The sequence below is a fragment of the Triturus cristatus genome, chromosome 3_2 (genome assembly GCF_964204655.1).
Source record: "Triturus cristatus chromosome 3_2, aTriCri1.1, whole genome shotgun sequence".
In the NCBI taxonomy this organism is placed as follows: domain Eukaryota; kingdom Metazoa; phylum Chordata; class Amphibia; order Caudata; family Salamandridae; genus Triturus; species Triturus cristatus.
In genome coordinates this window covers 1,131,539,818-1,131,611,906 of record NC_140584.1, presented here as the reverse complement: position 1 = coordinate 1,131,611,906, position 72,089 = coordinate 1,131,539,818, and positions in this window count along the sequence as shown.

Sequence of the window (72,089 nt, the reverse complement as noted above, 5' to 3'; positions counted from 1 at the left end):
ACTGTGACACATGAAGACACGAAGAAGTCATTGGGAAGCATTGGAAATACAAATATTTGGTCCTTCTTTGAGTACAAGGAACTTACAACTAATATGAGGCAAGCAAACGATGAAGAATATGGAAGTATTCTGAAAGATATCAGAATTGGACTACTCACAGAAGTTGGCAAAAAAGCATTACAGAGTCGGCTGCTACATAACTTATTTCCAAAGGAAGAAATAGTTGCAGAGAAAATATACAAGAATATTGCAGAAAACAAAAGTGTCATCTGCTTAATGCCAACTCTACGTGAATGCTCAATATTTAATGAGGAGCTTTTGAAATTGGAAAATGAAGACATCATGAAATTGGAAGCAGTGGACAAAATTGAGGATGGAAGAATTACTGTCACAGTAACAGGCAAACTGAAAAATAAATTGGAATCACTAGAGAAGAATATCTCCAAAACAGCAGGATTAGAAAAAAATCTATATGTTTGCATGAACTGTAGAGTGTTTTTAAGGAGAAATTTGGATGTTGAAAAAGGCTTAGTGAATGGAGCGATGGGAAGAGTTGTGGGTTTTATTAATTATCAGAAAAAAGATGGAATTGAATGTTTAAAAATAAAATTTGATCAGATAGAGGAAGTTAAAGACATTTGTCGTTGTTCAGTTCGTTTCATGCTTGTGAAAGACTTATATGTACGTAGGAAGCAGTTTCCGTTTTCACTAGCATATGCTGTAACTATCCACAAGTCTCAAGGATTGACTGTAGATTGTGCATTTGTGAACATTGGTTCAACTGTGTTCAAAGAAGGTATGGCATATGTAGCTTTGTCACGAGTCAAAACATTATCAGGTTTATTCATGATTGACTTTGATGATTCAAAAGTTAGTGCTGATACAAACTGTGTAAAGGAGTATAATAGATTAAGAAGAACCTATGCTCCTCATTTAGGTCAGTATCCTGTGTTGGAGAAACGTGTAGTTTCTCGTAAAAGGAGAAATGAGAATATCTGTAATGAAGATGTAGAGAAGAGGAAAAAAAAGAGGAGTGATGTAATTGCAAGCAAAAAGAATAAGGAAAATGAAGAACAGGTTGTAGGATGTCATTTTGAAAATAGCTCTGGTGTCAACTGCTACGCTAATGTAGTGCTGAATGTTGTATTTTATCTGGAAAGTTTGCAAGAGCAGATAATAGTAAATCAGGGAAAAAGATTCTGTTCAGAGCTCAGTCTCCTTTTTCAAAAGCTGAGTAAAGATAAAACTCAAATAGAAAGTGCTACTGACATTAGAAAACTTTTAGATGTATGTTCAGGACGAACACAGTTTTCTCAAAATGTACAGCAAGACGCACAGGAATTCTTGTTGTTTTTTCTTCAGGTAGTGGAAGAAGAAGGAGTTCCCATTGACATTTTTTTTGGTCTCTCTTATAAATGGGAACATAGTTGTGAAAATTGTTATAATATATGTGGCTCTATTGTTGATAATGAAAGGTTTATTTATTTGACATTGCCAGAGAGTAAAACAGTCACTTTTGCAAAATTAGTTAAAGATGCTAATCATAGCATGAAATGTGGTGAGTGTAATTCTGACATGTTTTCAACATTAATTTTAAGGGAATACGGACAGTATGTAATTTTAATGATGCAACGATGTAGAGCTGATGGTTCAAAATTGGATACTTTAATAAAGAAGTTTACAGGACAGCAATTATCAATTTCAGGAAAAACTTTTGTAACTGTTGCAATAATTTTCCATGATGGACCTACTGTTACTTCTGGACATTACACAGTTTATCTAAAATGTGAAAAAGGCTGGACACTGTGTAATGATTCCCAATTGATTTTCAAACAACGTTTGCCTTTTGATTTAGCAAATTCCTATCTAATCTTTCTGAAACCTAAATTTTAGAGAGACTTGGCAAGATGTGGACAAAATAATTTTACCATTTTACTGGATTACCATTGCAATTTTGTAGAAAAAATATTTTTTAAAATTATCATTTGGCCTAAAGGAAAGATAACCAATTGTAATGTGGACTTTTTAAATTTTTCATGCAATTTTGAAAAACCAATAATTTAGAGATAAACGGTAACTTCTGCACATTTTAAATTTTGGAATGCTATTGGACTGCCATTGGAAATTTTTACAAAAATGATTTAAAAAATTACTATTTGGCCATGTGGAAAAGTAAGCAATTCTATTGTGGACTAAATAAATAATTCAAAAAATTTTTGTGAACCAAAATGTTACAGAGAATCGGTGAGATCTGGACAGATTAAACTTTAGAATTTTAATGGTTTTCCCTTGGAAATTTATTCCAGGGAAAAAAAAAAATACAATTTGGCCTAAAGGAAATAAAATCAGATGTATTTTTGAGTTATTTGAGATATAATATTGTGATTATACTCCTGAAACAAAAATATCAGACGGTATTTTAAAGAAAAAAGTATTGTTTTTAGATGATATTTTTTAAGAATAATATGCATTTCTGTAATGATAAGTTTAAGTGAGAAGAGATTCTGGGCTTTTTTAATACAATCTTTGAGATTGTTATTTTTTTTTGCCCGCTGTAAAATGATGAATGCAATTGCTTTCACAATTTATAGTGAAATGCAATATATTCTGAAAACAGCAAAAATAAGGCAAAAATATTTTTGGGAAAAAAATGTAAATATGTGTACTGTATTATAAAATGTTTTAAAAATATTAATACTTTTTTCTTTTTTTTCAGATCGATATAGAAAATTTTCGTAAACTACAACCATTTTAAAAACTATTTTTTAAAAAAACAAATGAATAAATATTTTTTTCAGTGAGTATGGTAAGTCAATAGTAATAATTGTAGTCTTTCAAGGACCTTGTAATGTGAAAAATGATTTTTAGTGTTTTTTTTAAAAAATAAAAAAAAAGGTACGCTTACCGTACGCGTACGGTAAAAAAAAAAAAAAAAGTTTTTTTAAAAAAATGTAAAAAAAAGATGAAAGATAAGGTTGGCTCTTAAAAGAACCGTTGTGTTCATGCAGGGACAGAGGAAAGGAACCATGGGAAAATCATTCAAAGCTACAAATGTGCTGATCTATTTTGTTATTCACTAGGGAAACACTGGTCTCCCTATAACAAATTAGAGCTTTACAAAATGTGCAATGAATATCAACCTTCCGAAATCGAGGGTTCATTTCCAGAGGGCCAGCAAAAGGAGATTCTCCCCCCACAGATGAAGGGCTCACCTGAGCTGCAGAAGAAGGAGTAAGCTCTGCAGGTGATGGTCCAGGCTGAGCTGCTGTGGATGTACTGGCTCGTCTTTCTGAAGAGTTACCTCCAAAAAGTTGAGCATGTGTCCTTTTGTGTACATCCTTGAGGTGCCTCATCATGGTGTGATTCCCAAAGGAATACTTCCTGTCAGGATTACCTCTAGAAAGTACACGCTGACACAGCTTGCAAGTAACTAAGGGTGCATTCACCTTTTGCTGGCCTTCTGGAAAAGTAAAATAATCCCAAACATAAGAAGGTTTTACTTTCCTCGCTCTCTGCCTCAAGACAGTGCTGCTGGTGCTAGCCTCACTCTCAGAAGAGCTCTGCTGTTCTGCCATCGTATCCCAAAGACAAACCAGCTCCTTCTCCCAAGGGATCACAAGCAGAAATGAGGGGAATGGGTGTGGTGTAGGAGAGTTCTAGAACTGAAAGTAGTTTCAACCAATCAAAAGTTGTGTTTCAAGATCACATGACCTACCGTACGCTTACGGTACGCTTACGGTACGCTTACGGCAAAAAGTACGCGTGCGCGTAAAAAAGACACGCGCTTGCGCGCATGCGCATAACAGTCATTTCCCGGCACTTCCGCGTAACGTGCGCGTGTTGCGTAAGCGCGCACGCGTCCCACGCGCAGTACGCGCGCTACGCAAAGTACGTAACTATACGCAAGCAGCGTAGATAGATTACGGACGGTGCGTAAACCGTACGCTTACCGTGAGCTTACGGTACGCGTACTATAAAAAAAAATAAAAAATAAAAAAAAAATCTGGAAATAAATGTCACTTGTTTATTTTAAAAAATTTATATAAAATAAATATTTAATGATTTTAAAAAAATAAACATAGTCTTTATAAAAGGTAAAAAATTAAATTAAAAATATGTTTGAAAAAAATGAAGTTAAAAAACAAAAAATAGCATTTAAAAAACCTTGCAAATTCACTGAAAAAAACATGGGTTTCACACACGTTATAGTTAGGAATTAGCATTTAAAAAACCTTAGAAATTCACTGAAAAAACCATAGGTTTCACACACGTTATAGTTAGGAATTAGCATTTAAAAAACCTTAGAAATTCAGTGAAAAAACCATAGGTTTCACACACGTTATAGTTAGGAATTAGCATTTAAAAAACCTTAGAAATTCAGTGAAAAAACCATAGGTTTCACACATGTTATAGTTAGCTGGACATTTTACTCGTAAAAAACCAATGAAATTGCCCCGTTATAGTTAGTTCAGCTAACTATAACTCGCGCGCCCGCAATGCACTGCTGATGACGTCACATATTACATCACTCATGACATGGTCAGTGACATCACTCATGACATCACTGATGACATCTCAAATGACATCACTGATGACATCACTGATGACATCATCCTTGTGATAGAGTGGCAGACCTCCTCTCACCTTAATATAAGCTTTGATACACACATTCAAAAATAGAGACTAAAAATTTCAAAAAAATGGACATACCAATACCACTTACAACAACCTCTTCAGTAATTCTAAGATCCACATACTCATCCACTCATTCACCAACAGTCCTATACAGTCACTCATACATGTACTCACTCATCATATGTACTCATACATCTATACATCCTGTTACACAATGCCACTCATCCATAGAGTTACTCACACACATAGTCACTCATGCTAATAAAGAATAAAACATACATTTACTTGCATATACAGTAATACACACACCACCATACTTACTTCTACGGAAACTAACACATAGTTAGTCTTTTAAACAATCACTTATAGATACACATACTTATTCATACAGGAACTCTTTCAATCTCTCCCTCTCATATATACTCACATATATACACCAATACTCACATATACTAGTTTAAAACATATGTAGTTACTCCTGAAGACACTATTGAGACAGTCATTCACTCACTAACACACCCATACACACACTCATCCACCCATACAGTCCTGCACACATGCTGTCTTCAACACATACAAACAGTGAGTCACTCATTCATGCATCTATGCACTACGTAATACCCCCCACCGTACCATACAGACACTCAGACTGATACTCAAAAAAACAACTAATAACCTATATAGACAACCATGTAGCTACTCACCAACCCATGCAGCCACTTATACACAAAGTGAGAGATACACTTAATCAGTCAGTTACACAATCAATTTTTCAAAAACAAATCATCCATTTAGACACTTATATACCCATTTATTCTTCCATCGACCTTGAGATATACATATATAAAACATATGTAATTTTCAGAATAACACACATTCACTGGATGATGTCATCAGTGATGTCATCAGTGATGTCATTTGAGATGTCATCAGTGATGTCATGAGTGATGTCACTGACCATGTCATGAGTGATGTAATATGTGACGTCATCAGCAGTGCATTGCGGGCGCGCGAGTTATAGTTAGCTGAACTAACTATAACGGGGCAATTTCATTGGTTTTTTACGAGTAAAATGTCCAGCTAACTATAACATGTGTGAAACCTATGGTTTTTTCACTGAATTTCTAAGGTTTTTTAAATGCTAATTCCTAACTATAACGTGTGTGAAACCTATGGTTTTTTCACTGAATATATATATATATATATATATATATATATATAAACTACTGGCGGTCACCAGTAGGTAATTATAGTTAGGACCAAAGTTTCCATAAGAAAAGCATTTTTTGTTTTGCCAATAACTTTGGCGTCACTTGACGAATCTTCACGAAATTTTCAAAAACTTCCCCTTTTTGGTTTAGCTGCTGTGTTCAAAGTTTCGAGGTGATCCGTCCAGCGGGGGCCGAGAAAAAAAGGGGGGTCCCAATACGCGTTTCCCCTGTGTTATCTGTGTGGGGATTTTTCATTTTTGGAACGCGACTACATCCCGCATCAATAAAAGGAATTACACCAAATTTTGCAGAAAGCTTACTGTTGGTCCGAAAGCATACTTTATGATTTGGTGTAAATCCATTCAGTAGTTGTAGAGATATTTGAGTTTTAAAAAATATAGATATCTGGGAGCCCAACAGCCTACTGAGACCCTACTGAAATTTGATTGGCTGCCAACATTTCAACCAGGAAGTGTTGGCAGCCATCTTGGGACACGGTTGAACCAAGTCCCACAGAAAATGTTTTTTTTTTAAAGAAACAGGTGCAGGGTAGAAACACCCTGGCCCCCTATGCCTCTTGGGCACCCAGGGCCAAAACAATTTTTTTTAAATAAAAACATTTGGTGGGGTCCGTCCGAAATGTTTTTAAAAAATGAAGAGCGGGCTTCTGCGCTTCATTTATTGTCGGCCCCCGGGTGGGTCAAGTCCCGGGGGCATGTGTAAATATGGAGGAGGGGGCGCACGGGCCCCCCTCCTAAAATCTCTAAACTCCTGGGTCATGTTTCATTATTTATGGGGGAGTTGCTCTTGCAGTAACCAGTGCGCCCTGGGAATCACCACCTCACCAGGGCAAATGTTTTAATAATGTGGGTGCCATTGCACACAACAGAAATGCAGGGGGCATGCGGCCCTCAATAGCCCCGGGGACCTCCACCTCCCTGGGCTACATATAATAATAATGCGGTGAGATTCCACCTCCTGCAGACCTGAGGATCTCCACCTTCCCGGGGCTAAAATAAAGAAAGGAGGGGGGCCACGTGGCCCCCGTCCTGGAGCCCTAGATGGACCTAGGGACTGCAATCCCCCAGGGCCGGATCCAGAAATATCCCGGGGTGTCCACCCCTGGGCCTTTGCACTTTGTTATGGCTTGGCTGGAGCACTGCTCCCGCAAAAGCCATAGCAAACAGTGCTCCGTTTTCCGCAAGCGAGAGCAGGAAATGCTCGCGCTTGCTGAAAGCGGAGCATATCTGTTTCCCTGCCCACTCTCAAGCAAGCAGAGAAACAGACAAATTGCTTTGAGATCCAGGGAGCTGCATGTTAGCAGCTCCCTGGGTCTCAAAGCAAATCAAAGCCGGCTCCCACAGGAGGTGAGGTGCCAGCAGGGACATTGGGAGCCTTCAGGCTCCCACTGCGGTCCCCAATGTTTAAAAAGTGTGTGCCCTGGGTGGGACCACGGCACCTACACTACAGACAAGGCCGCTGAGGATGGGGTCCAGTGGGCCAAAATTGGCCCAGGTAAGGGAGACTACACGGGCAAAGCAACAAAAAAAAAGCATGGCAACTTGCCAAAGGCCCCGCCACCTTTCTACACCACTTTGAAAATGCACCTCTTGGCGCACTGCTGGTGGGGTGAGGAGGTCCCCTTGCCTGCTGAGGGTCTCAGGAGTAAAGTGGACTTCTTCCCCCAAGCAGCAGTGCACCAGTCGTCGTATTTGTAGAGTGGTAAAGAAAGGGAGCATGGCTTCTAATGACCTCTCAGCAATCCAGATGTGTGGGTCTTACTGGAGATAACAGGAGGGCTAGTTGGCCCCAAGGACCCTCAAGGGCCAAGGGGACCCGTCAACCCCCAACTAGTAGTGCGACATGAGGCGCATTTGCGGAATGGTGGAGAAAATGGGCGTGGCCACTGTAAACCTCTCAGCAATTCCACTGTGTGGGACTTGCCAGAAATGGCAGGAGGGGTAGTTGGTCCCTAATGATCCTCAATAGACAAGGAGACTTCATCCCCCTAATAGTAGTGCACCAGGAGGCACATTTACAGAGTGGTGGAGAAAGGGGGCGAAGCATCCTACGTGGTTTCAGTAATCCTGCAATGTGGGACTTACTGGAGGTAACAGGGAAGGTAGTTGGCCCCCAAGGATATCCTTGGGGGCCAACTACCTCGCCTGTTATCTCTAGTAAGTCCTACACAGCGAGATTGCTAAGAGATCTTCAGAGGCCACTCTCCCTTTCTCCACCACTCTGCAAACGCTGCTTGTGGTGCACTACTGGTTGGGGAATGAAGTTCACTTTACTCCTAAGGGGCCTTGGGGGCCAAGAAGCCCTTCTGGTTACTCCTGTCAGTCGTATACAGTGGGATTCTTGAGAGCTGGTCAGAGGCCCAGTCCCCTTTCGCCACCACTCTGCAAATGCAACTCCTACTTAAAAACATTGAAATTCACAGAAAAAACAAAGGTTACAGGGATGTTATAGTTAAGAATTAGCATTTTAAAAACCTAGAAATTCACTGAAAAGCCAGAGGTTACATGTACTTCATAGTTAGGAAATGGATTTTAAAAAACTTAGACAATTACTGAAAAAACAAAGGTTCTAGAGACTTTATAGTTAGGCTCAGGTTTCACTCGCAGAAAACCAGAGAAATGCAGAAGTTACAGTTATCTGATTAAGTATAACTTGCGCCCCCACAATGCACTGATTTTAACCTCACTTATTACATCACTCATGACATGGTCAATGACATCACTGATCACATCTCAAATGACATTCCCGCTATGACGCACCCACTCACACCCTCATATAATACATACACCCGCTCCCACTTCCACACTGCCATTCTCATACCCATTCACACACCCATACCAGTACTTACACAGCCACTCTCTGATTCTAAGGACTATACACACACATCCACACACTCACCCATACAGCCTCTTATTCACCCACTCACTCACTAATACAGCCACTGGCATTTTCACTCATACACCCATACAGCCACTCACACACTTAGTCACTCACCCATAGATTTACTCACACACCTACTCACTCACTCACCCACACAGTCAATCTCACAGCCGCTTACTCACCCATACACTTATACAAACACCCACTCACTTACTCATACAGATACTAACACATACTCACCTAAACAGTCACTGACACAAGCACACACTCACCCATACAGCCACTCTCACAATCAATCACTCACACATGCAGTCACTCATATACCCCAACACTCACCTATACTGCCTTTCACATATGCAGTTACTAACCCATGCACCACTGACACATTCCATCACCCATACAGCCCTTCACACATGCATTCACTAACACAGACAGCCACTGAATCCCCACTGACTTATCTATATAGGCAGTCAAACAAACCCTCACCCACCCACACAGACACCCCTAGAGGTAATCAGACAACCAATCACTCACCCATACAGCCACTCAGACAACCACTCACACACTCACTCACACACCCATACAGACACTTAGACACCAACTGACACCCTGATACAGACATTCACACAACCAGTTACTCACCCATACATTCACTGAGATACCTAATCACTAACTTATACAGTTAGTCACACACCCACTGAATCATCCATACAGGCATTCATGCACTCACTCATTTACCAATACGCCATGGTATATAGTTAACACTCATAAACTTTTTTAAAACACTCACACTCACTAGATGATGCCATCAGTGATGTCATTTGAGATGTCAGTGATGTCACTGACCATATCATGAGAGAGGTAATATGTGAGGTTATAAGCAGTGCATTGCGCATGCGTGAGCCGAATTTCTCTGGTTTTGTGAGTGAAATGTCAGCCTAACAATAACGTCCCTGCAACCTTTGTATTTTCAGAGAATTAAAAAAAAAATTCATTTCCTAACTATTACGTACCTGTAACCTATGTTTTTTTAGTGAATAGATATATATATAAATATATATCTGTATATATATATATATATATATTTATACACACACATAGTTTACAAAAATAAAAGTGACAAAGAAATAAACCAATGAAGCACTTGCTCATTGGTTTACATCCAACCATTTACATACTCAATATAACAATTGGTAAATAAACATCTCCATGAAACAAAACAGAGTATGCATTTATCCTACAATAACCGTATTTTAAACTTGTAGTCTGTTCTGACCATGATTATATAATATGGTCAAGGTTTCAAATTTGTGTCATAAAAAGCCATCTCAAAGCAATAATAAAGATGTGTAGGGACAAGAGGCAGATGTGACCCTTGAGCTGGTGTTTATTTCAGGCTCCATTGCCAGCGGCCCACACCATGTACTATTTTATATAGGGTTCCTTTTAAACCACTTCATGTGGGGATTATTAAGAAGAACATTGGTATTCCAAAAAGAGTAAATGGTCTCTCTTACATGATGGGTCCAAAGCTAACTAGGAAAGATTCTGTTTTTATGGTTTAAATATTTTTATTAAGTTTGCAAAACTAAAGACACAACCACATACAGACAGCTGTGGACATGTGATGCGATGTGAATACCACCGAAGTCGGTGGCTGTAGAATAATACTTAACTGTACATAGCCCGCAGTGCAATAATATACAAAATTAAACAATGAAACATCATCCCCCCATCCCGCCCCGCGCCTCCCCTCTAAGCTATATATAGGCCCCCTGACCATGCCTCTAACCCCCAACCTGACCCACCTCCGCGAGCCGTAGCAGCCTTAAATACCTGGGGCATGTGACCTCTTGGAATTCAGTGGCCAACATCGATAGGAATGGTCGCCACAGCTCCCCGTATTTAGTTCCTTCCCCTGCCAGGGTGAGCGCCAGCTTCTCCATCCCCAAGACATACCACAGACGATGTAACCAACCCGTGAAGGCTGGGGGTGTTGAGGTGCGCCAATGTGCTAAAATGTTTTGTGTTGCAGACCCCAATGCTATAGCGATCTGCCTTCCTCTATGGGATTTCAATGGATAGGTCAAGGGATTAGGAAGACACAATAGGACGTATGCCGGAAAGCGTGGTATCTCCGTCTCGAAGTGCTTATCCACCTCATCCAACACTTGTGTCCAGTATGGTTGAATGTGTGCGCACTCCCAGAGTAGATGCACTAGGTTGCCTACTTGGCCACATCCGCGCCAACACGTCGCGTCTCGGGTGTGATCCATGTCGTGTAAGCGCTCCGGGGTATAGTACAAGTATGTCGCTATCTTTGTGAATGTCTCCGTGAGTCCCATGTGATATGCTGAATGCCTGGCTCTATAGTATATGTCTTCCCATTCCTTGTGTGTTAGAACTCTACCCAACTCCCGTTCCCACCTTTCCCTGCTGGGGTTGTGAGTGTGTGCATGTGTCAACTGTAGTGTCTTATAAAGGTCCGATATGAGTTTTCGATCGGACGTACGCGTGAGAAGCCATCTTTCATAGGAGGAAAATCTCCTGTCTGCCCCAGAGCGGATCTGTGGTTCGAGCGCCCAGTGCCTCACCTGGAAGTACCAATGTCTCTCTGCATCCTGAAACCCAAATTCCTGCTTCATTTGAGTAAATGAGTGAACTCCTTCCGGGCCATAGACATGATACAAAAACCGGCACCCTGCCGTTTCCCAGTTTGAAAAGGCCGCCTTATCCATTCCCGGGACAAAATCGGGGTTGTCTATCAGAGGCGTGAGCGGCGATGGAAAGGTTGTGAGGTTATGTTTAGCGTTAGTGGCATCCCACACCTCTAAGGGGACTCGAGTGATGTGTGAGGCATATAGGTTAGGAGGTCTGTGAGGCCTACGCAGGAACGGTATGTCCTGCAAGGGGCGAGCCGCCACCGCCTGATCTTGGAACAGCGAGTGTTTATCGGATTCCCACCTTCTCCACTCCACCAGGTACCGTAACTGTGCCGCCTGAAAGTAGAGCTGAAGATCCTGGACGCCCAGTCCCCGACTTCTGGAGCGAGCACTACTCAGGCACGTCTCATGCGTGGTTTCCGGCCATTCCAAATGAATTGGGCCAGCTCGGATTGGGTCCGGCGAATCCAGTCGGCTGGCGGTCGCAAAGGTATGGTACGGAAGAGATAGAGGATCTGCGGCAGAATGGTCATTTTTACTGCCGCCACCCTACCCAACCATGATAGGGGGTAGTGTTTCCATCGGCCCAGTTCCCGGCAGATTTTCCAGCGCAAAATAGTGTAGTTGACCTCAACCACTGCTTGAAGAGAGGGAGCCAACTGAATCCCCAGGTAGGGGATCGCAACCGTCGCCCACTGGATGGGAAGTACGGACTGCAAATAATCCTGTGTAGGTCCTGACAAGGACAGATCGAGGGCCATAGACTTATCAGTGTTCACCTTGAATCCCGCAACTCGGGCAAAGGCATCCAATTCTGCCAAACACGCGGGCAACGCAGATCTCGGCTCGGTGAGCGATATCAGCACGTCGTCTGCATAAAAGCAAATAGTGTAGGTAAACCCCCCGAATTTGATCCCCCGTACCTCCGGGTTTTGCCGCATTCTTTGAGCTAAAGGCTCCATATAGAGGGTGAAAAGAAGGGGGGATAAAGGACATCCCTGTCTCGTGCCTCTCTCAATATGGAATCGGGAGGAAGTGTGGCCATTCACTCTAACCGTCGCAGTGGGAAATTTATAGCAGTTAAATATGTACGTGCGAAACCGTTCCCCCATCCCGACCCTCTCCAACACCTGCTCCAAATACGGCCAATGTACTCGGTCGAATGACTTTCCGGCATCAATGGCCAGCAGCATGTACTCACCTGTCACCCGAGTAGCCTTCTTGATGAGGTGCAGAACTCTTTTGGTGTTATCTGCCGTTTGTCGTTCCACAATAAACCCAGCCTGATCCAGGTCAATGAGGCTAGTCATATAAGGACCAAGACGGGCTGCCAGGATCCCTGTGTATAATTTGAGGTCTACGATAAGGAGGGAGATTGGGCGGTACGATCCACAACGGGATGTATCCTTCCCAGGTTTGAGAATCACCGCTATAGAGGCTTCCAAGAGATCCCTATGTATTGCCCCTGGAGTGGCAAAGGAATTAAACAACCGGGTGAGGATCGGGGCAAGCACGGCACAATACGTCTTATAAAAAGTCACGGAGAAGCCGTCTGGGCCGGGTGCCTTCCCAGTTTGAGACGAGATATAGCTGCTATGGCCTCCTCCTGCTGAATTTCCCTATCTAAGTGGTCAGCTTGATCCGCAGTCAATGTAGGAATCAAGAAAGGCCGCCCCCTCCGAGTTATCCAGTGAGTCTCCTGCATAAAGCGTTGCATAGAAGTCATGGAACACCTCCGCTATAGCCCCGTCCTCGGACACACAGGTGCCATCCGGTCGGGCGATAGTCTTGACCCCGTGCTCCTGATGTACTGCCCGCAATTTGTGAGCAAGGAGACGCCCGCATTTATCCCCCCCGGTGTAGTATGCATGCTTCAGCCGCAATGCCGCAAATTACGCTCTGTCCTGATCCAACGCCGCTAGCTGGTGACGCACGGCTTTAAGCTGTTAACCTCGGGGCTCCCGTTCTGTGGTGCATCTGCTCTAATTCCCGGGTCCGCTGCATGAGATTGTCCCGCTTACATCCGCGCTCTCTGTTGTCTGCTGCCGACAAAGCTATAAATTCCCCCCGGATTACCGTCTTCATGGCCGCTCATTGTATTGCCAGTGTGGTGTCGGAGTTTGCATTATGTAACGTGTATTCGTCTATAGCGTGACGTATGTGTTGGACAACGTCTGATCGGTGCAGTAGAGTGTCCCTAAGTCACCAAACCCTGGCTGGTCGGGATGTGGGCGGAAGGGCAAGAGTGGCCAGAACCGGGGCATGGTCTGACAAAGCTGCCACTCCAATCTCCACCGTCCTCGTGAGTGTGCGGATCGAGACGGACGCCAAGAAATGATCCAGTTGAGCGTATGTCTTGTGGGCGTTAGAGTAGAATGAATATTCCCTTAAGTGAGGATGAAAGCTATGCCATAGGTCACAAAGCCCCAGGTCCCGTATATGTGCAACCCCTTCCGCTGACAATGCCCCTTTGTGATAGGTGCGTTGACTGGACCTGTCCCTGTGATTGTCAAACACAAGATTCAAGTCACCCCCTAGAATAATATTGCGGTCCGTCGTGGCAGTAGCCTCTACCAGAGCGGAGTGTAGAAATCGTTCCTGGTCTTCATTCGGGGCATATAGGGAACCAACCGTGAATGTCTGACCCCCCAGGGCAAAGCGGAAGACCAGTAATCTTCCCCGGATCTCGGCCACTCTGTGAAGAACCTCCCCCCGGAACTTCTGAGCCACCAGTATTGCTACTCCCGCCGTCTTAGTAGTGGCAGAAGAGAATAACTGTGTTGGGAATTTCCGGGACTTAAGACGGTGGCAATCTCTCAGCAATAAGTGGGTTTCCTGTAAAAGGCACAGATCCGCCTGGGAGTTTTCCAGACAGGACAGAACAGCCCTACGCTTCACGGGATTATTAAGACCCCTCACATTAAGGGTAAGAACTTTAAGTGTGGTGACAGGCATGTGCACGATCCCCCCTCACTTGCAACCATAAGTGGGCATCCCTCGGTGTCACTCCTATCAGCGCGTCCAACGGTTGTCGGGGGCGTGTGCGGGCACCATCAGACTTTTGAGTTGTACAAAGAAGGTAAACACGGAGCATCGGGATCCCTCCCCCAACAAACCCCCAATAACACATTATCAAAAACAACTCACAACCATTACAAAGAACTCTTAGTCCATCACTCGTCAGTGATCGGTGAGAAAACATCTGGGTAAGATCTTCCCCTGTGGAACGGAAGCCCCCCTCCCGCCAACGATCCACATCTGAGGATGCAGGATGCAGCTAGCCGGCAGCTATCTGTGCAGAGTCAGACCGGTTAAGGGCATGTTAATCCAATGGAGGCGGCCTCCAGAGCAGATCTCTGACTCTCCGCTATGGCCGCCGGTGGGGGCCTCTTGGGGCGACGCCTGCAAATCTGTTGGCGCCATTGAGCCCTGGATTTCAAGATTCTGTTTTCGATTCTGTTTTTCTTACAAAAAAGCACATGTGCAAGGTTCTTGTTGGGAAAGCAGCTAGAATTATGAAAAAAAACAATATGCGTTTATACGATTATTGTATTAAATGCTGAAGGCAACACTGAACATATTCAATTGCCAAACAATAAATGAAAGTAACTGAGTAATCCAACTTATGCTAGAGTGTTGTGCATAGCGGAAACCAAATTCAAAGAGATTGAAGGAGTGTTGGCTATCAGTCCATAAGCATCCAACAGAAAGGCATCCCAATAGAAAGCTACATTGAACTGTTAATCATCTAAAGTATAGGTAAATTTCCCAAGGAAATATGAATGTGTGATCATGTGCTTTCTTTCGTGTTAGAGGAACACATTTCATTACCAGTGTTAAGAACTTTAAAAGCAAACAGAATTAGAAACAGAAAACATTTAGACAATGTATATATTTTACTGTCTATTCATTCTAGTTGGCAAGCAGCAAATGGCACAGGGGTTGTTTATTGACATGCTCTCTTCACAGGCTAAATATCCTAGAAATGTTAGCAGTTGTAAAAACAAAACAAAAGCTCATTGTCATCCCTGTGGAAAGCATGCTGTGGCAGCTAGTGAAGCATGCACACAGAAAAGCGGCCTCTAAATAAAACATACACTTTTATGCATAAAAATGTGCCTCAAAAACAGAGGCAAAACAAAAACAGCGTTTTGTAAAAGTGACTGCAGAATACACAAACCTTACAGAACCCAAGAATACGAAGCCGTTTGAAGTCATCACATCGGGTAAACGCTCTTAGAAACAATGCACCATATTAAACTAAGAAAAGACATAAGTGGGGAAAAGCACAGTGAGGGGATGGAGGAATACAGGAAGTAGTAGAGTGGGAGAAACATGCAAGGCAAGATAGCTGTGAATCATGCACTCTCGTGTAGTGCTTCACAAAAAAGAAAACATGTTTTGGCGATGCCAATAGGTCTGGCTTTAAAAGAATGTTGTATGATGATATGAAACATTACTAGTAAGTAGCATGGAAATATATATGTATTTGTGTGTAAGCGTTGAATGATAGTGGTGTAGGTTAAAAGGTTATATATGGCAGTGACACTGTCAACCCAGATCTAAAACTCCATATAGGTTAAAAACAGCACTCCTCCCATCTGTGCTTCTGCCCGAAAAAACACAACACCATTCTCTAATTACTCGCTCCTGAAACTTCAAGGTCATGCAGCTGGAAAAATGAAATGATCACAGCTATCTGGAGGGCAAGCACCATTTTTAGGTCGAGCCTAGAGCAGCGCATGCGCTGCTTGCTCGGCTTGACTTTTAGTAAGGGGCTTTTCAAAGTGCTACCATTGCCGGCCACCAGCTTGCTGTTACGCGCACAAGTGCGCGCAACGTGCACAGCTGCCCTGCCATCTGGCTTTCTATAGCTCGTGAATCCCCTCCCCTACCCCCTCCCACTCCCTCCTCGTCAGCTTCAGCGCGCGCTTGTACTCCTTTGATCCCTATCTTTCCCTTTCTCAATCTCACCCTCTCCCTGCCTTTTACAACTGCAGCCGCACCACTGTGCCCGCCCCCATTCCACCCTCCCACTCCCTCCTCGTCAGCTTCAGCACGCTCTTGTTCTCCTTTGATCCCTATCTCGCAGTATCAAGACAGGCTCATCAGGGAAATTAACCCTTTTTATTACCTGAAGATTGTACATTTGTGGTAATCTCTAGTGCTTTCTAGCTTTGAGTGTGGCAACTCGGTACTGTCCAGTATCACCAGACCACCACCCTCCCTCACCCCAAGTGCAGCCCTCCATGAAGCTGCGAGGTTAGTCTCCTGATCAACAAGGTTTGATTGCATCACACCGGCTCTGGTTAGCCTCTGATAGCTCCCTTTTGAAGCTCGGGGTACTCGAAGCGCTACCCGCCAGAGCTCCGCAGTACCTGCCCCTCAGGCTTGCCATTTCTGCAGCAGCGTCGCGAGGATGCCACTCGGCCTCTAGCAAAGAAGGACAACGGACCTTTGGGCTCCTGTTAGGGTAGTAAGCTACAGCAATTATCAGAGGCCAGTGGGTCTCGGTGCCACTGCACCTACTGCACCAATGCAAGCGACAGCCCAGCACGTCTGGCGGATGCACTCGCTAGGACGCACCAACACCCGCCTTCAACCTTCAGGAAAAGGAGACTGTTATATCCTGCTTATGCTGATGCAATGCCAATCTACCACCAGTGGAATGTTCGTGTGATGATGCTGTCAGAATGTTGGGAATCTGCAGTGAGTTATGACAGTTGACTGGGCTGAGCTGCCTGCTGGCCGCTCCTGGTGGGGTCTCCCTCTGGACCTGAACTGATCCTCATCTGGTCCTGTTCTTATCTACCTGTGATCTTGTACCATCTTCTAATAAACCTACATAAATCATCTCAACTGAGTGGACTTGATCACTACAGTATTTTGGCGACGAATTGAACTGAAAGAACCTACTTCTGTCACCTCAAGCAACTTCAACTTCAAGCAACTTGTAAAATTCAATTCCTCCTGCAACTTATATCAAGTTATCTCAACTGGCATCTTGACCCCACCAGTGACCTCCCATCGGTCGCCCACTAGCAGTCTGCCAGTTGTTCCTGTGAGGAAAAGCGCCTGGGGAGTTCTACTTCTGCAGCTGCCCATTCAGTCTTGGGCGTCTACTCTCCAGAGCTATTGCTTAGCGTCTTTTGCTGTGCCTTCGGTGAGGGTAAGCTTGCCAGTCACTAACGTCTGCACTGTCTGGAAGAAGTGTGTTTCTGGCTCTAATCTGCGTAGCCTGCCGTCTGCACTGTCTGGAAGAAGTGTGTTTCTGGCTCTAATCTGCATAGCCTGCCATTTATCAACGTCTGCACTCTGGAAAGGAATAGTGCAACTTGCTCACTGCTACCTCTACTTGTATTGTACTTTCAGTGAGGGTAAGCCTTCTTACTTTCTCATTCAAAGCCTTGTTGTGCCACTTCCTTCTGCCTCTGCCGTGGGCACCATCATCATTGAGAGTGTGTTTTCCCTGACACCTGGGGTTTATTTATGCAGCGTTTACAACTTCTGACTTTCTGTCATTTGATATTTCCAGCTAAATCCCTGTTCGTTTTTACCCTGCAGCAAATCATTTTTTTTTTACATTAGTTGGTCAGTGGGGGACTTTTGTTTTTAATTATGATACTTCAGGGGTTGGTGCTGCGACATGGCAGTTGAAGCGTGGTCATTCAAAATCTACACGAGCCTCCCAGCGCGCGCACACTGACATCATGCGCAGCCTCTCCATACCTTCGTTCCCTCCGTGATGTCTCCCATGACGTGTGTGCTTTCTTCATTCTCCGTGCTGTGGATGACGTTTGGTGTACGTTTTTGCCGCAAGCCATCCGGTGCGGCGTCTTTAAGCGTGCCGCCATTTTAGGATTGGCAGATCGGCTACGTTTTGTTTCCTGCTTTTTCTGAAGGTGTTCCCTTCAAGTTGCCAACCTGATCACGCATCGCTAACGTGGAGATGCTTGCAACTACGGAAGTCTGTGTTCTACCAAAGGGAAGGGACGCTCTGCAGTTAAGACTCTCCTGACGCTCTGCTTTTTAGACTCTCATTGGTCTGAGGTACATTGTCGAAGCATCGCAGTTGTATGTTTTTCTTTCAGCAGCACAAATGGAGTCTATGTCTGAGGACACCGGTGGATTTCATTCAAGTTTTCGAGTACTTTCATCTACTGCTAGTTTCTTCATTTCTCTGCCGTGTTTATTGTTTGATGACTTCTATGACATGTCTCCATGAAGTGTCACGATCTGTCCCACGCTTGTCTTTTAATTCGAAGACAGGCACACCATGTATTAAGACTGCCCGTCTGTTTTCTTGTGCACAGCATTAAGTTTCTGTAGGTCTTTATGGTCATGTCGTTTACTCCACTTTTAACCATCTGTACTTATGCTGTGAAAAAGTAGGTCGCACACTGCTCGTCACACCAGCAAGTTGCCCCAAAGGACTGTGGGAAATGTAGTGGCGACGGCGGGTACGCCTATGCCACGATGTGTCAAAAGAACAGTATGTGTTGCGTTAGCCATCCCTGGACACGTGTTTCGAGGTAGTTGCCTCTCGTCAGCAGGGAGCAGGTCAGTGTAAGGGGGTGCCGTGTGGACTGCTAAAATGTAATTAAAAACAGGTCAAGTACCTCTCCTGGCGCGCAGGTGCAGATCCAAGGCTCGTCAGCCCGTTGGCTCAAGGGAGCCGTAATAAATTGTGAAAAAGTAGGTCGCACACTGCTCGTCACACCAGCAAGTTGCCCCAAAGGACTGTGGGAAATGTAGTGGCGACGGCGGGTACGCCTATGCCACGATGTGTCAAAAGAACAGTATGTGTTGCATTAGCCATCCCTGGACACGTGTTTCGAGGTAGTTGCCTCTCGTCAGCAGGGAGCAGGTCAGTGTAAGGGGGTGCCGTGTGGACTGCCAAAATGTAATTAAAAACAGGTCAAGTACCTCTCCTGGCGCGCAGGTGCAGATCCAAGGCTCGTCAGCCCGTTGCCTCAAGGGAGCCGTAATAAATTGTGAAAAAGTAGGTCGCACACTGCTCGTCACACCGGCAAGTTGCCCCAAAGGACTGTGGGAAATGTAGTGGCGACGGCGGGTACGCCTATGCCACGATGTGTCAAAAGAACACTATGTGTTGCGTTAGCCATCCCTGGACACGTGTTTTGAGGTAGTTGCCTCTCGTCAGCAGGGAGCAGGTCAGTGTAAGGGGGTGCCGTGTGGACTGCCAAAATGTAATTAAAAACAGGTCAAGTACCTCTCCTGGCGCGCACGTGCAGATCCAAGGCTCGTCAGCCCGTTGGCTCAAGGGAGCCGTAATAAATTGTGAAAAAGTAGGTCGCACACTGCTCGTCACACCAGCAAGTTGCCCCAAAGGACTGTGGGAAATGTAGTGGCGACGGCGGGTACGCCTATGCCACGATGTGTCAAAAGAACAGTATGTGTTGCGTTAGCCATCCCTGGACACGTGTTTCGAGGTAGTTGCCTCTCGTCAGCAGGGAGCAGGTCAGTGTAAGGGGGTGCCGTGTGGACTGCCAAAATGTAATTAAAAACAGGTCAAGTACCTCTCCTGGCGCGCAGGTGCAGATCCAAGGCTCGTCAGCCCGTTGGCTCAAGGGAGCCGTAATAAATTGTGAAAAAGTAGGTCGCACACTGCTCGTCACACCAGCAAGTTGCCCCAAAGGACTTTGGGAAATGTAGTGGCGACGGCGGGTACGCCTATGCCACGATGTGTCAAAAGAACAGTATGTGTTGCGTTAGCCATCCCTGGACACGTGTTTCGAGGTAGTTGCCTCTCGTCAGCAGGGAGCAGGTCAGTGTAAGGGAGTGCCGTGTGGACTGCCAAAATGTAATTAAAAACAGGTCAAGTACCTCTCCTGGCGCGCAGGTGCAGATCCAAGGCTCGTCAGCCCGTTGGCTCAAGGGAGCCGTAATAAATTGTGAAAAAGTAGGTCGCACACTGCTCGTCACACCAGCAAGTTGCCTCAAAGGACTGTGGGAGATGTAGTGGCGACGGCGGGTACGCCTATGCCACGATGTGTCAAAAGAACAGTATGTGTTGCGTTAGCCATCCCTGGACACGTGTTTCGAGGTAGTTGCCTCTCGTCAGCAGGGAGCAGGTCAGTGTAAGGGGGTGCCGTGTGGACTGCCAAAATGTAATTAAAAACAGGTCAAGTACCTCTCCTGGCGTGCAGGTGCAGATCCAAGGCTCGTCAGCCCGTTGGCTCAAGGGAGCCGTAATAAATTGTGAAAAAGTAGGTCGCACACTGCTCGTCACACCAGCAAGTTGCCCCAAAGGACTGTGGGAAATGTAGTGGCGACGGCGGGTACGCCTATGCCACGATGTGTCAAAAGAACAGTATGTGTTGCGTTAGCCATCCCTGGACACGTGTTTCGAGGTAGTTGCCTCTCGTCAGCAGGGAGCAGGTCAGTGTAAGGGGGTGCCGTGTGGACTGCCAAAATGTAATTAAAAACAGGTCAAGTACCTCTCCTGGCGCGCAGGTGCAGATCCAAGACTCGTCAGCCTGTTGGCTCAAGGGAGCCGTAATAAATTGTGAAAAAGTAGGTCGCACACTGCTCGTCACACCAGCAAGTTGCCCCAAAGGACTGTGGGAAATGTAGTGGCGACGGCGGGTACGCCTATGCCACGATGTGTCAAAAGAACAGTATGTGTTGCGTTAGCCATCCCTGGACACGTGTTTCGAGGTAGTTGCCTCTCGTCAGCAGGGAGAAGGTCAGTGTAAGGGGGTGCCGTGTGGACTGCCAAAATGTAATTAAAAACAGGTCAAGTACCTCTCCTGGCGCGCAGGTGCAGATCCAAGGCTCGTCAGCCCGTTGGCTCAAGGGAGCCGTAATAAATTGTGAAAAAGTAGGTCGCACACTGCTCGTCACACCGGCAAGTTGCCCCAAAGGACTGTGGGAAATGTAGTGGCGACGGCGGGTACGCCTATGCCACGATGTGTCAAAAGAACAGTATGTGTTGCGTTAGCCATCCCTGGACACGTGTTTCGAGGTAGTTGCCTCTCGTCAGCAGGGAGCAGGTCAGTGTAAGGGGGTGCCGTGTGGACTGCCAAAATGTAATTAAAAACAGGTCAAGTACCTCTCCTGGCGCGCAGGTGCAGATCCAAGGCTCGTCAGCCCGTTGGCTCAAGGGAGCCGTAATAAATTGTGAAAAAGTAGGTCGCACACTGCTCGTCACACCAGCAAGTTGCCCCAAAGGACTGTGGGAAATGTAGTGGCGACGGCGGGTACGCCTATGCCACGATGTGTCAAAAGAACAGTATGTGTTGCGTTAGCCATCCCTGAACACGTGTTTCGAGGTAGTTGCCTCTCGTCAGCAGGGAGCAGGTCAGTGTAAGGGGGTGCCGTGTGGACTGCCAAAATGTAATTAAAAACAGGTCAAGTACCTCTCCTGGCGCGCAGGTGCAGATCCAAGGCTCGTCAGCCCGTTGGCTCAAGGGAGCCGTAATAAATTGTGAAAAAGTAGGTCGCACACTGCTCGTCACACCAGCAAGTTGCCCCAAAGGACTGTGGGAAATGTAGTGGCGAGGGCGGGTACGCCTATGCCACGATGTGTCAAAAGAACAGTATGTGTTGCGTTAGCCATCCCTGGACACGTGTTTCGAGGTAGTTGCCTCTCGTCAGCAGGGAGCAGGTCAGTGTAAGGGGGTGCCGTGTGGACTGCCAAAATGTAATTAAAAACAGGTCAAGTACCTCTCCTGGCGCGCAGGTGCAGATCCAAGGCTCGTCAGCCCGTTGGCTCAAGGGAGCCGTAATAAATTGTGAAAAAGTAGGTCACACAGTGCTCGTCACACCAGCAAGTTGCCCCAAAGGACTGTGGGAAATGTAGTGGCGACGGCGGGTACGCCTATGCCACGATGTGTCAAAAGAACAGTATGTGTTGCGTTAGCCATCCCTGGACACGTGTTTCGAGGTAGTTGCCTCTCGTCAGCAGGGAGCAGGTCAGTGTAAGGGGGTGCCGTGTGGACTGCCAAAATGTAATTAAAAACAGGTCAAGTACCTCTCCTGGCGCGCAGGTGCAGATCCAAGGCTCGTCAGCCCGTTGGCTCAAGGGAGCCGTAATAAATTGTGAAAAAGTAGGTCGCACACTGCTCGTCACACCAGCAAGTTGCCCCAAAGGACTGTGGGAAATGTAGTGGCGACGGCGGGTACGCCTATGCCACGATGTGTCAAAAGAACAGTATGTGTTGCGTTAGCCATCCCTGGACACGTGTTTCGAGGTAGTTGCCTCTCGTCAGCAGGGAGCAGGTCAGTGTAAGGGGGTGCCGTGTGGACTGCCAAAATGTAATTAAAAACAGGTCAAGTACCTCTCCTGGCGCGCAGGTGCAGATCCAAGGCTCGTCAGCCCGTTGGCTCAAGGGAGCCATAATAAATTGTGAAAAAGTAGGTCGCACACTGCTCGTCACACCAGCAAGTTGCCCCAAAGGACTGTGGGAGATGTAGTGGCGACGGCAGGTACGCCTATGCCACGATGTGTCAAAAGAACAGTATGTGTTGCGTTAGCCATCCCTGGACACGTGTTTCGAGGTAGTTGCCTCTCGTCAGCAGGGAGCAGGTCAGTGTAAGGGGGTGCCGTGTGGACTGCCAAAATGTAATTAAAAACAGGTCAAGTACCTCTCCTGGCGTGCAGGTGCAGATCCAAGGCTCGTCAGCCCGTTGGCTCAAGGGAGCCGTAATAAATTGTGAAAAAGTAGGTCGCACACTGCTCGTCACACCAGCAAGTTGCCCCAAAGGACTGTGGGAAATGTAGTGGCGACGGCGGGTACGCCTATGCCACGATGTGTCAAAAGAACAGTATGTGTTGCGTTAGCCATCCCTGGACACGTGTTTCGAGGTAGTTGCCTCTCGTCAGCAGGGAGCAGGTCAGTGTAAGGGGGTGCCGTGTGGACTGCCAAAATGTAATTAAAAACAGGTCAAGTACCTCTCCTGGCGCGCAGGTGCAGATCCAAGGCTCGTCAGCCTGTTGGCTCAAGGGAGCCGTAATAAATTGTGAAAAAGTAGGTCGCACACTGCTCGTCACACCAGCAAGTTGCCCCAAAGGACTGTGGGAAATGTAGTGGCGACGGCGGGTACGCCTATGCCACGATGTGTCAAAAGAACAGTATGTGTTGCGTTAGCCATCCCTGGACACGTGTTTCGAGGTAGTTGCCTCTCGTCAGCAGGGAGCAGGTCAGTGTAAGGGGGTGCCGTGTGGACTGCCAAAATGTAATTAAAAACAGGTCAAGTACCTCTCCTGGCGCACAGGTGCAGATCCAAGGCTCGTCAGCCCGTTGGCTCAAGGGAGCCGTAATAAATTGTGAAAAAGTAGGTCGCACACTGCTCGTCACACCAGCAAGTTGCCCCAAAGGACTGTGGGAAATGTAGTGGCGACGGCGGGTACGCCTCTGCCACGATGTGTCAAAAGAACAGTATGTGTTGCGTTAGCCATCCCTGGACACGTGTTTCGAGGTAGTTGCCTCTCGTCAGCAGGGAGAAGGTCAGTGTAAGGGGGTGCCGTGTGGACTGCCAAAATGTAATTAAAAACAGGTCAAGTACCTCTCCTGGCGCGCAGGTGCAGATCCAAGGCTCGTCAGCCCGTTGGCTCAAGGGAGCCGTAATAAATTGTGAAAAAGTAGGTCGCACACTGCTCGTCACACCGGCAAGTTGCCCCAAAGGACTGTGGGAAATGTAGTGGCGACGGCGGGTACGCCTATGCCACGATGTGTCAAAAGAACAGTATGTGTTGCGTTAGCCATCCCTGGACACGTGTTTCGAGGTAGTTGCCTCTCGTCAGCAGGGAGCAGGTCAGTGTAAGGGGGTGCCGTGTGGACTGCCAAAATGTAATTAAAAACAGGTCAAGTACCTCTCCTGGCGCGCAGGTGCAGATCCAAGGCTCGTCAGCCCGTTGGCTCAAGGGAGCCGTAATAAATTGTGAAAAAGTAGGTCGCACACTGCTCGTCACACCAGCAAGTTGCCCCAAAGGACTGTGGGAAATGTAGTGGCGACGGCGGGTACGCCTATGCCACGATGTGTCAAAAGAACAGTATGTGTTGCGTTAGCCATCCCTGAACACGTGTTTCGAGGTAGTTGCCTCTCGTCAGCAGGGAGCAGGTCAGTGTAAGGGGGTGCCGTGTGGACTGCCAAAAGGTAATTAAAAACAGGTCAAGTACCTCTCCTGGCGCGCAGGTGCAGATCCAAGGCTCGTCAGCCCGTTGGCTCAAGGGAGCCGTAATAAATTGTGAAAAAGTAGGTCGCACACTGCTCGTCACACCAGCAAGTTGCCCCAAAGGACTGTGGGAAATGTAGTGGCGAGGGCGGGTACGCCTATGCCACGATGTGTCAAAAGAACAGTATGTGTTGCGTTAGCCATCCCTGGACACGTGTTTCGAGGTAGTTGCCTCTCGTCAGCAGGGAGCAGGTCAGTGTAAGGGGTGCCGTGTGGACTGCCAAAATGTAATTAAAAACAGGTCAAGTACCTCTCCTGGCGCGCAGGTGCAGATCCAAGGCTCGTCAGCCCGTTGGCTCAAGGGAGCCGTAATAAATTGTGAAAAAGTAGGTCGCACACTGCTCGTCACACCAGCAAGTTGCCCCAAAGGACTGTGGGAAATGTAGTGGCGACGGCGGGTACGCCTATGCCACGATGTGTCAAAAGAACAGTATGTGTTGCGTTAGCCATCCCTGGACACGTGTTTCGAGGTAGTTGCCTCTCGTCAGCAGGGAGCAGGTCAGTGTAAGGGAGTGCCGTGTGGACTGCCAAAATGTAATTAAAAACAGGTCAAGTACCTCTCCTGGCGCGCAGGTGCAGATCCAAGGCTCGTCAGCCCGTTGGCTCAAGGGAGCCGTAATAAATTGTGAAAAAGTAGGTCGCACACTGCTCGTCACACCAGCAAGTTGCCCCAAAGGACTGTGGGAGATGTAGTGGCGACGGCGGGTACGCCTATGCCACGATGTGTCAAAAGAACAGTATGTGTTGCGTTAGCCATCCCTGGACACGTGTTTCGAGGTAGTTGCCTCTCGTCAGCAGGGAGCAGGTCAGTGTAAGGGGGTGCCGTGTGGACTGCCAAAATGTAATTAAAAACAGGTCAAGTACCTCTCCTGGCGTGCAGGTGCAGATCCAAGGCTCGTCAGCCCGTTGGCTCAAGGGAGCCGTAATAAATTGTGAAAAAGTAGGTCGCACACTGCTCGTCACACCAGCAAGTTGCCCCAAAGGACTGTGGGAAATGTAGTGGCGACGGCGGGTACGCCTATGCCACGATGTGTCAAAAGAACAGTATGTGTTGCGTTAGCCATCCCTGGACACGTGTTTCGAGGTAGTTGCCTCTCGTCAGCAGGGAGCAGGTCAGTGTAAGGGGGTGCCGTGTGGACTGCCAAAATGTAATTAAAAACAGGTCAAGTACCTCTCCTGGCGCGCAGGTGCAGATCCAAGGCTCGTCAGCCTGTTGGCTCAAGGGAGCCGTAATAAATTGTGAAAAAGTAGGTCGCACACTGCTCGTCACACCAGCAAGTTGCCCCAAAGGACTGTGGGAAATGTAGTGGCGACGGCGGGTACGCCTATGCCACGATGTGTCAAAAGAACAGTATGTGTTGCGTTAGCCATCCCTGGACACGTGTTTCGAGGTAGTTGCCTCTCGTCAGCAGGGAGAAGGTCAGTGTAAGGGGGTGCCGTGTGGACTGCCAAAATGTAATTAAAAACAGGTCAAGTACCTCTCCTGGCGCGCAGGTGCAGATCCAAGGCTCGTCAGCCCGTTGGCTCAAGGGAGCCGTAATAAATTGTGAAAAAGTAGGTCGCACACTGCTCGTCACACCGGCAAGTTGCCCCAAAGGACTGTGGGAAATGTAGTGGCGACGGCGGGTACGCCTATGCCACGATGTGTCAAAATAACAGTATGTGTTGCGTTAGCCATCCCTGGACACGTGTTTCGAGGTAGTTGCCTCTCGTCAGCAGGGAGCAGGTCAGTGTAAGGGGGTGCCGTGTGGACTGCCAAAATGTAATTAAAAACAGGTCAAGTACCTCTCCTGGCGCGCAGGTGCAGATCCAAGGCTCGTCAGCCTGTTGGCTCAAGGGAGCCGTAATAAATTGTGAAAAAGTAGGTCGCACACTGCTCGTCACACCAGCAAGTTGCCCCAAAGGACTGTGGGAAATGTAGTGGCGACGGCGGGTACGCCTATGCCACGATGTGTCAAAAGAACAGTATGTGTTGCGTTAGCCATCCCTGGACACGTGTTTCGAGGTAGTTGCCTCTCGTCAGCAGGGAGAAGGTCAGTGTAAGGGGGTGCCGTGTGGACTGCCAAAATGTAATTAAAAACAGGTCAAGTACCTCTCCTGGCGCACAGGTGCAGATCCAAGGCTCGTCAGCCCGTTGGCTCAAGGGAGCCGTAATAAATTGTGAAAAAGTAGGTCGCACACTGCTCGTCACACCAGCAAGTTGCCCCAAAGGACTGTGGGAAATGTAGTGGCGACGGCGGGTACGCCTCTGCCACGATGTGTCAAAAGAACAGTATGTGTTGCGTTAGCCATCCCTGGACACGTGTTTCGAGGTAGTTGCCTCTCGTCAGCAGGGAGAAGGTCAGTGTAAGGGGGTGCCGTGTGGACTGCCAAAATGTAATTAAAAACAGGTCAAGTACCTCTCCTGGCGCGCAGGTGCAGATCCAAGGCTCGTCAGCCCGTTGGCTCAAGGGAGCCGTAATAAATTGTGAAAAAGTAGGTCGCACACTGCTCGTCACACCGGCAAGTTGCCCCAAAGGACTGTGGGAAATGTAGTGGCGACGGCGGGTACGCCTATGCCACGATGTGTCAAAAGAACAGTATGTGTTGCGTTAGCCATCCCTGGACACGTGTTTCGAGGTAGTTGCCTCTCGTCAGCAGGGAGCAGGTCAGTGTAAGGGGGTGCCGTGTGGACTGCCAAAATGTAATTAAAAACAGGTCAAGTACCTCTCCTGGCGCGCAGGTGCAGATCCAAGGCTCGTCAGCCCGTTGGCTCAAGGGAGCCGTAATAAATTGTGAAAAAGTAGGTCGCACACTGCTCGTCACACCAGCAAGTTGCCCCAAAGGACTGTGGGAAATGTAGTGGCGACGGCGGGTACGCCTATGCCACGATGTGTCAAAAGAACAGTATGTGTTGCGTTTGCCATCCCTGAACACGTGTTTCGAGATAGTTGCCTCTCGTCAGCAGGGAGCAGGTCAGTGTAAGGGGGTGCCGTGTGGACTGCCAAAATGTAATTAAAAACAGGTCAAGTACCTCTCCTGGCGCGCAGGTGCAGATCCAAGGCTCGTCAGCCCGTTGGCTCAAGGGAGCCGTAATAAATTGTGAAAAAGTAGGTCGCACACTGCTCGTCACACCAGCAAGTTGCCCCAAAGGACTGTGGGAAATGTAGTGGCGAGGGCGGGTACGCCTATGCCACGATGTGTCAAAAGAACAGTATGTGTTGCGTTAGCCATCCCTGGACACGTGTTTCGAGGTAGTTGCCTCTCGTCAGCAGGGAGCAGGTCAGTGTAAGGGGGTGCCGTGTGGACTGCCAAAATGTAATTAAAAACAGGTCAAGTACCTCTCCTGGCGCGCAGGTGCAGATCCAAGGCTCGTCAGCCCGTTGGCTCAAGGGAGCCGTAATAAATTGTGAAAAAGTAGGTCGCACACTGCTCGTCACACCAGCAAGTTGCCCCAAAGGACTGTGGGAAATGTAGTGGCGACGGCGGGTACGCCTATGCCACGATGTGTCAAAAGAACAGTATGTGTTGCGTTAGCCATCCCTGGACACGTGTTTCGAGGTAGTTGCCTCTCGTCAGCAGGGAGCAGGTCAGTGTAAGGGAGTGCCGTGTGGACTGCCAAAATGTAATTAAAAACAGGTCAAGTACCTCTCCTGGCGCGCAGGTGCAGATCCAAGGCTCGTCAGCCCGTTGGCTCAAGGGAGCCGTAATAAATTGTGAAAAAGTAGGTCGCACACTGCTCGTCACACCAGCAAGTTGCCCCAAAGGACTGTGGGAGATGTAGTGGCGACGGCGGGTACGCCTATGCCACGATGTGTCAAAAGAACAGTATGTGTTGCGTTAGCCATCCCTGGACACGTGTTTCGAGGTAGTTGCCTCTCGTCAGCAGGGAGCAGGTCAGTGTAAGGGGGTGCCGTGTGGACTGCCAAAATGTAATTAAAAACAGGTCAAGTACCTCTCCTGGCGTGCAGGTGCAGATCCAAGGCTCGTCAGCCCGTTGGCTCAAGGGAGCCGTAATAAATTGTGAAAAAGTAGGTCGCACACTGCTCGTCACACCAGCAAGTTGCCCCAAAGGACTGTGGGAAATGTAGTGGCGACGGCGGGTACGCCTATGCCACGATGTGTCAAAAGAACAGTATGTGTTGCGTTAGCCATCCCTGGACACGTGTTTCGAGGTAGTTGCCTCTCGTCAGCAGGGAGCAGGTCAGTGTAAGGGGGTGCCGTGTGGACTGCCAAAATGTAATTAAAAACAGGTCAAGTACCTCTCCTGGCGCGCAGGTGCAGATCCAAGGCTCGTCAGCCTGTTAGCTCAAGGGAGCCGTAATAAATTGTGAAAAAGTAGGTCGCACACTGCTCGTCACATCAGCAAGTTGCCCCAAAGGACTGTGGGAAATGTAGTGGCGACGGCGGGTACGCCTATGCCACGATGTGTCAAAAGAACAGTATGTGTTGCGTTAGCCATCCCTGGACACGTGTTTCGAGGTAGTTGCCTCTCGTCAGCAGGGAGAAGGTCAGTGTAAGGGGGTGCCGTGTGGACTGCCAAAATGTAAGTAAAAACAGGTCAAGTACCTCTCCTGGTGCGCAGGTGCAGATCCAAGCCTCGTCAGCCCGTTGGCTCAAGGGAGCCGTAATAAATTGTGAAAAAGTAGGTCGCACACTGCTCGTCACACCGGCAAGTTGCCCCAAAGGACTGTGGGAAATGTAGTGGCGACGGCGGGTACGCCTATGCCACGATGTGTCAAAAGAACAGTATGTGTTGCGTTAGCCATCCCTGGACACGTGTTTCGAGGTAGTTGCCTCTCGTCAGCAGGGAGCAGGTCAGTGTAAGGGGGTGCCGTGTGGACTGCCAAAATGTAATTAAAAACAGGTCAAGTACCTCTCCTGGCGCGCAGGTGCAGATCCAAGGCTCATCAGCCCGTTGGCTCAAGGGAGCCGTAATAAATTGTGAAAAAGTAGGTCGCACACTGCTCGTCACACCAGCAAGTTGCCCCAAAGGACTGTGGGAAATGTAGTGGCGACGGCGGGTACGCCTATGCCACGATGTGTCAAAAGAACAGTATGTGTTGCGTTAGCCATCCCTGAACACGTGTTTCGAGGTAGTTGCCTCTCGTCAGCAGGGAGCAGGTCAGTGTAAGGGGGTGCCGTGTGGACTGCCAAAATGTAATTAAAAACAGGTCAAGTACCTCTCCTGGCGCGCAGGTGCAGATCCAAGGCTCGTCAGCCCGTTGGCTCAAGGGAGCCGTAATAAATTGTGAAAAAGTAGGTCGCACACTGCTCGTCACACCAGCAAGTTGCCCCAAAGGACTGTGGGAAATGTAGTGGCGAGGGCGGGTACGCCTATGCCACGATGTGTCAAAAGAACAGTATGTGTTGCGTTAGCCATCCCTGGACACGTGTTTCGAGGTAGTTGCCTCTCGTCAGCAGGGAGCAGGTCAGTGTAAGGGGGTGCCGTGTGGACTGCCAAAATGTAATTAAAAACAGGTCAAGTACCTCTCCTGGCGCGCAGGTGCAGATCCAAGGCTCGTCAGCCCGTTGGCTCAAGGGAGCCGTAATAAATTGTGAAAAAGTAGGTCACACACTGCTCGTCACACCAGCAAGTTGCCCCAAAGGACTGTGGGAAATGTAGTGGCGACGGCGGGTACGCCTATGCCACGATGTGTCAAAAGAACAGTATGTGTTGCGTTAGCCATCCCTGGACACGTGTTTCGAGGTAGTTGCCTCTCGTCAGCAGGGAGCAGGTCAGTGTAAGGGGGTGCCGTGTGGACTGCCAAAATGTAATTAAAAACAGGTCAAGTACCTCTCCTGGCGCGCAGGTGCAGATCCAAGGCTCGTCAGCCCGTTGGCTCAAGGGAGCCGTAATAAATTGTGAAAAAGTAGGTCGCACACTGCTCGTCACACCAGCAAGTTGCCCCAAAGGACTGTGGGAAATGTAGTGGCGACGGCGGGTACGCCTATGCCACGATGTGTCAAAAGAACAGTATGTGTTGCGTTAGCCATCCCTGGACACGTGTTTCGAGGTAGTTGTCTCTCGTCAGCAGGGAGCAGGTCAGTGTAAGGGGGTGCCGTGTGGACTGCCAAAATGTAATTAAAAACAGGTCAAGTACCTCTCCTGGCGCGCAGGTGCAGATCCAAGGCTCGTCAGCCCGTTGGCTCAAGGGAGCCGTAATAAATTGTGAAAAAGTAGGTCGCACACTGCTCGTCACACCAGCAAGTTGCCCCAAAGGACTGTGGGAGATGTAGTGGCGACGGCGGGTACGCCTATGCCACGATGTGTCAAAAGAACAGTATGTGTTGCGTTAGCCATCCCTGGACACGTGTTTCGAGGTAGTTGCCTCTCGTCAGCAGGGAGCAGGTCAGTGTAAGGGGTTGCCGTGTGGACTGCCAAAATGTAATTAAAAACAGGTCAAGTACCTCTCCTGGCATGCAGGTGCAGATCCAAGGCTCGTCAGCCCGTTGGCTCAAGGGAGCCGTAATAAATTGTGAAAAAGTAGGTCGCACACTGCTCGTCACACCAGCAAGTTGCCCCAAAGGACTGTGAGAAATGTAGTGGCGACGGCGGGTACGCCTATGCCACGATGTGTCAAAAGAACAGTATGTGTTGCGTTAGCCATCCCTGGACACGTGTTTCGAGGTAGTTGCCTCTCATCAGCAGGGAGCAGGTCAGTGTAAGGGGGTGCCGTGTGGACTGCCAAAATGTAATTAAAAACAGGTCAAGTACCTCTCCTGGCGCGCAGGTGCAGATCCAAGGCTCGTCAGCCCGTTGGCTCAAGGGAGCCGTAATAAATTGTGAAAAAGTAGGTCGCACACTGCTCGTCACACCAGCAAGTTGCCCCAAAGGACTGTGGGAAATGTAGTGGCGACGGCGGGTACGCCTATGCCACGATGTGTCAAAAGAACAGTATGTGTTGCGTTAGCCATCCCTGGACACGTGTTTCGAGGTAGTTGCCTCTCATCAGCAGGGAGCAGGTCAGTGTAAGGGGGTGCCGTGTGGACTGCCAAAATGTAATTAAAAACAGGTCAAGTACCTCTCCTGGCGCGCAGGTGCAGATCCAAGGCTCGTCAGCCCGTTGGCTCAAGGGAGCCGTAATAAATTGTGAAAAAGTAGGTCGCACACTGCTCGTCACACCAGCAAGTTGCCCCAAAGGACTGTGGGAAATGTAGTGGCGACGGCGGGTACGCCTCTGCCACGATGTGTCAAAAGAACAGTATGTGTTGCGTTAGCCATCCCTGGACACGTGTTTCGAGGTAGTTGCCTCTCGTCAGCAGGGAGAAGGTCAGTGTAAGGGGGTGCCGTGTGGACTGCCAAAATGTAATTAAAAACAGGTCAAGTACCTCTCCTGGCGCGCAGGTGCAGATCCAAGGCTCGTCAGCCCGTTGGCTCAAGGGAGCCGTAATAAATTGTGAAAAAGTAGGTCACACACTGCTCGTCACACCGGCAAGTTGCCCCAAAGGACTGTGGGAAATGTAGTGGCGACGGCGGGTACGCCTATGCCACGATGTGTCAAAAGAACAGTATGTGTTGCGTTAGCCATCCCTGGACACGTGTTTCGAGGTAGTTGCCTCTCGTCAGCAGGGAGCAGGTCAGTGTAAGGGGGTGCCGTGTGGACTGCCAAAATGTAATTAAAAACAGGTCAAGTACCTCTCCTGGCGCGCAGGTGCAGATCCAAGGCTCGTCAGCCCGTTGGCTCAAGGGAGCCGTAATAAATTGTGAAAAAGTAGGTCGCACACTGCTCGTCACACCAGCAAGTTGCCCCAAAGGACTGTGGGAAATGTAGTGGCGACGGCGGGTACGCCTATGCCACGATGTGTCAAAAGAACAGTACGTGTTGCGTTAGCCATCCCTGAACACGTGTTTCGAGGTAGTTGCCTCTCGTCAGCAGGGAGCAGGTCAGTGTAAGGGGGTGCCGTGTGGACTGCCAAAATGTAATTAAAAACAGGTCAAGTACCTCTCCTGGCGCGCAGGTGCAGATCCAAGGCTCGTCAGCCCGTTGGCTCAAGGGAGCCGTAATAAATTGTGAAAAAGTAGGTCGCACACTGCTCGTCACACCAGCAAGTTGCCCCAAAGGACTGTGGGAAATGTAGTGGCGACGGCGGGTACGCCTCTGCCACGATGTGTCAAAAGAACAGTATGTGTTGCGTTAGCCATCCCTGGACACGTGTTTCGAGGTAGTTGCCTCTCGTCAGCAGGGAGCAGGTCAGTGTAAGGGGGTGCCGTGTGGACTGCCAAAATGTAATTAAAAACAGGTCAAGTACCTCTCCTGGCGCGCAGGTGCAGATCCAAGGCTCGTCAGCCTGTTGGCTCAAGGGAGCCGTAATAAATTGTGAAAAAGTAGGTCGCACACTGCTCGTCACACCAGCAAGTTGCCCCAAAGGACTGTGGGAAATGTAGTGGCGACGGCGGGTACGCCTATGCCACGATGTGTCAAAAGAACAGTATGTGTTGCGTTAGCCATCCCTGGACACGTGTTTCGAGGTAGTTGCCTCTCGTCAGCAGGGAGCAGGTCAGTGTAAGGGGTTGCCGTGTGGACTGCCAAAATGTAATTAAAAACAGGTCAAGTACCTCTCCTGGCATGCAGGTGCAGATCCAAGGCTCGTCAGCCCGTTGGCTCAAGGGAGCCGTAATAAATTGTGAAAAAGTAGGTCGCACACTGCTCGTCACACCAGCAAGTTGCCCCAAAGGACTGTGAGAAATGTAGTGGCGACGGCGGGTACGCCTATGCCACGATGTGTCAAAAGAACAGTATGTGTTGCGTTAGCCATCCCTGGACACGTGTTTCGAGGTAGTTGCCTCTCATCAGCAGGGAGCAGGTCAGTGTAAGGGGGTGCCGTGTGGACTGCCAAAATGTAATTAAAAACAGGTCAAGTACCTCTCCTGGCGCGCAGGTGCAGATCCAAGGCTCGTCAGCCCGTTGGCTCAAGGGAGCCGTAATAAATTGTGAAAAAGTAGGTCGCACACTGCTCGTCACACCAGCAAGTTGCCCCAAAGGACTGTGGGAAATGTAGTGGCGACGGCGGGTACGCCTCTGCCACGATGTGTCAAAAGAACAGTATGTGTTGCGTTAGCCATCCCTGGACACGTGTTTCGAGGTAGTTGCCTCTCGTCAGCAGGGAGCAGGTCAGTGTAAGGGGGTGCCGTGTGGACTGCCAAAATGTAATTAAAAACAGGTCAAGTACCTCTCCTGGCGCGCAGGTGCAGATCCAAGGCTCGTCAGCCTGTTGGCTCAAGGGAGCCGTAATAAATTGTGAAAAAGTAGGTCGCACACTGCTCGTCACACCAGCAAGTTGCCCCAAAGGACTGTGGGAAATGTAGTGGCGACGGCGGGTACGCCTATGCCACGATGTGTCAAAAGAACAGTATGTGTTGCGTTAGCCATCCCTGGACACGTGTTTCGAGGTAGTTGCCTCTCATCAGCAGGGAGCAGGTCAGTGTAAGGGGGTGCCGTGTGGACTGCCAAAATGTAATTAAAAACAGGTCAAGTACCTCTCCTGGCGCGCAGGTGCAGATCCAAGGCTCGTCAGCCCGTTGGCTCAAGGGAGCCGTAATAAATTGTGAAAAAGTAGGTCGCACACTGCTCGTCACACCAGCAAGTTGCCCCAAAGGACTGTGGGAAATGTAGTGGCGACGGCGGGTACGCCTCTGCCACGATGTGTCAAAAGAACAGTATGTGTTGCGTTAGCCATCCCTGGACACGTGTTTCGAGGTAGTTGCCTCTCGTCAGCAGGGAGAAGGTCAGTGTAAGGGGGTGCCGTGTGGACTGCCAAAATGTAATTAAAAACAGGTCAAGTACCTCTCCTGGCGCGCAGGTGCAGATCCAAGGCTCGTCAGCCCGTTGGCTCAAGGGAGCCGTAATAAATTGTGAAAAAGTAGGTCACACACTGCTCGTCACACCGGCAAGTTGCCCCAAAGGACTGTGGGAAATGTAGTGGCGACGGCGGGTACGCCTATGCCACGATGTGTCAAAAGAACAGTATGTGTTGCGTTAGCCATCCCTGGACACGTGTTTCGAGGTAGTTGCCTCTCGTCAGCAGGGAGCAGGTCAGTGTAAGGGGCTCAAGGGAGCCGTAATAAATTGTGAAAAAGTAGGTCACACACGTAATTAAAAACAGGTCAAGTACCTCTCCTGGCGCGCAGGTGCAGATCCAAGGCTCGTCAGCCCGTTGGCTCAAGGGAGCCGTAATAAATTGTGAAAAAGTAGGTCGCACACTGCTCGTCACACCAGCAAGTTGCCCCAAAGGACTGTGGGAAATGTAGTGGCGAGGGCGGGTACGCCTATGCCACGATGTGTCAAAAGAACAGTATGTGTTGCGTTAGCCATCCCTGGACACGTGTTTCGAGGTAGTTGCCTCTCATCAGCAGGGAGTGCCGTGTGGACTGCCAAAATGTAATTAAAAACAGGTCAAGTACCTCTCCTGGCGCGCAGGTGCAGATCCAAGGCTCGTCAGCCTGTTGGCTCAAGGGAGCCGTAATAAATTGTGAAAAAGTAGGTCACACACTGCTCGTCACACCGGCAAGTTGCCCCAAAGGACTGTGGGAAATGTAGTGGCGACGGCGGGTACGCCTATGCCACGATGTGTCAAAAGAACAGTATGTGTTGCGTTAGCCATCCCTGGACACGTGTTTCGAGGTAGTTGCCTCTCGTCAGCAGGGAGCAGGTCAGTGTAAGGGGGTGCCGTGTGGACTGCCAAAATGTAATTAAAAACAGGTCAAGTACCTCTCCTGGCGCGCAGGTGCAGATCCAAGGCTCGTCAGCCCGTTGGCTCAAGGGAGCCGTAATAAATTGTGAAAAAGTAGGTCGCACACTGCTCGTCACACCAGCAAGTTGCCCCAAAGGACTGTGGGAAATGTAGTGGCGACGGCGGGTACGCCTATGCCACGATGTGTCAAAAGAACAGTATGTGTTGCGTTAGCCATCCCTGAACACGTGTTTCGAGGTAGTTGCCTCTCGTCAGCAGGGAGCAGGTCAGTGTAAGGGGGTGCCGTGTGGACTGCCAAAATGTAATTAAAAACAGGTCAAGTACCTCTCCTGGCGCGCAGGTGCAGATCCAAGGCTCGTCAGCCCGTTGGCTCAAGGGAGCCGTAATAAATTGTGAAAAAGTAGGTCGCACACTGCTCGTCACACCAGCAAGTTGCCCCAAAGGACTGTGGGAAATGTAGTGGCGAGGGCGGGTACGCCTATGCCACGATGTGTCAAAAGAACAGTATGTGTTGCGTTAGCCATCCCTGGACACGTGTTTCGAGGTAGTTGCCTCTCGTCAGCAGGGAGCAGGTCAGTGTAAGGGGGTGCCGTGTGGACTGCCAAAATGTAATTAAAAACAGGTGAAGTACCTCTCCTGGCGCGCAGGTGCAGATCCAAGGCTCGTCAGCCCGTTGGCTCAAGGGAGCCGTAATAAATTGTGAAAAAGTAGGTCACACACTGCTCGTCACACCAGCAAGTTGCCCCAAAGGACTGTGGGAAATGTAGTGACGACGGCGGGTACGCCTATGCCACGATGTGTCAAAAGAACAGTATGTGTTGCGTTAGCCATCCCTGGACACGTGTTTCGAGGTAGTTGCCTCTCGTCAGCAGGGAGCAGGTCAGTGTAAGGGGGTGCCGTGTGGACTGCCAAAATGTAATTAAAAACAGGTCAAGTACCTCTCCTGGCGCGCAGGTGCAGATCCAAGGCTCGTCAGCCCGTTGGCTCAAGGGAGCCGTAATAAATTGTGAAAAAGTAGGTCGCACACTGCTCGTCACACCAGCAAGTTGCCCCAAAGGACTGTGGGAAATGTAGTGGCGACGGCGGGTACGCCTATGCCACGATGTGTCAAAAGAACAGTATGTGTTGCGTTAGCCATCCCTGGACACGTGTTTCGAGGTAGTTGCCTCTCGTCAGCAGGGAGCAGGTCAGTGTAAGGGGGTGCCGTGTGGACTGCCAAAATGTAATTAAAAACAGGTCAAGTACCTCTCCTGGCGCGCAGGTGCAGATCCAAGGCTCGTCAGCCCGTTGGCTCAAGGGAGCCGTAATAAATTGTGAAAAAGTAGGTCGCACACTGCTCGTCACACCAGCAAGTTGCCCCAAAGGACTGTGGGAAATGTAGTGGCGACGGCGGGTACGCCTATGCCACGATGTGTCAAAAGAACAGTATGTGTTGCGTTAGCCATCCCTGGACACGTGTTTCGAGGTAGTTGCCTCTCGTCAGCAGGGAGCAGGTCAGTGTAAGGGGGTGCCGTGTGGAGTGCCAAAATGTAATTAAAAACAGGTCAAGTACCTCTCCTGGCGCGCAGGTGCAGATCCAAGGCTCGTCAGCCCGTTGGCTCAAGGGAGCCGTAATAAATTGTGAAAAAGTAGGTTGCACACTGCTCGTCACACCAGCAAGATGCCCCAAAGGACTGTGGGAAATGTAGTGGCGACGGCGGGTACGCCTATGCCACGATGTGTCAAAAGAACAGTATGTGTTGCGTTAGCCATCCCTGGACACGTGTTTCGAGGTAGTTGCCTCTCGTCAGCAGGGAGCAGGTCAGTGTAAGGGGGTGCCGTGTGGACTGCCAAAATGTAATTAAAAACAGGTCAAGTACCTCTCCTGGCGCGCAGGTGCAGATCCAAGGCTCGTCAGCCCGTTGGCTCAAGGGAGCCGTAATAAATTGTGAAAAAGTAGGTCGCACACTGCTCGTCACACCAGCAAGTTGCCCCAAAGGACTGTGGGAAAAGTAGTGGCGACGGCGGGTACGCCTATGCCACGATGTGTCAAAAGAACAGTATGTGTTGCGTTAGCCATCCCTGGACACGTGTTTCTAGGTAGTTGCCTCTCGTCAGCAGGGTGTACGTTTTTGCCGCAAGCCATCCGGTGCGGCGTCTTTAAGCGTGCCGCCATTTTAGGATTGGCAGATCGGCTACGTTTTGTTTCCTGCTTTTTCTGAAGGTGTTCCCTTCAAGTTGCCAACCTGATCACGCATTGATAATGTGGAGATGCTTGCAACTACGGAAGTCTGTGTTCTACCAAAGGGAAGGGACGCTCTGCAGTTAAGACTCTCCTGACGCTCTGCTTTTTAGACTCTCGTTGGTCTGAGGTACATTGTCGAAGCATCGCAGTTGTATGTTTTTCTTTCAGCAGCACAAATGGAGTCTATGTCTGAGGACACCGGTGGATTTCATTCAAGTTTTCGAGTACTTTCATCTACTGCTAGTTTCTTCATTTCTCTGCCGTGTTTATTGTTTGATGACTTCTATGACATGTCTCCATGAAGTGTCACGATCTGTCCCACGCTTGTCTTTTAATTCGAAGACAGGCACACCATGTATTAAGACTGCCTGTCTGTTTTCTTGTGCACAGCATCAAGTTTCTGTAGGTCTTTATGGTCATGTCGTTTACTCCACTTTTAACCATCTGTACTTATGCTGTTAGCGCGTTCGAGTCTGAAGGTTTGTTCTAAAGGCATTGTGCTCGGGTGAGAGATCGCTCACCGGCGTGTGTCACACCTCTATGGTTTAGCGTTTTGTTTCAAATGCTATTGTTTCGCATGATTGCTTATGTCTCATTATTGTTCATGGACTCTAGGTATTCATCCCGTAGGTACATACCGTCAGGGTACATGTCATATTTAGTCCATTGTTCACTGTGTGCATGCCATTCGTCTCTCAACTTTGGGATCGCAATGGGTTTTAGTCCCATTTGCCAGCAATGGGTTTAAGTCCCATCTGCTCACTACGCATAATTCTCATGTGTAGTTCACTTGTTTTTTTTACACTGTCAATTCTCATGCAAAGGTTTCAGTCCTATTGCATAAGTGTGGGTTCCTACCTATGCACTGTCAATTCTCATGCAAGGTTTAAGTCCTATTGCATAAGTGTGGGTTCCGACCCAAACACTGTCAATTCTACCTTTTTACAGGGATTTCATGCAAAGGTTACAGTCCTTTTGCATTACCAGGGGTTCTTACCCAAATATTCCTTTCATTGGTTGGAATATGTCATGAGTACCTACTCATATGTGCTACATTACTGCAGTGCACGGTGTGGCTTTTCCACACAAAGTTTGTTCTTACACTTATATGTGTATGGGGAGCATTCCCAGTTTGGTGCACAAGTCATCTCTTTCCCAAGAGACCAGTCGTGGGTTCTCACCCATGTAGTTTAGTTCACATATTTAGCTTAGGTTTATACCTTATTTGAATGCTTTTCATATTTTCATTGCTAAGTATGTTCTGTTGATATTATATTTTATTGCTATTTTTGCACTGTTATCTTTGCATTACAATTTTGTCATTGCTTTAAGTTAGTGGTGTTTAGATGGGGAATTACCCTTATATTTTTTCCTCATTTTTCTTGTTTCTTTCTTGTTTTCTGTTTCCTTCTGAGGTCTTCTTCTCGTGTCTCTTGTGGATTCTGGACTTTCTTTTGTTTTTCTGTCGTGTTATCTTCCTCTGCGTTTGTCGCTATCTGTTGCCCTGTGTTCTTTTCGTTTTCCATTTTCAGCCTCCTTTTCATTCCTGTTCTGGCCAGTGGGTATGTTTTGGGGCAGTCTTTTGCGTTTTCTTTTATCCTTTTCTCTTACGTTGTTGTTTTTTTTTCTTCTTCGCTGTTGTGTAAGAAGGGAGGATGGTTTCTATGTTTGATTCTTCTCTGTTTCTTAATTTCTCTCTGGTTGCTTTTCTCTATGGTTGTTCTCACACTGCTTTTCTTATGATCGTTGTTCTCCTTGTTTTTGTTCTCACACTGCTTTTCTTATGATCGTTGTTCTCCTAGTTTTTGTATAATCACTTTGCTTTCACTTTCTCAGGTTTTTCTCTTATGTTTCTAGCTTTATGTTTTCCCGTATAAGAAAGGGGGATATGTTATATCCTGCTTATGCTGATGCATTGCCAATCTACCACCAGTGGAATGTTCATGTGATGATGCTGTCAGAATGTTGGGAATCTGCAGTAAGTTATGACAGTTGATTGGGCTGAGCTGCCTGCTAGCTGCTCCTGGTGGGGTCTCCCTCTGGACCTGAACTGATCCTCATCTGGTCCTGTTCTTATCTACCTGTGATCTTGTACCATCTTCTAATAAACCTACATAAATCATCACAACTGAGTGGACTTGATCACTACAGAGACCTCTTAAGCCACGCGTCTTAATCCCCCACCAAAGGTTTACAACTGCAGCCCTCGTCTTTCAGAATCAGCCCCTCCTACGGGGCGTTCACAGAGGAGCACTCCGGCTCGAAGGCGCTGGTCCTCCCCCCAAATGTGCCCATCGGATCTGGTGCCGCCTTTTGGCGCTACCCTCCACCTCCCGCTTGCTCATGTTAAACTCCTGAGTTCACCTGCTCCTTTCCCCGGATCTGTGGTTGCCTGTCTACTTGTGTTTTCAGTTTGTGTGTTGCATTGTAACGCCTATTGGGACGTTGTGTGTTGTGTTTGCACGTGTATTATCGTTCCTGCAGTTAATGTTCACGTGTGCCTACCGACTCTCTTCTTTGGCGTTGGTGCAGACTAGTTCACCTTTCTCTTATGTTCTGTTTCTTGCATGTACATTGCTTCTGTTGCTTTCAGTGTTCACCTTTACGGCATTGATATAAAGCGCTCTGGCCCCCCCCCCACGTCTGGGAGGCACTAAAACAGAAAACCAATGTAGAACTCTATCTTGACGTGGGCCCCGTACTCTTCATCCATGCAGAGCCCTTTCTTGCCTTCATGCCTATCATGCATGCTGAGCCCTCACATGACCTCGCCCCTCTCATCCATGCAGAGCCCTCACGTGACCTCGCCCCTCTCATCCATGCAGAGCCCTCACGTGACCTCGCCCCTCTCATCCATGCAGAGCCCTTACGTGACCTCGCCCCCCTCATTCATGCAGAGCCCTCATGTGACCTTGCCCCTCTCATCCATGCAGAGCCCTCACGTGACCTCACCCCTCTCATCCATGCTGAGCCCTCACATGACCTTGCCACTCTCATCCATGCAGAGCCCTCACATAACCTCACCCCACTCATCCATGCAGAGCCCTCACATGACCTAACCTGCTCATCCATGCAGAGCCCTCACGTGACCTCGCCCCGCTCATCAATGCAGAGCCCTCTCATGACCTCACCCCTCTCATCCATGCTGAGCCCTGGAACCCTACCCTTCTATTCTATGGAGATCCTAGGCCCGCTGTCATCCACACAGAGCCCTGGAACCCAATCCTTCTGAGTCAATCATAGCCCTGGAACCCTACCCTTCTCTTTCATGCAGATCCTGAGCCCCACTGTCATCCATGCTGAGGCCTGGAACCCTACTCTTCTCAACCATTTAATAGTGGAAGGGGTGCTCTTTATTCCAACAGGTCCATTTCTTTATTCCCGCTAACATTGGTTGCAAATGTAGAAGATGTTTGCAATCACTTAATTATTTGGTCAACATTTTCCGTAAATAAATTCCTTCTGTTGTTTCAGGCACAACAGGTACATTATCCATTACTCGTATTAATGAATACAAGTAATTGTGTTTTATATATGTGTAGCAGGATTCATGCCTATTCTAGTATGTACTAATATAGTCCGTTATCCCTCCCATGCTCCTCTGCTTAGTGGCATTAAAACGATTGCCAATAAATAATGCTATATAGACTTATTATTTGTAAATCACTTGTGACTTTGTAGCTACATGTCAAAATATGTGATTCAGGTTGGGGGCGCATGATTATTTTTTAAGAAAAATGGCTTAATTTATTTTTCTCCTGCCAAAAAATGCCTCCACTTCTTTGCAAATCAGGTGGGAAAATAATGAACCCTGATTAAAAAAATAATAATAATAAATCAGTCTTTCCTGTTTCTACATGTTGGCATGAATGTATTATGAAAAAGCAAAAATATTCAATACATTGCAGATTAAAATAGTAGATTATCTGTTGGTATTTTTATACTCTTATTAACGAACACTAGTTGTGCTTCACTACTGCACATTTTCTCATGCGGAACCAAAGAAACCTCATACCACACGGTTGACGTGGAGGTTCATGACCCTGTGAAAGCCCAACTGAAGTAAAGTCAAAAAGGAGGTGCAGTCCACATACAGAAACAAGCATTGGCAAAGCCAATAGGTATCGCCTTTGGGACCTTTTAAGTGTTTAACCATGCAACAGTTGATGTTGTTGCACCAAGGATATTGTGCTGCATAACTAAATACTTATAAGGTCCCAAAAGCGAGACCTATTGGCTATGCCAATGCTTGTTTATGGAAGCACACAATGTCTGCCAAATCAAAACATGTTCTCCTGGCTGCAAACATGTAGGCGGAGCCAAAGCTTTCTCTGGTGATGCTCACATAGTTTTCTAGCGCAAGCTGTGCTGTGAAGCCAGACTATAAAAAGAGTTACCAAAAGTGAGCAGTTGTGAAAGGAAAGAAGGAGTTTATCAGGAACAGGATATAGATGCTATGTTACACTGGAGGGACTAACACAAGCTTGACCACCTAAAACAAATAAAGTAAATTACCTACTGGCAGTCGCCAGTAGGTAGTTATAGTTAGGACCTATTTTCCATAGGAAATCCGCAACATTCTATTTGGAATAACGTTGGCGCCGATTGATGAATCTTCGCGAAATTTTCCAAACTTTTGGCCAGCTCTGGTCCGCTCCTATCCTGAAAATTTCACGGTGATTCGTCAAGCGGGGGATGAGAAAAAAGGGGGGTCCCAAAACGCATTTTCCCCATGCATTTTCCCATAGGACCTGTTGACGCAGATACAGCCCGAACTGCTGAACGGAATTACACCAAATTTAGCAAAGAGGTAGTCCTCAGTTCAGACTCGTGCCTTTTGCTTAAATGGTGTAAATCCGTTCAGTAGTTCCTGAGAAAATCAAAATCAAAATCACATATATATCTGGGCGGAGCCCAACCACACATCATTCTCATCGTGAGATCTGATTGGCTGTCAGTACTTCATCCAAGAAGTGTTGGCAGCCATCTTGGGACCAATATACATGATAGCACCTCATTGAGAAGCATTGCAGTTAATAGAAGGTTTTAAGACTTTAGTTACATTATAAATCATTTGTTGATGGTACCATACTCATTTTAGGAATTGTGGTGTGTTCTAAGGTGATTTTACCATGTGAAAAAGTTTCCTGCTGTGATATCATGAATCATGTTTGAGAGAAAACTATTTTCTCATGCTTTTCCCACAGAGGTTTGGAAGGTGATCTATAAGCTAAACTGAGAGCATATTTTCTGTAAATTCACATTATCTTTCTCAGTCATGTGAAAATGAAGTCTGACATTCTCAGTAAAACATGTACATCCAACAAAGGCAGAGACTGTCAGTTGATTCCTTTGTGTTCTACTGCAGCTTCCCAGAGTGTTCCAAAGAACAAGTACAAAAACAACACCAAATGCACCACTTAAACAATGTAATTCAAATAAAGTCCAAGTACTTAAGGTATTTTTCGTTTTTTTTAAAAAAGCTCTTCTTTATTATGCAGTAAATATTGCAATTAAAAAAACAATTTTCCAACACAGCCAAAGCAGCCGACGCGTTTCGTCCACCTCTGGACTTCTTCAGGGCTGCAACAGATTTATACAAAAGCGCATTGTAAGTATACAACATAAGGACTAGGCACAAACACATACAACATAATAATAAAAAATATATATATATGCCGGACATATACAAACGCATATTTAATACCAAAAAATACGAAACACATACAAATACAGTTTTGTCATGTAAGCTAAAGCAATTGAAAAGCAATTTGTAATGTTCCAGAAAGAAACATATGTTCCTATAGTCACAATTGCTAAAACTAACAATATTAATGTCACCAATTTAATGATGCCTATAGTTAATTAGTGTTTCAACCAGATATTTGAGCACTCCTCTCGAAATGTCGTAACAAGAGCATAATTCGGCTAATTCCAACCATAAGGCAAGCGAAGAGTGACCAAAGGGAAGACAAAATGAAAGGGACATTAAGGAATCTTGTTGAGTTCAAATCTAAGTGACAACTAAAAAAGGGGGGAGAAAAAGGCAAAACATATAAAGACATAGTGACTAAAGGGAAAAAGGAAAATGTATACACACCAAGGAATATTTGAGAGGGATTAATGATGTCTTCAGGTTCAAGGTTTCTTGTTTCAGTTCCCTATTAATTTCAAACATCAATAATGTAGGAGTTAGAAGTCAATGTTTCTAAAAGAAAAAGGAAACGTGTATCGTCCATAGATGTATCAAGGACCTAAAATGAGGGAAGGGTCAAGTCTAAAGTAATAGTGAATAAGGTTATACTCACTTAATGTCTTGTAGACAGTTAAAAAACAGAGTAGCGAAGTATTGAGTCGGTTGGCCCAAATGAGGCTTGACAGAAATAGTGGTGGTCAGTATCAAAAGTTCATTCAAAATGCAGGGCAGCTATAACATAGTTAGAGATACCTATAGTAAAAGACACAAATATATACAAATATAACCACAATAAGCTAATGATAAAAAAGTAAACTAATGCTTCCTAATGGGGAAGTAGGCAGGGTAAGATAACCTATTGCTATGGAATAATCACGAATCTTCGAACCAAGAGGTAACAACAGATAAAAGTTTTAAATGCTGCTATGGCGATCAACCCAGCGGTTACAAGTTTCTACACCCAAATGCAACCTCAGATAAGAAATGTTAAAAATATGTATAAACGCAATCAAATGTGCGGGTGCAGCAAAACCGTACTGACTAAGTACTGGATGCAGTAACCCATGGCTATTCAAATCCTGTGTACAAACTCAGTAGTTTCTTCATTAAAAATATTATCTATGAGTGACAGGGCAGATATCCTTGTACCATTAAGCCAAAAGCACGGAAGTCACAACCTCTAATGCAGGGTACTGAATACTGTGCTGGCACTTACCAGAATCCGTATCTCAGAAACGAGGTCAAAATCCACCTGTCCTTTCGAGCGGCAACATGACCTATGAAGAGAAAGTCCTGTATATATAGTCTGTGCTTAACAGGGTGAAATTGATCCCACCTGGTTATAGGGCGCGGGAGGGAACTACGAAAAACGAAGGACTCTTAAATAACAACAAATACTATAGCCGCCATCTTTGAAAAGAACAACTAGAGCGCTAACAGTCCTACTTATGACAAACATATGGCACACCTGAAGCCATCTTGATTGGAATAAAGTGGTAACTCTTAAAACATTTAATTTAAAAAGGAACAAAATGAGGTGGTTCATTTTGTCGTAGAAAGTATGGTTAGTGCTGCAGAAAGAAAAACTAGCCCACATTTTGAGTGGCTTCTCAAATCCTCTTCTTTTTCATTAAAAAAATTCTGACATGCAGACTGAAACATGCACTTTCAATACCAGCAGCAAACTTCCCTGGTGAGCAGTAGCTTTACTACAGTGATCTAATAAGCAGCTAGAGTGCTAACATTCGGAATTTATGGCAAATGTGTGACACATCTGAATGCCTTCTTGATGGAATCAAAGTAAAAAACTGAAAGTATTTCCTACTGAGGAGACTGTAGTAAATGAGGAAATTAGGAAACTTCATAACAAATAAGTCTCCCAAAATGGCCACCAGAGACAAAAGAGCCCAAATGTAGCCCAAATATCACCCAGATGTAGCCCAAGTATAGCCCAATGACAGAATGTCCTAGAGTGTTCTAACGAACAACTAGAGCGCTAACAGTCTTACTTATGACAAAAGTATGGCACACCTGAAGCCATCTTGATTGGAATAAAGTGGTAACACTTAAAACATTTAATTTACAAAGGAACAATAGAAATTATGATTAGTGCTGCAGACAGAAAAATTAGGGCACATTTTGACTTCTCAAATCCTCTTCAATTTCATTAAAAAAATTCTGACATGCAGACTGAAACATGTACTTTGAATACCAGCAGCAGACTTCCCTGGTGAGCAGTAGCTTTACTACAGTGATCTAATGAGCAACTAGAGTGCTAACATTCAGAATTTATGGCAAATGTGTGACACATCTGAATGCCTTCTTGATGGAACTAAAGTAAAAAACTGAAAGTATTTCCTACTGAGGAGACTGCAGTAAATGAGGAAATTAGGAAACTTCATAACAAATAAATCTCCCAAGATGGCCACCAGAGACAAAAGAGCCCAAATGTAGCCCAAATATCACCCAGTTGTAGCCCAAGTATAGCCCAATGACAGAATGTCCCAGAGTGTTCTCAAGAACAACTAGAGCGCTTACTGTCTTACTTATGACAAAAGTATGGCACACCTGAAGCCATCTTGATTGGAATAAACTGGTAACACTTAAAACATTTAATTTAAAAAGGAACACAATGAGGGGGTTCATTTTGCCATAGAAATTATGATTAGTGCTGAAGAAAGAAAAATTAGGGCATATTTTGAGTGACTTCTCAAATCCTCTTCTATTTCATTAAAAAAATTCTGATATGCAGACTGAAACATGCACTTTTAATACCAGCAGCAGACTTCCGTGGTGAGCAGTAGCTTTACTACAGTGATCTAATGAGCAACTAGAGTGCTAACATTCAGAATTTATGGCAAATGTGTGACATATCTGAATACCTTCTTGATGGAATCAAAGTAAAAAACTGAAAGCATTTCCTACTGAGGAGACTGCAGTAAATGAGGAAATTAGGAAACTTCATAACAAATAAATCTCCCAAGATGGCCACCAGAGACAAAAGAGCCCAAATGCAGCACAAATATCACCCAGATGTAGCCCACATGTAGCCCAATGACAGAAGTGTGCAAAACACTTATTTTTTGTGTATTTGCAGTCTTATATAGTGCAGACTTGTCAGGTATTGGAGTGCTTTACATGACATTGGTTACATCACACAAGATCAAATTCGTTTTGGTTGTAGACATGGGGAGATTAAGTGATTTGACCCGAATCACAGAATGTTGAGCTGAAGTAGAAACTCCAACCTGGTTCCCCAGTTGCAAAGTCTGCCGCTCTGGAAGTAACACCACATCCTCTCCCCTAAGTGCAACATTTAATCAAGCGGTCAACTGGATAAAAAAACATAAAGATTACAAATAATTTAAAAGTTCTTTGTCGCTATTTGAAAACTCAGAAAATATGTCCTCATTTTGGTTTTTTAGAGCACTAACCATAATTTTGATGCAAATAAAACCCTCTCATATATGTAATTTCTAAAGGAAATGCTCTAGGTATTACAGATTTGATTACATCAAGATGACGTCAGGCGTTCCACACTTTTGTAATAAATATAGAATGTTAGCAATCTAGTTGTTCATTGGGATACTGTTGAGAGGCAGAGGCCAGGGGCGCGTACTCTGAAAATTGAATGCAGGTAGGAGAGTGCAGAGGCTGTGGCAATATAATAGACCATTGTGGGCAGAAGGAAGAGGCAGTGGTAGTACAACCATACATGCCAACAGACCCTTTTCAGCCAGGAAACGTCCAATGTTTTTAAGCTCAAATTGACTTTATTTGATCTGTCTCCTGTCTACAATCTCCTCTTTTTCAATGTAACTCAAAGGGGAAAATCAATACCCCAGTTTTTTTTCAAAATCTCCCTCTTACCAAGTTCAAAATGTTCGCAAGTATGGTACATTGGATCATGGTAGGCAGGAGGAATTGGGGTAGGGACATGGACTCGGATAACAGAGGATGGGAGGGACATGGAGAGGTGCACCAAACTGACCCTACAGGGCAGGCATCAGGGTTTGCAGCAGCACAATACACCACACAGGGCATGCGGGACGGGAATGCAGCACAACAATCCATAGAAAGCAATAGGGAGGGGACAGGACCATGCACATACACAACAGAGAACAGAGGGGAAAGAGTCAATGGTAGCTAGCTGACCATAATGGACAGACAGGAGAGAAAGCTGTAGCATAACAGACCATAAAGGGCAGGAGGAACGGATCAGGGGCATTACAATGGAACAGACAAGCCAGGAGGGAGGGAATAGGGGTCTGCACATGGAAACAGAGGGCTGGGGGCAAGGGGGCAGGGCAGGAGCAGCAAGATGACCATGGAGGTCAGGCAGGATGGGCACTAGAAACAAGACACACAATGGAGAGCAACAGTGAGACTATGATGGCATACACACAGACCATGGAGGGAAGGTGGGAGGGGTCAGGGGCAGCTAGCTGACCACACAGGGAAGGTGGGAGGGGCCATGGCAGCACAGAAGACCATGCATGGTAAGCGGGAGGGTTAGTGTCAGCACAATGGCTATGATGGGCAAGAAGGAGGGTGCAGGGGCATGCACAAAGGACCATGGAGGATAGAAGGGAGGGTCAGGACCTGGACACAGGCAAGAAAGTTCAGGGGAAGGGGCCTCACAACAGACCGCGTGGGGCAGGCAGGAGGAGCAGTTGCAGCACAACAGACCAGGGAGGGCAGAAGGGTGAGGCAGTAAAATGGACCATGGAGGACAGGAGGAAGGGGATAGGGGCATGGCATGTGGACAGGCAGGGTGGAGGTGGCAGGGACAGGTTACAGTTATCTGACAATGCTATGCAGGTGGGAGGGGAGTGGCAGCTCAACAGAACACTCAGAGTAGATAGGAGTGGCAGGTCCATGGAACATGGTGGGCAAAAAGGATGGAGCAGGGGCATGCACAAAGACATCGGAGGGCAGGGGGAAGGAGAATAGGGGCAGCAAGCTAAGCACAGAGGCTAAGCAGGAGGTCAATGATGGGCCATAGAATAGGGCAGGAGGATTGGACTGGTACATCATGCTAAATGGAGGGCAGTGGCAGCACATCAGACCATGCATGGCAGGAGGGAGGAGGCTAGTCCATGGATTCAGACAACAGAGGATAGGGAGGAGGTGGATGGGGCAGCAAGCTAACTGTTCAGAGAAGGTTGGTATTAGGAACTTTATTGTTTTTTAAATGTGTGTCTGTGCGAACTACTTAAAATATGAACAAGTATGCAGCATAATCTCACTTTTATTCAGGAAGAAGAGGACGTTTGTGACTGTGACTCCGGGCTCACTTGGCAGAAACACCCCCTGACCCTCCACCCCCCATCGCAAAATGTAATGCCCGTGAAAAGGGTGGGTGGACACAGTGTTATATAGAACATAGTCCTGAGAGCACGATTGAAAATGAAAACTAGATATAGTGTATGGTATAAACTATGCACCAAAAAGTGTGATATAAGATGAACCGGGCGTGAAATATAATATGCAATACATTGTGCGCAATGACAGATTCCTTGGAGAGCGCGAGATAGCACAGGCACTAGTGCGTGCAATGCGATATGCGCCTTGGAGTGTAATATGCACAGGGCAGTGTTGTGCAACCTAACTAGTCTCTAAAGTTGTAATATAAAATATGTGCGTTATAACATAGGCATCGAGGAAGGCACATTAGATGGGGCAATATAACCTGTGCGAAGGCAAGTGTGGCATGACATATTCACGGGGTGGTGTTACAGTGCACATGGGCTAGAGAGTGTCATAGCATACGCACTTGCTGGTGGAATACAACACAGAGGTGTGTGGCACTCGGCGGGCACTGGTGGGTGTAACACAGCATTGGGCTCAGCCAGGAGCACGCTGTGTCTCTCAAGTGAGGTTTGTCTCCTTTCCAGAGAGTAAAATAAAAAGTATTACACATCCGGCGGTGGATGTGTCTTTTATTAACTGTGAGGGGGGTTTCTTGCATAGTTTGGTTGAATTTTTGTTGAATCCCCTTTGAATGGCTTGGTGTGCGTGTGTATTAAATGTGCCCGTCAATAGCTACCCATGTTTGTCTAAATAAATGACAAGGGTGTCTACTTGAAGAGTACCCACTGGCGGGGGTGCCGGGATTAGGCACGGTAGGGCGTCGGAGCTTCACTAGCGGTGTAAATACATTCCACGTGGATTCATTGTATGCAATGCGCATTTTAATGAATATCACGCAAATCGTCATGGTGATAGGTACATACGGTTTGTCCAGCATGTCCTAGGTGTTTCTATAAATATATATTTTAAAAAAATAATAAAACACAAAGGCCGGCCCCGGGGGATAGGGTCCCCGGGGCCATAAGTGGCCTGAAGAAGGGGGGCAACGCAGATCCCCTCCTAAAGAATTTAAAAAAAAAAAAAAGCCATGACCCGGGGGTTGGGGTCCCCGGGGCCGATTAAGGCCTTGGGAGGGTGGCCACGTGGCCCCCTTCCAAATTTATTTTTTTCAACAAAAAAAATTAGGGTGCAGGTCCTGGCAGATGGGGTCCCAGGAAAAGAAGGGGGGCCACACAGCCCTCCTTCTTAAAAAAATTAAATAAATAAAAGACCGGCATCGCGCCGGAGGCCACACCCCCTTCTTGCAGCACTCGGCAAAAGCACCCCCTGGCCAGTCGTAAGTTGGGGAATTAATTCCCCTTCAATACTGAGGGTCCCTGAGGGCCAACTAGCCCAACAGGTATCTCCAGTATGTGCCAGGGAGCTGCGTTGCAGACAGGTGTTCTGAGGTCACGCCCCTTTTTACACCTCTATGCAACGCAGCTCTGTGGCGCTTACTGGAGGTACCTAGTGGGCTAGTTTGACCCTAGGGACCCTTAGGATTCAAGGGGACTTAATCTCTCTACTTAGAACGGCCACAGGGCGCGTTTACACAGTGGTGAATGGAGGGGACGGGGCCTGAGGTGACGTGTGCAAACACGCCCTGTGGCGCGTTTTAAGTTGGGGAAATAATTCCCTTACAATCCTGAGGGACCCTGGTGGCCAACTAGCCCACCAGGTGCTTCCAGTAAGCGCCACTGCTCTGCGTTGAAGAGAGGTGGTGCAGGCCGTGCCCCTTTTTACATCTCTCTGCAATGGCGCTTACTGGACGTACCTAGTGGTCTAGTTGGACCCTAGGGACCCTCAGGATTCAAGGGGACTTAATCTCCCAACTTAAAACGGCCACAGGGCGTGTTTACACAGTGGGTAAGGGAGGGGACGGGGCCTGAGGTGAAGTGTGCAAACACGCCCTGTGGCACGTTTTAAGAGGTAGTTTTAATCCCCTGCCCTATTATATACTAGGGGCTTACAGAGGAGGTCCCAACGCATACTGTTCCCTAGTGTATGTAGGTGTTTTCACTGTATTCTGAGTGTCTTTTAACATAGCACTGGCTCTAGGACTGGTTAGTCAGACTCAGTTACCACCAGTATCCGTCTGAAAAAGTTGAAGGTACAGGATGATTTTGCAACAAGGCCTCTTTCTGCTCTTCTGTTTGTTCTTTCTGCACGTTATCCTTCTTCCTTCTCTTCTCTTCGTATTTGAGGACTTCTGTTGCTTCTTTCTGCGTTTCTTTTTTTTCTTTCTGTGCGTTTTTTCTTCTTTTTTAACATGTCCTATCTCTGTAGGCATAGTTAGAAATTAGCATTTAAAAAACCTTTGCAGTTCACTGAAAAAACCATGGGTTTCAGGCACGTTATAGTTAGGAATTAGCATGTATAAAACCTTAGAAATTCACTGAAAAAACCATAGGTTTCAGGGTCGTTATAGTTAGCTGAACTTTTCACTCGTACAAAACCATTGATATTCCCCCGTTATAGTTAGTTCAGCTAACTATAACTCGCGCGCCCGCAATGCACTGCTGATGACGTCACATATGACATCACTCATGACATGTCAGTGACATCACTCATGACATCACTGATGACATCTCAAATGACATCACTGATGACATCATCCTTGTGATAACGTGGCAGACCTCCTCTCCCCCTAATATAACCTTTGATACACACATTCAAAAATAGAAACTAAAATTCTCAAAACAATGGACATACCAATACCAGTTACAATGACCTATTCAGTAATTCTAAGATCCACATACACATCCACGCATTCACCAACAGTCCTATACAGTCACTCATACATGTACTCACTCATCATATGTACTCATACACCTATACATCCTGTTACATAACACCACTCATCCATAGAGTTACTCACACACATAGTCACTCATGCTAATAAAGAATCAAACATCCATTTACTTGCATATACAGTTATACACACAACACCACACTTACTTTTACAGGAACTTACACATACTTAGTCTTTTAAACAATCACTTATAGAAACACATACTTATTCATACAGGAACTCTTCCAATCTCTCACTCTCACATATACTCATTTATATCCACCAATAGTCACATATACTAGTTTAAAACATATGTAGTTACTCATAAAGACAATATTAAGACAGTCATTCACTCACTAACACACCCATGCACACACTCATCCACCCATACAGTCCTGCACACATGCTGTCTTCAACACATACAAACAGTGAGTCACTCATTCATGCACCTATGCACTACGTAATACCCCCCACAGAACCATACAGACACTCAGACACTCATACTGATACTCAAAGAACCAACTAATAACCTATATAGACACTCATGTAGCTACTCACCAACCCATGCAGCCACTTATACACAAAGTGAGAGACTGATACAGATATTTACATATTTAGACATTACTCACTAAGCCATGTATTCACTAAGATACACTTAATCAGTCAGTTATACAATCAATTTTTCAAAAACAAATTATCCATTTAGACACTTATATGCCCATTTATTCTTCCATCGACCTTGAGATATACATATATAAAACATATGTAATTTTCAGAAAAACACATATTCACTGGATGATGTCATCAGTGATGTCATCAGTGATGTCATTTGAGATGTCATCAGTGATGTCATGAGTGATGTCACTGACCATGTCATGAGTGATGTAATATGTGACGTCATCAGCAGTGCATTGCGGGCGCGCGAGTTATAGTTAGCTGAACTAACTATAACGGGGGAATATTAATGGTTTTGTACGAGTGAAAAGTCCAGCTAACTATAACGCCCCTGAAACCTATGTTTTTTTCAGTGAATAGTAAATATAAATTCAAACAAATGTTAATGACGAAAGGCAAAGCCACTGAGAAGTGATTGCTGGAATGTATTTCTAGGCCAGCTTTCAGAATGTCCCCATTGTGTCTTTGCAACCGGCTAGGTTCAACCTAAAAAGTCTGGTGTACTTCCAATGCAAAGCATCAATTTTTGCTTCCTGACATTTTTCTACTTTGTCTACAACCGCCAGTGTACAATAAGTCATATATAAATAATGTCTAACATCTTAAGTGATTTGCACTTTATGATAGGATCTCTGTCTATTCAGCCCGTCGACTTCCACACACAACAGCACTCATGATAAGGGATAAGCACGGGTAAAAGCATGTAGACCAGAATAATTAGAGACTTGTATAGAACATCACTGCTAAAAGAATTGCCGCAAGGGACATATATATATATATATATATATATATATATATATATATTACCTACTGGCGGTCGCCAGTAGGTAGTTATAGTTAGGACCACGTTTCCATAGGAAAACCTCAACATTCTATTTTGAATAACTTTGGCGCCGGTCGACGAATCCTCGCGAATTTCTCAAAATAGGTGGGGCGCTACGCTCCGCTCCTACCCTGAAAGTCTCGGGGGGATCCGTCAAGCGGGGGCTGAGATAAAAGGGGGGTCCCAAAACGCGTTTTTCCCATGCATTTTTCCATAGGACCTTTAGAACGAGCTACAGCCCGAACGGCTGAACAGAATTACTCAAAATTTGGCAGAGAGGTAGTCCCTAGGTCAAGGAAGTGCCTTTTGTAGGTTTGGTGTAAATCTGTTCAGTAGATTCTGAGAAAATAGCCTTTAAATCAATATATATATCTGAGCCCGCTTACGGTACGCTTACCGTACGCTTACGGTAAGCGTACGGTGGCGTGCGCGAGCGCGATTCTGATTGGCTCTTAGATCTTAGTAAACATTCGAATCGGCCGAAACCAGGAAGCGGCGGCCGCCATTTTGTGTATTTCACTCTGAAAAAAAAGAGTGAAAACAAGGAAAGGGGGCAATGAGGAGAGTTACAGACCCCCTAACATTTGTAAGGGGGTCAAAGAAGGACAGAAAAGTACAAAAAAACATTTATTGATTTTAAAAAAAATCACGGGGTACGCGTACGGTAAGCTTACGGTAAGCGTACGGAAGAAACATGGCGTGCGCGAAGGAGATTCTGATTGGCCCATAGATCTTAGTAAACATTCGAATCGGCCGAAACCAGGAAGCGGCGGCCGCCATTTTGTGTGTTTCACTCAGAAAAAAAACAGAGAAAACAAGGAAAGGGGGCAATGAGGAGAGTAACAGACCCCCTAACATTTGTAAGGGGGTCAAAGAAGGACAGAAAAGTACAAAAAAAACATTTATTGATTTTAAAAAAAATCACGGGGTACGCGTACCGTAAGCTTACGGTAAGCGTACGGTAAAAAAAATAAAAATAAATAAATGAAAAGCAGATTTAAGAGTTTAGAAATTAGGGAGCTCTAAAAAGAGCTGTTGTGTTTATGAAGTCATTTTTTTAGTGGTACCTACAAGTAAGTACCGATGCAGAGTCTAAGGTTCAAGAGGAAGACTCTGTTCCCTTCATCATTGAAGTGCACACCATCTCCTCTATAAATGTCTTGCATGTCATAACGCAAGTTGTTGTGGTAAATGGCACCCATACCATAGTCACGGAGGAAAGCAGAAACAGATTTGTTGACGTGCTTTCTTGCTTTGTCAATCTGCGGACAGAAATGATTGGACCAGTTCCATTTTTGCCTTTGGCATATGTTGGAAAACACAAAGGCAGTTTTAGGGAAAAGTGTAAACAGTTGTGCAAAGGTGTCCTTCATAAGCATTTCCAGACCTACCCCAGTCAAAGTGCCTAGGTCATTGCCACCACAGTGCACTATTATGAGGTCAGGGTGTTGGATTTGAATGAAGGATTTCACCAATGGCATCAATTGGTGCCACTTTAACCCTCTCTGACCAATCCATTTAATGTCTACATTTGGCAAAGCAAGGTCTCTCACCATACCTGTTTTCTCTGCAAACTTTTCACTCCAGAAGACATAGCTGTGCCCTACAATCCACACTGTGAACATCTTCAAAGGAGAACTGGATGCACTCAGGAGGTGTCTTTCAGTAGAATGGCAATATGAAAAGAAAGACAGTTTGGAAATGGAGGCATACATATTTTTTTCAAAACAAAAAGAACTGATTGGCTGTTTCATACCATTCTAGAATAAAAACTAGGCTGTATGTGTAAATTAATAGAAGCATGTTTTGTATTGGTACAGAAAAATGTGTAACCAAAGAACAGTACTATGGATTTGCTGTAAGGTTTGAAAAGTCAAGCACTCTTGCTCTGTGGAATTGAAACATTGTGTGTCGAACTTCTGACCTAACTCTACACAGCAGTGTTCCATGAGCTGTTGCTATGGTAGCAGGCAGAAGTCAAGTTGGGGGAAGGGTACTAGGCAGAAGTCAAGTTGGGGGAAGGGTACTTTTGGAAAAGGGTTGGTTTTCAACCAATAGAAATGTGTGATTACATTTGAAAAAAAGGGGGAAGGACTGAGATTTGAAACTTACATGTATATGTGTGGAAAAATAGAGGGAAAGTTTGCCATTATCTGGTTCTGCTGAGAGGAGAGAGGTGAACAGAACAGAGATCCTGGCTCTGATAATCTGCTGTTTGAGTGTCACATTTCTTTCACAACTAACTAATTTTAAAGGTGAGTTTACAGTTTGAGAGGGGATGTATGTGGTAACTTAAGAAATGAATAATAGAAATGGGAATTGTTTTTGTTGTAGTTACACATGGTGGTTTCATAATGTGTCAGTCTGTAAAAGTGATTTACACTTGCCCCGAAAAAAAAAAGAGCAGTAAGTGTGCTTTCAAATTGGCAAAGAAATTTCGTTTTGGGACTAATGTGAAAACATGACTCTGTGTGCATAGAAGAATTATAGGCAGAGATTTATTGCGTCTTGCTCTGGTGATTTCACAGTTGCATTAGATGGAAAGGGGGAGCAAATTTTTGGGGGAAGAAGCAGAGTCTTAGCACACACCCATGTGCTTGCCATGTATAGTCATGCACAGTATTTAGAAGCGAGTGGGGTTTTCAGGTTTAAGTCTGTAATGCAAATACATTCAGCATCACTAAGGCTGGTTGCCCTTGCTGGAGTGTAGGCAGTCACAGAGAATACACATGGTGGTGGTCTGAAAAAACAGCTTGGACATGTGCATTTAAATAAATCAAAAAAAGTGGTTTTATAATGTGTCAGTCTGTAAAAGTGATTTCCAATTGTAAAAAGTGATTTTCACTTGGCCCGAAAAAAAAAGAGCAGTAAGTGTGCTTTCAAAATGGCAAAGAAATTTCGTTTTGGGACTAATGTGAAAACATGACTCTGTGTGCATAGAGGAATTATAGGCAGAGATTTATTGCGTCTTGCTCTGGTGATTTCACAGTTGCATTAGATGGAAAGGGGGAGCGAATTTTTGGGGGAAGAAGCAGAGTCTTAGCACACACTCATGTGCTTGCCATGTATAGTCACGCACAGTATTTAGAAGCGAGTGGGGTTTTCAGGTTTAAGTCTGTAATGCAAATACATTCAGCATCACTAAGGCTGGTTGCCCTTGCTGGAGTGTAGGCAGTCACAGAGAATACACATGGTGGTGGTCTGAAAAAACAGCTTGGACATGTGCATTTAAATAAATCAAAAAAAGTGGTTTCATAATGTGTCAGTCTGTAAAAGTGATTTCCAATTGTAAAAAGTGATTTTCACTTGGCCCGAAAAAAAAAGAGCAGTAAGTGTGCTTTCAAAATGGCAAAGAAATTTCGTTTTGGGACTAATGTGAAAACATGACTCTGTGTGCATAGAGGAATTATAGGCAGAGATTTATTGCGTCTTGCTCTGGTGATTTCACAGTTGCATTAGATGGAAAGGGGGGCGAATTTTTGGGGGAAGAAGCAGAGTCTTAGCACACACCCATGTGCTTGCCATGTATAGTCATGCACAGTATTTAGAAGCGAGTGGGGTTTTCAGGTTTAAGTCTGTAATGCAAATACATTCAGCATCACTAAGGCTGGTTGCCCTTGCTGGAGTGTAGGCAGTCACAGAGAATACACATGGTGGTGGTCTGAAAAAACAGCTTGGACATGTGCATTTAAATAAATCAAAAAAAGTGGTTTTATAATGTGTCAGTCTGTAAAAGTGATTTCCAATTGTAAAAAGTGATTTTCACTTGGCCCGAAAAAAAAAGAGCAGTAAGTGTGCTTTCAAAATGGCAAAGAAATTTCGTTTTGGGACTAATGTGAAAAAATGACTCTGTGTGTATAGAGGAATTATAGGCAGAGATTTATTGCGTCTTGCTCTGGTGATTTCACAGTTGCATTAGATGGAAAGGGGGAGCGAATTTTTGGGGGAAGAAGCAGAGTCTTAGCACACACCCATGTGCTTGCCATGTATAGTCATGCACAGTATTTAGAAGCGAGTGGGGTTTTCAGGTTTAAGTCTGTAATGCAAATACATTCAGCATCACTAAGGCTGGTTGCCCTTGCTGGAGTGTAGGCAGTCACCGCGAATACACATGGTGGTGGTCTGAAAAAAACAGCTTGGACAAGTGCAATTAAATAAATTAAAAAAAAAGGTTTCATAATGTGTCAGTCTGTAAAAGTGATTTTCACTTGCCCCGAAAAAAAAAAGAGCAGTAAGTGTGCTTTAAAAATGGCAAAGAAATTTCGTTTTGGGACTAATGTGAAAACATGACTCTGTGTGCATAGAGGAATTATAGGCAGAGATTTATTGCGTCTTGCTCTGGTGATTTCACAGTTGCATTAGATGGAAAGGGGGAGCGAATTTTTGGGGGAAGAGGCAGAGTCTTAGCACACACCCATGTGCTTGCCATGTATAGTCATGCACAGTATTTAGAAGCGAGTGGGGTTTTCAGGTTTAAGTCTGTAATGCAAATACATTCAGCATCACTAAGGCTGGTTGCCCTTGCTGGAGTGTAGGCAGTCACAGAGAATACACATGGTGGTGGTCTGAAAAAACAGCTTGGACATGTGCATTTAAATAAATCAAAAAAAGTGGTTTTATAATGTGTCAGTCTGTAAAAGTGATTTCCAATTGTAAAAAGTGATTTTCACTTGGCCCGAAAAAAAAAGAGCAGTAAGTGTGCTTTCAAAATGGCAAAGAAATTTCGTTTTGGGACTAATGTGAAAAAATGACTCTGTGTGTATAGAGGAATTATAGGCAGAGATTTATTGCGTCTTGCTCTGGTGATTTCACAGTTGCATTAGATGGAAAGGGGGAGCGAATTTTTGGGGGAAGAAGCAGAGTCTTAGCACACACCCATGTGCTTGCCATGTATAGTCATGCACAGTATTTACAAGCGAGTGGGGTTTTTAGGTTTAAGTCTGTAATGCAAATACATTCAGCATCACTAAGGCTGGTTGCCCTTGCTGGAGTGTAGGCAGTCACCGCGAATACACATCGTGGTGGTCTGAAAAAAACAGCTTGGACAAGTGCAATTAAATAAATTTAAAAAAAAGGTTTCATAATGTGTCAGTCTGTAAAAGTGATTTTCACTTGCCCCGAAAAAAAAAAGAGCAGTAAGTGTGCTTTAAAAATGGCAAAGAAATTTCGTTTTGGGACTAATGTGAAAACATGACTCTGTGTGCATAGAGGAATTATAGGCAGAGATTTATTGCGTCTTGCTCTGGTGATTTCACAGTTGCATTAGATGGAAAGGGGGAGTGAATTTTTGGGGGAAGAAGCAGAGTCTTAGCACACACCCATGTGCTTGCCGTGTATAGTCATGCACAGTATTTAGAAGCGAGTGGGGTTTTCAGGTTTCAGTCTGTAATGCAAATACATTGAGCTTCACTAAGGCTGGTTGCCCTTGCTGGAGTGTAGCACTCTGGACATGGGCTTTTTAAAAAATCTGAAAAGTGGTGTCATAATGTGACAGTTTGTAAAAGAGATTTTCACTTGCCCAAAAAAAAGAGCAGTTTGTGTGCATTCAAATTGGCAAAGAAATTTTGTTTTGTGACTATTGTGAAAAGAAATGTAGTAATATATTTAAATACAATAAAGGATTTTTTTTTAGTTTTTTTCAGGTATTGCTGAAGAACAGTGAACAAAATTTAAGATGCCTACAAAATCTCGAGTTCAAAAAACGCTAAAAAAAAAAACTATATTTGAAGACAACTGGAGGACCAAAGTTAGTAGAAGATGCTCATGTTGGGAAAAAGAAAAAATCTTCTGGTAAGCAGAAAAAAGAATTTCTTAAAAAAATATTCAAAACAAAGAAAAATGTACAAAATGTCTGTCCAGGGAAGAATGTAACAAAACGAAGAGAACAGCAAAAAATTGAGAATTTAGTTAATGCAAATATACCTTCTGCAACTGAAAAGTTTTACATAAACAGAAAAACAGCGTTTAAAGAGATACGTAGAAAAATGTTTCAGAGAAGAGTTATGTCCAATTTGATAAAGGATGTGAAGAAATATAAGCAAAAGGCAAAATATTACAAGAGAAAAAAAGAAATTGAAGCCATTGCAGCAAAAGCATTAGAATTAAAAAGGAAACTATTCATATTAATTTTGAATAGGATGCGTACATTAGATAAAATGGTTAATGTACTGAAATCACAAAGCAAAAGCAAAAGAGTAGTGAACAGAACAAACTTTTGTAAAGTGTTTTTAGGAAAGTGGATGCATAGTTCAAGTAGTGAACCTTTTTTTAATGAAGAGAGCTATTTTCAAAGTAATAGTTTGCTGCATGCAGTTGACACCAGAGGTCGTTCATACGAAGTAAAAAATGGTTGCATAATGGAGAAGGAGATAATGGTTCCAAGAGATGAGGTACAAGTGATGGCAGATGAGGCAATGGGGAGACGTCCTAAAGCCCCAGTGTACACTTGGAATTGTAGTAGTATTTGCACTGTGCGTCAGGAATCTATTGACAGATTTCGAGAGTTTCTAAGAGAATATAGTAAAAAAAGTGTAAAACAGAAGATTAAGGTGCTTCAAAGTCTGGATCCATGCAGAGTGAGAGAGAATACTGGTTTGCAGGGTCATTCTCTGGCTTGTCTATCTAGAAAAGTGTGCAATAGTGTTTTCCATCATTTTAGGATGCTGGCTGTTCATCATACTGAAATGAGAAAGTTTGTGAGACGGTTGTATTTTGCCAAAAGTCCAGCAATAAAGTTAAATGAATTGAATAGGGCTCTGTTCCGAGGAACGGTATCAGATGTAGAGAAGGTTGTTGATGAAATTCAGTTTTGTTACTTTGTTCCTGAACAAAACAGTGCAGAGAAGGACACAGTAAATGAGGAAGAAGTGGAAGAGAATGTAGAACCTTCTGTAAGTAAGACATTTAATGATCACATAACAAAATTTGCAATAGTCTCTAATGAAAGACCAAATGTTACTTGTATTTGTTGCCGCAGAACTCATTATAGAAAACAAACTAGGAATGTTGATCTCTACAGAAAGAGTGAAAATGAAGATAATTATAAGTGGATGGATTTTGCCACATATATATTTCTTGAAAATTGTTTTGAATTGGGTGAAGATCAGCGTATTTGTAAATACTGTTACAACAAGTTAGAGGAAAATAGAATGCCGACCAGAGCTGTACATAATAATTTAGAATTGGATGCTATTCCTGCTGAACTTTCTGAATTAAATACATATGAGTCTATACTCATTCAATGTGTTCATCCGTTCCAGACCATAGTACGTATGGAGCCCAAAACTGGTAAATTACCTCCTTCAGATTTACTGAGAGGTTTAAAAGGTAGAGTGGTGTATTTGCCCTTGGATTTGAAAAAAAATATGGAAACTATTGATGCGGATACTTTGGAAACTGAACCATTAATTATTCTGGTTAATGGTGTACCTACAAAGAATAAGAAGATTTGGCAGGAGCTGGTAGATGTGCGGAAAGTACAAAGAGCAAATTTGTATTTGAAAAAAAATAACAAATGGTATGAATCAATTTATATAGAAGAAGAAGAAGAAGACGAAGATTTTCAAGAAGACACAGAAACACCAACTGGACAAATTGAAAAAGTGGACAAGACAAAGGAAGAAGAAATTTATGAACATTTTAGCATACATCCTCTTCATTCGAAAGAAGTTATGGGAGACAATATTGATCTCTTTCAGATGAAGAAAGCAAAAGGAACTCCCGTGAGTGTATGGGAGGAGAGCTTGGAAGCTCGATGTTTTCCCCAGCTGTTTCCTACGGGAAAAGGAGGACGATACGATGAACGTCCAGAACAGATTCCAGCTTCAGAGTATCGGACTACAAGACTATATGCTGAAGATCCCAGATTTCGACAAAGTATTCCTTATTTGTTTCATCTTTTATTTGAAAGCGACTTGTCTGCACTGTCTTATGCAGTAAATCACATTTTAAAAAGTGGAGTACATTTACAAAATGTGTCTGCTAAGGATTTTATGGAGAAAGTGCAGCACCGAGATGATCATTTGGAAACACAACTGATCAATCTGATGGCTTGTCAGCGTGGGACAAATGAATATTGGTACCGACGCCATGGTGAACTAAAATGCATGTTACGCAATTTAGGAACACCAACATGGTTCCTTACCCTAAGCTGTGCCGAGTACGCTTGGGATGATTTACTGGATTTTCTACGAGAGGCCAATTCAAACATTAAAAACATCGAATACAAGACAGCAGGAGAACTGTGCTCATTGGATCCGGTTAATGTTTGCAGATATTTCAATCATAGATTTGAGGCTATGATGTCCTTCATCTGCAATAAAAAAAATCCACCCCTTGGAGAAGTAGTGGATTTCTTTTGGAGAAAAGAGTACCAGGCAAGAGGTGCTCCTCATATTCATATGCTGTTGTGGATCAAGGATGCCCCAAAGTTTGGAACAGATACTGATGAAGCAGTGTTATCTTACATTGAAGAATATGCAACATGTGGTATACCAAAAAGCACAGAAGAGAACAAGTTAAAGGAGCAAGTTTTACGTTTCCAAAGTCATCGGTGTGGAAAATACTGTCGATGGAAATACAAGAGCAAAGAAAAATACTACACTAAATGTCGATTTGGATTTCCTAGACCTGTTCTTTCAAATGGAAGAGTAAACAGTTTTATGTCAGCTGTGAGACATACTATCACAAGAAAATCACCTAAGAATACCTACAACCTTAAAAGAAAAGAAGAATCAAAAAATATAAATGACTACAACCCAGTCATTTTATCCATGTGGAACGCTAACATGGATATACAGTATGTAGCTGACAATTCCATTGCTGTTGCACGATATGTAACGTCTTACATTACGAAATCAGAAAAAACAGAATTGAAGGAAATGTGGGAAGAGATTTCTCACGAGAAGACTGTCAGTAAGAAGCTGTACAGTTTCAGTTTGAAGATGTTATCGCATCGAGAAATTGGATCCTACGAATGTTCAGATAGGTTATCTTCTGCAAGTCTCTACTCGAAGTCAAGAAGAATAATTTGGGCAAGTTTAGGCCTTGCAGCAATGAGAAATCGGGTACTGAAATCTGTTGGAGAAATAGAATATTTGGCCGAGAATGACCCAGAAAGTACAGATATATTGAAAACAAACATGTTGGACACATATTATCCCAAGAGAAGTCATCATCTGGAGAACATGTGTCTCTATGAAGTGTTGCAGAACTACATTTATTCACGGAAAGCTGCAGAAGACATTAATAATGGAAAATATAAAGTTGTTGGTGAAGAAGGATGTTTGGTGAAGCAAACCAAAGGAAGTTTGATAAATCACCGGAAGCTGAGTTGCGACACTACCGACAAGAAAGAATTTTACTACTTGGCTCTTTTACAGTTGTTTAAACCATGGCGTACAGAGGATGAACTACTGGGAGAATTTCAAAGCTATGAGGATTCATTTAATGCTTGCAAAGACAGCATACAATGCAATACATTCACAACTTATCTGCAAATGTTAAATGAAGAAATTGAACAGGAAACTACAATTGCAGCAGAAATAGCTAGAGACAGTTCTCAGGACAGCCAAAGTTCAGGAACACACAGTCAAGATCCCCTAGGACAACCAATCGTTGAAAATGAAGCATCAATAGCCATGAATGAAGTGGAAACAGCTATGAATCAAGCTCAAGAAGAATTTATAGACTTAGAAAATTTGGAAAGACAACTGAATCAAGAGCAGCAACAAATTTATGAAGAGATCAAAAACAAAATTGATCACGGATTTCTACATGTAAAAAAAGAGTGCTCATGCACATCATTTCATCCAATCAGGATGTATGTAAGCGGACAAGCTGGCACTGGAAAAAGTTTCCTAATTAAAGTCATCAGAAGCTACCTAAAGCAAAAAACGGATTCTACTTTGTCTTGTGTGGTTACTGCTCCAACTGGGTTAGCAGCATATAACATAAAAGGAATCACCTTACATCGTTTGCTAATGTTACCAGTGGAGCATGAGAACAAAATACAATTCAACAAGCTAACTGGAGAAGCATCCTTGGAAGTTTCACGAGTATTGAAGAAGATGCAAGTTCTCATTATTGATGAGGTGAGCATGGTATCAAACTTAATGCTTGCCTTTGTGCATTTAAGAATGCAGCAAATTTTGAAGACAGACTATGACGTGTTATTTGGTGGAAAACACGTCATAGTTTTTGGAGATCTTTTGCAACTTACTCCAGTTAAAGGACAACCAGTGTTTAATACTGTGACACATGAAGACACGAAGAAGTCATTGGGAAGTATCGGTAATACAAATATTTGGTCCTTCTTTGAGTACAAGGAACTTACAACTAATATGAGGCAAGCAAACGATGAAGAATATGGAAGTATTCTGAAAGATATCAGGATTGGACTACTCACAGAGGCTGGCAAAAAAGCATTACAGACTCGGCTGCTACATAATTTATTTCCAAAGGAAGAAATAGTTGCAGAGAAGATATACAAGAACATTGCAGAAAACAAAAGTGTCATCTGCTTAATGCCTACTCTACGTGAATGCTCAATATTCAATGAGGAGCTTTTGAAATTGGAAAAGGAAGAGATCAGGAAATTGGAAGCAGTGGACAAAATTGAGGATGGAAGAATTACTGTCACAGTAACAGGCAAACTGAAAAATAAATTGGACTCACTAGAGAAGAACATCTCCAAAACAGCTGGATTAGAAAAAAATCTATATGTTTGCATGAACTGTAGAGTGTTTTTAAGGAGAAATTTGGATGTTGAGAAAGGTTTAGTTAATGGAGCGATGGGAAGAGTTGTGGGTTTTATTAATTATCAGAAAAAAGAAGGAATTGAATGTTTAAAAATAAAATTTGATCAGATAGATGAAGTTAAAGATATTTGTCGTTGTACAGTTCGTTTTATGCTTGTGAAAGACTTATATGTACGTAGGAAGCAGTTTCCGTTTTCTCTAGCATATGCTGTAACTATTCACAAGTCTCAAGGATTGACTGTAGATTGTGCATTTGTGAACATTGGTTCAACTGTGTTCAAAGAAGGTATGGCATATGTTGCTTTGTCACGAGTCAAAACATTATCAGGTTTATTCATGATAGACTTTGAAGAATCAAAAGTTAGTGCTGATACAAATTGTGTAAAGGAGTATAATAGATTAAGAAGAAGCTATGCTCCTCATTTAGGTCAGTATCCTGTGTTGGAGAAACGTGTAGTTTCTCGTAAAAGAAAAAATGAGAATATCTGTAGTGAAGATGTAGAGAAGAGGAAAAAAAAGAGGAGTGATGTAATTGCAAGCAAAAAGAAAAAGGAAAATGAAGAACAGGTTGTAGGATGTCATTTTGAAAATAGCTCTGGTGTCAACTGCTACGCAAATGTAGTGCTGAATGTTGCATTTTATCTGGAAAGTTTGCAAGAGCAGATAATAGTAAATCAGGGAAAAAGATTCTGTTCAGAGCTGAGTCTCCTTTTTCAAAAGTTGAGTAAAGATAAAACTCAAATAGAAAGTGCTACTGACATTAGAAAACTTTTAGATGTATGTTCAGGACGAACACAGTTTTCTCAAAATGAACAGCAAGATGCACATGAATTGTTGATGTATTTTCTTCAGGTAGTGGAAGAAGAAGGAGTTCCCATTGACATTTTTTTTGGTCTCTCTTATAAATGGGAACATAGTTGTGATAATTGTTATAATATATGTGGCTCTATTGTTGATAATGAAAGGTTTATTTATTTGACATTGCCAGAGAGTAAAACAGTCACTTTTGCAAAATTAGTTAAAGATGCTAATCATAGCATGAAATGTGGTGAGTGTAATTCTGACATGTTTTCAACATTAATTTTAAAGGAATACGGACAGTATGTAATTTTAATGATGCAACGATGTAGAGCTGATGGTTCAAAATTGGATACTTTAATAAAGAAGTTTACAGGACAGCAATTATCAATTTCAGGAAAAACTTTTGTAACTGTTGCAATAATTTTCCATGATGGACCTACTGTTACTTCTGGACATTACACAGTTTATCTAAAATGTGAAAAAGGCTGGACACTGTGTAATGATTCCCAATTGATTTTCAAACAACGTTTGCCTTTTGATTTAGCAAATTCCTATCTAATCTTCCTGAAACCTAAATTTTAGAGAGACTTGGCAAGATCTGGACAAAATAATTTTACCATTTTACTGGATTACCATTGCAATTTTGTAAAAAAAAGATTTTTAAAATTATCATTTGGCCTAATGGAAAGATAACCAATTGTAATGTGGACTTTTTTAATTTTTAATGCAATTTTGAAAAACCAATAATTTAGAGATTATCGGTAACTTCTGCACATTTTAAATTTTGGAATGTTATTGGACTGCCATTGGAAATTTTTTCAAAAATGATTTAAAAAATTACTATTTGGCCATGTGGAAAAGTAACCAATTCTATTGTGGACTAAATAAATTATTCAAAAAATTTTCGTGAACCAAAATGTTACAGAGAATCGGTGAGATCTGGACAAATTAAACTTTAGAATTTTATTGGATTTCCGTTGGAAATTTATTCATAAAAAAAAAAAAAAAATTACTATTTGGCCTAAAGGAAATGAAATCAGATGTATTTTGGAGTTATTTGAGATATAATATTGTGATTATAGTTCTGAAACAAACATATCAGACGGTATTTTAAAGAAATAAGTATTGGTATTAGATGATATTTTTTTACAATATTATGCATTTCTATAATGTTAAGTTTAATTAAAAAAAGAATCAGGGCTTTTTTAATACAATCTTTGTGATTGGTATTTTTTTTTGCCCGCTGTAAAATGATGAATGCAATTGCTTTCACAATTTATAGTGAAATGCAATATATTCTGAAAACAGCAAAAATAAGGCAAAAAGATTTTTTGGTAAAAAATGTAAATATGTGTACTGTATTATAAAATGTTTAAAAAATATTAATACTTTTTTCTTTTTTTCCAGATAGATATAGAAAATTTTCGAAAACTACAAACATTTTTAAAACTATTTCTTAAAAAAAGAAATGAATAAATATTTTTTCAGTGAGTATGGTAAGTCAATAATAATAATTGTAGTCTCTCAAGGACAATGTAATGTGATAAATGATTTTTAGTGTTTTTTTTTAAAAATAAAAAAAAAGTACGCGCACCGTACGCGTACGGTAAAAAAAAATAAAAAAAGTTTTTAAAAACATATGTAAAAAAAAGATGAAAGATAAGATTGGCTCTTAAAAGAACCGTTGTGTTCATGCAGGGACAGAGGAAAGGAAGCATGGGAAAATTATTCAAAGCGACAAATGTGCTGATCTATTTTGTTGTTCACTAGGGAAACACTGGTCTCCCTATGGCAAATTAGATCTTTACAAAATGTGCAATGAATATCAACCTTCCGAAATCGAGGGTTCATTTCCAGAGGGCCAGCAAAAGGAGATTCTCCCCCCACAGATGAAGGGCTCACCTGACCTGCAGAAGAAGGAGTAAGCCCTGCAGGTGATGGTCCAGGCTGAGCTGCTGTGGATGTACTGGCTCGTCTTTCTGAAGAGTTACCTCCAAAAAGATGACCATGTGTCCTTCTGTGTACATCCTGGAGGTGTCTCTTCATGGTGTGATTCCCAAAGGAATACTTCCTGTTAGGATTACCTCTAGAAAGTACACGCTGACACAGCTTGCAAGTAACTAAGGGTGCATTCACCTTTTGCTGGCCTTCTGGAAAAGTAAAATAATCCCAAACATAAGAAGGCTTTTGTTTCCTCGATCTCTGCCTCAAGACAGTGCTGCTAGTGCTAGCCTCACTCTCAGAAGAGATCTGCTGTTCTGCCATCGTATCCCAAAGACAAACCAGCTCCTTCTCCCAAGGGATCACAAGCAGAAATGAGGGGAATGGGTGTGGTGTAGGAGAGTTCTAGAACTGAAAGTAGTTTCAACCAATCAAAAGTTGTGTTTCAAGATCACATGACCTACCGTACGCTTACGGTACGCTTACGGTACGCTTACGGCAAAAAGTACGCGTGCGCGTAAAAAAGACACGCGCTTGCGCGCATGCGCATAACAGTCATTTCCCGGCACTTCCGCGTAACGTGCGCGTGTGGCGTAAGCGCGCACGCGTCCCACGCGCAGTACGCGCGGCTACGCAAAGTGCGTAACTATACGCAAGCAGCGTAGATAGATTACGGACGTTGCGTAAACCGTACGCTTACCGTGAGCTTACGGTACGCGTACCAAAAAAAAAACAAAAAAAGAACTGGAAATACATTTTACATGTTTATTTTAAAAAATATATTAAAAAAAAATATTTAAGGATTTTAAAAATTAAAGCATAGTCTTTATAAAAGGTAAGTAAATTAAATTAAAAATATGTTTGAAAAAATTGAAGATTAAAAAAAAAATTAGCATTTAAAAAACCTTGCAAATTCACTGAAAAAACCATGGGTTTCACACACGTTATAGTTAGGAATTAGCATTTAAAAAACCTTTGAAATTCAGTGAAAAAACCATAGGTTTCACACACGTTATAGTTAGGAATTAGCATTTAAAAAACCTTAGAAATTCAGTGAAAAAACCATAGGTTTCACACATGTTATAGTTAGCTGGACATTTTACTCGTAAAAAACCAATGAAATTGCCCCGTTATAGTTAGTTCAGCTAACTATAACTCGCGCGCCCGCAATGCACTGCTGATGACGTCACATATTACATCACTCATGACATGGTCAGTGACATCACTCATGACATCACTGATGACATCTCAAATGACATCACTGATGACATCACTGATGACATCATCCTTGTGATAGAGTGGCAGACCTCCTCTTCCCCTAATATAACCTTTGACACACACATTCAAAAATAGAAACTACAATGTTCAAAACAATGGACATACCAATACCAGATAAAACAACCTTTTCAGTAATTCTAAGATCCACATACACATCCACTCATTCACCAACAGTCCAATTCAGTCACTCATACATGTACTCACTCATCATATGTACTCATACACCTATACATCCTGTTACACAATGCCACTCATCTATAGAGTTACTCACACACATAGTCACTCATGCTAACAAAGAATCAAACATACATTTACTTGCATATACAGTTATACACACACCACCACACTTACTTCTACGGAAACTTACACATACTTAGTCTTTTAAACAATCACTTATAGAAACACATACTTATTCATACAAGAACTCTTTCAATCTCTCACTCTCACATATACTCACATATATACACCAATAGTCACATATACTAGTTTAAAACATATGTAGTTACTCATAAAGACACTATTGAGACAGTCATTCACTCAATAACACATCCATGCACACACTCATCCACCCATACAGTCCTGCACACATGCTGTGTTCAACACATACAAACAGTGAGTCACTCATTCATACACCTATGCACTACGTAATACCCCCCACCGAACCATGCAGACACTCAGACTGATACTCAAAAAACCAACTAATAACCTATATAGACACCCATGTATCTACTCACCAACCCATGCAGCCACTTATACACAAAGTGAGAGACTGATACAGATATATACATATTTAAACATTACTCACTAAAACATGTATTCACTATGATACACTTAATCAGTCAGTTAAACAATCAATTTTTCAAAAACAAATCATCCATTTAGACACTTATATACCCATTTATTCTTCCATTGACCTTGAGATATACATATATAAAACATATTTAATTTTCAGAAAAACCCACATTCACTGGATGATGTCATCAGTGATGTCATCAGTGATGTCATTTGAGATGTCATCAGTGATGTCATGAGTGATGTCACTGACCATGTCATGAGTGATGTAATATGTGACGTCATCAGCAGTGCATTGCGGGCGCGCGAGTTATAGTTAGCTGAACTAACTATAACGGGGCAATTTCATTGGTTTTTTACGAGTAAAATGTCCAGCTAACTATAACATGTGTGAAACCTATGGTTTTTTCACTGAATATATATATATATATATATTCATTTAAAAAACCATTGGTTTCACACATGTTATAGTTAGGTGGATATTTCACTCGTAAAAAACCAATGAAATTCCCCCGTTATAGTTAGTTCAGATAACTATAACTCGCGCGACCACCACTCTATCACAAGGATGATGTCATCAGTGATGTCATGAGTGATGCCACTGACCATGTCATGAGTGATGTAATATGTGACGTCATGAGCAGTGGATTGCGGGCGCGCGAGTTATAGTTATCTGAACTAACTATAACGGGGGAATTTCATTGGTTTTTTACGAGTGAAATATCCACCTAACTATAACATGTGTGAAACCTATGGTTTTTTAAGTGAATTTGAAAGGTTTTTTAAATGCTAATTCCTAACTATAACGTGTGTGAAACCTATGGTTTTTTCAGTGAATTTGTACGGTTTTTTAAATGCTAATTTATTTATGTATTATTATTTTTTTTATATATTTATTTTACAATCAACTACGTATTTTTTGGGGGGGTTTCACCGTGCGCGCACGGTGCGCGCACCCCCGCGATTTAAAAAAAAAAAAAATATATATATATATATATATAATTATTTTTTTTTTTTCACCGTGCGCGCACGGTGCTCGCACCCCCGCGATTTAAAAAAAATAAAAAAAAAAATCTGCGTTCGGGGTCATTTAGGGACCCCCTGACAAAGGCTAGGGGGTCAGGAACTCTCTACCCTGCCCCCTTTTCACGTTCGCCACCTTCCTTTTTCACTCTCGCACTGAAAACAAACAAAATGGCGGCAGACACTTCCTGATTTTGACCGATTCGAACGTTGACTAACATGTAACCACCAGTCAGAATTACGCTCGCGCACGTTAGGGTGCTCGCACGGTGCGCGCACGGTGCGCGCACCCTGCGCGCGTTTAGAGATTGATATGCTTTTAAATGCTATTTTCTCAGGAAATACTGAACAGATTTACCCCAGATCTGCAAAAGGCACTTCCTTGACCTTATGGCTACCTCTCTGCCAAATTTCAAGTAATTCTGTTCAGCCGTTCGGGCTGTAGCTGTGTCTAAAGGTCCTATGGGAAAATGCATGGGGAAAACGCGTTTTGGGACCCCCCTTTTTTCTCGGCCCCTACTTGACGAATCACCCCGAGACTTTCAGGGTAGGAGCTGAATGGAGCGCCCCATTAGTTTTGAAAATTTCGCGAGGATTCGTCAACCGGCGCAAAAGTTATTCAAAATAGAATTTTCAGATTTCCTATGGAAACACGATCCTAACTATAACTATCTACTGGCGACTGCCAGTAGATAATATATATATATATATATATATATATATATATATGTATATATATATATATATTACTTACTGGCGGTCGCCAGTAGGTAGTTATAGTTAGGACCCTGTTTCCATAGGAAATCCGCAACATTCTATTTTGAATAACTTTGGCGCCGGTCGACGAATCCTCGCGAATTTCTCAAAATAGGTGGGGCGCTACGCTCCGCTCCTACCCTGAAAGTCTCGGGGGGATTCGTCAAGCGGGGGCTGAGATAAAAGGGGGGTCCCAAAACGCGTTTTTCCCATGCATTTTTCCATAGGACCTTTAGACAGGGCTACAGCCCGAACAGCTGAACAGAATTACTAGAAATTTGGCAGAGAGGTAGTCCTCAGGTCAAGGAAGTGCCTTTTGTAGGTTTGGTGTAAATCTGTTCAGTAGATTCTGAGAAAATAGCCTTTAAATCAATATATATATCTGAGCCAGCTTACGGTACGCTTACCATAAGCTTACCGTACGCGTACGGTGGCGTGCGCGAGCGCGATTCTGATTGGCTCTTAGATCTTAGTAAACATTCGATTCGGCCGAAACCAGGAAGCGGCGGCCGCCATTTTCTCTCTCGCACTGAGAGTTAGGTTGTAAAATAAAGCCAAAAAACATGTAAAGGGGCTGTTTAGACAGCTCCCACACACATAGCCATGCTGAGGGAGTCCCCAAAGACCCCCCAAGGCCAAAAATGCAATTTTTATTTTTTCGCTAATTTCGCCGATTACGCTTACCGTACGCGTACGGTAAAAAATTATAAAAAAAAAAAAACTATCCACACTCTCCCCACCCCGTGTGCAATTGGTGGCCGCAGGCCACCAATTGTGCATGGCTTATCATTGGTGTGATAAACTAGAATATTTTAAACAAAAATAATAAAAGAAAAAATTATCCACACATCCACCCCGTGTGCAAATGGTGCCCAAAGGGCACCATTTGTGCATGGCTTATAAAAATTACGAAAAATTAAAATATTACCTTTCAAAACGAAGTGCATCATATGTCCTCCATGTGCGCACGGTGCGCGAAGCGCATCGTGCGTACATGGCCCATCTAGCGTAACGTGGGCACGCGGTGCGCGTAGCGCACCGCGTGCCCACCGTGCGTGCACGGCACTAACTGCGTAAAGTGGGCGCGCGGTGCGCGAAGCGCACCGCGTGCTTACTGTGCGCGCACGGTGCGCGAAGCGCACCGTGCGCGCACGGAACGAACTGCGTTAAGTGGGCGCGCACGCCACGAATGGCGTAAAGTAACTTAGCATTTAAAAAACCGTACAAATTCACTGAAAAAACCATAGGTTTCACACACGTTATAGTTAGGAATTAGCATTTAAAAAACCTTGCAAATTCACTGAAAAAACCATAGGTTTCACACATGTTATAGTTAGCGGAAATTTTACTGATAAAAAACCAGTGAAATTCCCCCGTTATAGTTAGTGCAGGCAACTATAACTCACGCGACCGCAATCTTCTGCTGATGACATATGTGTCTTTATGAAAAAAAAATATTTGTAATATGTGTATAGCTAAAAATGTATGGAAGAAGACATGGGCAAATAAGTGTCTAAATACAGATTAGCATCAGCAGAGGATTGCGGTCGCGTGAGTTATAGTTGCCTGCACTAACTATAACGGGGGAATTTCACTGGTTTTTTATCAGTAAAATTTCCGCTAACTATAACATGTTTGAAACCTATGGTTTTTTCAGTGAATATATATATATATACATATATATATATATATATATATATATATATATATAAAGAGAATACCCATTCAAGCTTAGAGTACCACATACATTTGTTATCAACTTGGAATAAAATGTGTAAGCAAAGATGTTGCACATTACTGAAAATGTATTGCAGTACTGGGTATGGATTCAAAAGAATGCAACCGGCGCTCAGGGAAAATTGTTTTAGTCTTCATTTGACTGCCTCTTAAAGAAAT